Here is a 60,948-nt window from a genome sequence, read left to right as displayed (position 1 = left end):
GGAAAGTACTAAAGAGATTGGGAGAATTAAGAGAAGTCGAAGAGAAAAGGAGACAGAAAAAAGAAAGAGCAGAGGGAAAAATAAATGGAAGGGATTATAAAGACTTACGTAGAAAGGGAAAGGTCTTCTCAGACAGGCTCTTGAGATTTGTGAAGGCTCGAATAGGTTGAATGAATTTGCAAGTTCAGTGTATAAGTGCTAAAGTGGGAAGGATGATTTATTTGGGCAGTATTTATATCAAAGGAAATGTTACCAACGGAAAAATTCCCGCCCGAATTCCAGCAAAATCCTCAGCCGTTGGATTTTCATCGCACCATAGAACATAGGGGACATGGAACCATAAGAATTTAATGAAGGCATGTATCGGATGCTGAAGCATCAGGAGCGTGCCTTGGGCAATTAAAAGGGCACTTGCATAATTAAAATGTGAGATATGACAAGCATAAAGCAATTATGATGACATTGAAATCCTCCTTTCTTCTTGAGGACCCAGAAAAAAGAATTTCAAGGAGCTATTATGGGGATGAAAGGCCTAGGAGTACATGTCTACATATGTATTGGGCCAAGGGCCCAATTTGAGGATGTTAAGTAGTCCGAGGACGAGCATTCACTATCATAAGAATCCGTGTTAGTAGGTAAAAGGTAAGATCTGGTCATGCTCACCCGGGACGAGGTCCAAGGTGGAAAGTCACCTCGGTTGAGCAGATCCAAGCTCGGAAGATGTAGTTTGCCATCAAAGGCAACATTCCAGATCGTTCCATAGATAAGGATAAGAATCAAGAAGGAACAGAACAGAGGAAAGCTACAAATATCTAAGGAAAAACTACTACCACCTCATTGAATGCTCTGCAGCTTTTTCTCTGGCCACATTAATAAGGAAGTGATATCTGAACAATAATTTGCAGCCTTTCAGCTGCTATCCAAGTACTTCAGGAAGGTGCTAATGGGATAGGAGTCAACACCAACAATCTGATCTGCACGTGGAGGGTAGGGATGAAAGGGGAAGATAGTATAAAATATAAGAGATACCCTAAGTAAAAGGGATTGAAGAATTGAGGGAGAAAGCACTATAACAATCAAAATTGTATCTGTAACCATTTTCAATTGATATATACAAGAACTGACCTCCTCGAATTGTGTCGAGAACGAATTTACTTAAATAAATCCAATTTGCTTTTGCATGATTGTCTTCTAAATCAATTCTAACTGTTATTCAACTCATTAAAGCCTAATCTTCCAACCCACTTTCTACAAATTTATTGTATTGGGCTCATTGAGCCAAGATCTATTTACACTTTGGGCTTGGACTCGAAATTGTGTCCTTACATTGGGTATATTGTAAAGTAAGTTATAAAATACATAAAGTAGCCTTTTGAGATACTAAAAGCTAAAAAATTTAGCTCCACCATTATGAATGCTCTAACTTCAACAAAAAAAAAAAAAAAATTCCAACCAGCCTAGTATTAAATATAAATATATATATATATATATATATATATATGTATATATATTTTGTTTTGGTTTTTATCTTTGTTGGTAAATGATTGCATCTTAATGTATTTAGAAACAACAATTTTGTGTATTTATAATTTTTTAATACTATATGGATGCTTATATCACTTTCATAGACTTCAGCTTTATCTCTAAATTTGAAAGTGTAATTTTAGAGATAATATATGATTACATTCCAATATTCACGTAAGAATAGGATGTGCAGTAATATTCACCGTTGACTAACTAAAAGTAACATAAATTTATACTAATATATATATATATATATATATATTAATAGGTAAAACTAAGAGAAAATCCAATTAGATTTCAAATTGGAATTTAATTAGAGTCTAATTTTGCGTCATGTGTCTCATCTAATCTAAGTTTTTAAATTTTTGAGTCAACTTAATTAATTTAGTGTAAAAATTGGAATTCAATTAGAATTTAATTTTGCACCACGTGTCTCATCTAGTGTAAGTTTTTTTAATTTTTGTGTCAAATGAATTAATTCAATGTAAAAAACAAGGAGTTCAATATAAATAAACCATAAAAAAGTTGTTTATGTATATAACCAACGCTTAGAGAAAATTTAATTAGATTCAAAATTGAATTTTGTTTTTGTTAGTTTTCCATACAAATTAAATTGTTTAGATTTTTGGTGTTATTTTTTTTCTGTACTAATGACCATATTTTTTATATTGTTTCTATTCAGATATTTTGTATGCCAGGATCTTGAATGTTACAAATTGTAATTAGGCTAAACGATCCCTTGCACCTATTCCTATTCAATTTAGTAAATACTATTAGACCAATTTATTCTTTTATTTTGTGTTGTATTTAGTAGGATTTCACGAGCAATAATTGTGAATTGATACTGTAGGGGAGGGGAAAAGAGAGAGTGGAAAGACAAGACTTACAATATTGGCACTCACAAAAAAGACTAACCATAGGTCTTGGTTTCATGTTTCCTAACATATCACGAAGAAAATGGGCAGATGCCCCTTTCAAAAAAAAATCTAGCATTTTGCCCCATTTTCCAAACTAATTAGGAAAATGTCCCTCTTTTGAAACTCAATTTTCTCAAAATCGAGTTATAAAAAAAAAAAAAAAAAAAAATTGGAGCCTTATAATGACGTTTTAAAGAGCCTATAGTAGCGTTTTATAACTTAATCTCCATAAAGTCAAGTTACATGCAATTTTTTTCTTTTTTTTTTACCTATAACTCGAGTTCAAAGAGTTCGAGTTTCAAAACGCCACTATATGTCTTTAAAATGTCACTATAGACTCCTTAAAAATGCCACTATAGGGCTTGACTTAATTTTGAGAAAATTGAGTTTCAAAAGAGAGGCATTTCCCTAATTAGTTTGGAAAATGTGGCAAGATGCTAGATTGTTTTTTTAAAAAGGTAAAGGCCAATTTTTTTCCAATATATCACAAACCATTAAGTCTAATTAATTTCTAACAAAGACTTTTGCAATTATCTGTATATATTAAAATGATTTAGAAAGTTAGTTATTGTTTTTTTCTCTGTCAAAAATACCCCTAAATTAATTAACCAACAACTTAAAAATAGAGTTAAAATAGTAAATTGGCAAAAGAAAGTTAGTTATTACTTTTTTTATTGTCAAAAATACCCCTACCTAAAACTTAAAAATGGGATTAAAATAGTAAACTAACAAAAACAATAAATTCCTACTTCTACTTTGAAATGTCTTCTTACTACTAATAAATTCCTACTTCTACATTGATATAAATACCAACTTCTACTCAATAGCTAAAAAAAACTCTCCATTCCTACTTCTACATTGAAAAAAAAGGGAGGACAGAAGAAACAAATACATTGTGATGAAGTAAAAAAAAAAAATAATAATACGTGAGGTGAGTTTTATAGGTTAGAGGAGTTTTAAAATTAACAAAAGAGTAATCCTATTTTGTAGGGAGTTAGTGAGTAGAAGTAGGAAGTTAAATCAACATAAAAGTAGAAGTTTATTAGAAGTAGGAAAGCATTTCATCATAGAAGTAAGAATTTATTATTTTTGTCAATTTACTATTTTAACCCCATTTTTAAGTTTTAGATAGGAATATTTTTTACAGTAAAAAAAATAATAACTAACTTTCTTTTTCCAATTTACTGTTTTAATCTCATTTTTATCTTGTTGATTATCACTCTTTTGAAGAGTAAAAAATAATAACTAACTTTCTTTTTCCAATTTACTGTTTTAATCTCATTTTTATCTTGTTGATTATCACTCTTTTGAAGAGTCGTGACTTGAAGAATGGAACATAAACTACCAAGGATTTACTTAATAGTTAATCGAAGAGCCACCATATTTTGTCAAAGATTACAATATATTTATTATTAATTATTTTTTAATAAGAGATTACAATATATTTATAATTAAAAAACAAGAGTATTCTTTCTAATTAATATATATATATATATATATATATATACATATTTGTGTGCAAGAAATAAGCAAATCTAATTTATACACATATATTAGACTCTCCATAAGCAATTTAACAAATAATCTTTATTATATTACGGTAAATCCATAACTTATTGTTGAATGAATATTTTAATAAATCAACTAATGAGTTACATTCTTTTTTATGTTTTAAAAGAAGACCTATTCTTGACTTATATATTAAAAAAAGTAATCCACATAAATTTGATTTATAATAAAACTTTTGGACGTGGTGAAGACTGGTGTTTGGTTTTTGCGATGATATGAAACTATCGAATGTTATACATAAATTTTAAAGTATTGTTTTTTTCTTTGGGTTAGGAACTTAGGATGCCTTTTTTTTTTTTTTTTTTTTTTTTTTTTGCAAGGTACTGAACCAGAGAGTCTATCATTTATCATGTATGGAGCTTTGAGTACTTTTTTTTTTTTTTACAAAATAGAATCTACTCTAGCCTAATCTAAGTGTATATATGTGTGTGAAGCTCCCTCCTGGAAACTTGAACCTCAACTCTTATCCCCACACCCCACAAACACTTATACTTATAGAGTGACCATCACACAAGGGCATGCGATGGTGAGCTTCCAATACCTAATATGTAACAAATTTCTCAATAGTGGGTGATATTTAAAAGGTTTCTTTACAATTTAAAATAACTCAAACAAATATTTTGTCAGTAAAGTATCCCACACAAGAGATAGGTCATTGCCTAATTAAGATTTGATTTTGCAACGGGTCAATTTGTTTATGATGACATGTAAATTCAATTTTGTAATATTTTAATAAAAAGAAATGACACGTGAGTTAAAAAAAAATGTCACTTTCTGTTAGCCACATAGGTAATAATACTAATGGTTGTAAAGAGAATAACTAATAATACTCATTTTTAAAATTTGAGAGACCAATAGCACTCATTTGAAAGTAGACTAATTGTGCTCACATGGTAAACTTTAAGGACCAATAGATTAGTTTTGTCATTTTAATTACAATGAAATTCATCTCATCTCACAAATTTGTGGAATTATATTAAAATATATCTCTCAAACTCAACACACATGCAGATCGGCATTTTGAACAAACCCATCTTGAACAATAAACTTTGCTACCAAAGCTACAATGTTCTTCCCACTCTCCATCTCTCTAGCTAAATTTGAGAGAAAAACCTAAAGAACAAAATCCCAAAAAATTCAAAACCCAAAAAACACAAACACAGAAAATGAACGCAATTAACAAAAACCTAGAAAATTAATACAAAACATGGGTCACAACAACAAGATTGACGGAACAAAAATCACCACTCCCAACACAACAAAGCCCACATACAAAAACCTTCAAGCCAAACCCATTTTGAACCCATGCGCCACCTTAAACCCATTAGTTTTGCCTTAGGTCATCGCTAGCCATGCCATGCCATGACAACAATTGATCTTAAACCTACCTCTCTCTCTCTCTCTCTCTCTCTCTCTCTCTCTCTCTCTCTCTCTCTCTCAGATCAAATCTATCAAACCCATCAAGAGAGAGAGAGAGAATGAGATGCATACAAGAGGGAGAGATCGAAAGTGCATTTGTGGTTGTAGCAATGTTAGTGTTAGTTTTTCTTTTGGTGGGTCTTTTGAGCTTCATCTTCTTTCTCTCAAGTTTGCGGGAAGAAAGTTGTTCATGGAGTGTACGAAGAGGAGAAAGTAAGACAAGAGAAAGGGAATTTGGGATTTAGGTGATAAGTGTGCAACGAGGATGAAGAAAAAGGAAGAGAAGAGGGAGAGGGTGGGTACCATGGGTTGTCAATAATTTTTTATAGAGAATGGATTTTCGCTGTGTGTGTTCTAATATGTATGGGTTTGATTTAATTTGGGTTTTATTTTGAGTTCTTGTGTTCAAAGATTCTTGTTGTGTTTTGGGTTTTTGTTTTTGTGTTTTTGTTTTGCTTTGGGTTTGTGCATTCTTGTTTTTGAATTTTGAGAGTTTGTGTTCTTGTATTTTTCATGTTTAAGATGAAGCTTGATCTTAATTGATGTGTGTTTTGGTTTTTAATTATTTTAATATTTCTAAAATTGATAAATTATTATTTTTTAAATCAAATTATGACATGGACATTGACGTAACATTTTTTAATATTATTTTAATAGTTACATCAGTATTTAGTGTGCCAATAATGCACTCCATCTACCATGTAATCAATTTCCGTTCCTTTTTTTTTTTTTGAGAAAAAGGTAAGCGAAATTTTATTAATAATAAAAACCGAACTACAAAAAAACAACGAAACAAAAACCCAATTCAAGGAAGATCTGACTGGAAAACAACATCCACGTCCTCGGGTAAGTCTTCTACCCAAACCTCAAAACCTGCAGATAAAACTGCTTTTTTAGCTAGACAGTGAGCTAATCTATTCCCATCCCTCCTGACATGTTGGAACACACAACGTCGTAATACTCCACCAAGTCTTTTTGTCTCATCAATGATATGGCCAAACAGCAGCGGGCAGGGGCCAACACGCAGCAAAGCCTGAATAACAGTAAGGCAGTCACCTTCAACAATAATGTCAAACAAACTCATCTCCCTGGCGAAAATCACAGCTCTTCGAGCAGCCAAAGCTTCAGCCATCTCAGCTGACTGCACCTTGCCCAAATTCTGACACAGAGCCGCAATAGCTTGCCCGGAATGATCTCGACAAACTACACCAATACCTGCATAACCTGAATCCTCAAAATAAGCTGCATCAAAATTTATTTTGAAACGATCCTCAGGCGGAGGAGACCAGCGAACCACTGAACGAGGGATAGACGCACCATGCTCTTTTAAATTCACGTTCCAAAATTCATCAACCATTCTATGCGCATGTTCACCCAGCTCATGAAGCTGCCAAGATGGCTGACGTTCCCTCACACGATTTCGACGCTGCCATAAACACCATGCCACAGTGACGAACAAAGCAACCTTCCGATTCGACTCTGTACTGAGAACTTCCTCCAATAATTCATAAAAGGTCCGAAACTTCTTATGAACCAAAGACCGAAACTCCTGGAGCGACATCCATACTGACCGCACTTGATCACAAAGCCATAAGCAATGCACAGTCGACTCCGTATGCTCACCACACCCATCACAAACCTCATCAATTGGGATATGCCGGGCTTTTAAGTTCTGTTTCGTAGGCAGAGAATCCTTTGCAGCGCGCCAAATAAAGTGCCGGATCTTATTTGGAACTCTCATCTTCCAAATTTTCTTCCACACCAACCCAGGATTACCCGAACTAGATGAGCTCGGCTGAAGAATAGAATCGTAAAAACAAGCACCAACATAGGTGCTCCAAAAATGTAGTGATCAAAATGGGAATTAGCCCAAAACGTAAGAACCAAAAGTGTATTTTTGCCTATTTTTTTGAGCAAAAGCCAATATGTTTTTTTGACTTAGCCTTTTGAGATGGTGATTAAACTTTTTAACTAAATACCACACTATTCACTTTTGAAAACCCTGACTACATATTTTTGTTTTTGTGAAAAACCACAAATTAAAAACCCTAAAATCCACACGTAGAACACTTTGCTTCTCAATTGCATCATTCTCTCTCACTCTAGTCTCTATCTCCTTCAATTCAACGCTTTCACTCTCTCTGTAATTTTCTCTTTTCAATCAATGTGATGGAATTGATCTCCTTTCACACAAATACCGATTTTTATTTGTTCTTTCAAGTATTGATGGTTGGGATAGCAAAGTCAGCATTGACACAAAAGGTGCATATGACTCCTCAATCCCAGCACCAAGCGAATCCTTCCCCTAGCTCAACTGTGGCAAAGGATTTGGCTACCTTTTTAGTTGACATCATTAGCCTCACCAGGTCTGGCTCTATCTCTTTTCTTCTTATTTTTAGATCGTCTCTATTTTGTAAAAGTTTTTCCTTTACAAGATACGGTTTTGATATTACATTGCTTGAAAAAAAATAAAAATAAAGCAATAGGCTCTAGTAGTTCTTCATCACATGAGAAAAGAAGAGAGGCTAACCCCATCACCCTCAAAGTGTTTCCCAAAATGTTTGTGCCAAACTGGAGAAAAAAAAAAGTGGGGGGCTTTAATGGAATAGTAGAGGAATAATATATATATCACTTTTTTTTAAAAGTACAAATATATTTTAATCCATTTTCAAAAAAAAGAAATAAATAAATAAATAAATAAAAACCAAATAAGCTGATGCAAAATAGACACCTGATGAAGTACAAAACAAACACCATCAAATATTTCATTAATCTAAAATGGCTTTTGTCTTTTAATATTGGATTTAACATGTTTACTAGAACATGTGTATGGCTCAGTACTTGCTTGAGAACTTAATTAGTTTATTTATGAAAAAAGTTTAGTTCCAAACTGATTTAGAATTATTTTTCTTCAACCCACTATTCATGTGTAGCTCTAATCTCATGAATTTTTTTAATGAGTCATGTGACTTATATAAGTAATACAAATAAATAATCTTATAAATTGTCACATTATAAGTTGGAAAAGATAGCTCAAAAATAGTTTTGAACTAAACTTTATCCTTTATTTATTAGTGTACATTTTTTTAAAGCTTTATATATATATATATATATATATATACACATGCGCGCGCTCACTCTAAAGTCCACATGTTATTCTAGGTCAGTTTTAGAGTGAAATTGTCACTCGACCCAATCACATCAAGTTTGCAATTTTGCCACCCAACATCGACCATGGGGATACAAGTCTTCAACCACCATGGCTTTGTTATTCCAACAAGGTGATTAGTCAAAATTGTTAAATATGGTCTAGATATTGTTGATCATGGTGGAGCTAATACTTATGATGGTGATTTGATGAACTATGACAAGGAATAACAAACTACTACCGTAGGTTTTGGTCAAATTGGTTGGAGTTGGTTTTAGGTAAGGGGAACAACTACTTGATCCATTATTCTTGATTTTTCTTGGCAAAGTCCCGCCTACTGTCACTTTGGTCGGATTAATTGTAGCACCAATTTTGAATCCCTTTAAATTGATCGACAGCTAGCCACTCTTTTTGATCTCTTAACGTAGTTAGCCAACCCCTTATACAACCAGCTACTCTCTATAAGCCAAACAGTTAGCCACTTTTCTAACCTCTTAGGGCAATCAACCAACCCCTTATTTTGACTTCTTAAAACTGTCATATATTCTCATTAATTTCAGTTTTGACTTATGTTTTGACTTATGTTGTGATAACTTTGTTTCTCCAATTATTTTCTCTGTAATTCTAGTTTTAATTTTTAATTCTACGGCAATTTTAGTTTAAGTTATTAGTAATTTGATCTTGATTTCCATAAAAATGCCTCAATTAGTCAATTGTATTTTGTAAAGGCCAATCCACTTTATGTTCTCCTAGAAAAATATATAATAAAAAAATAAACCAAGATGGCAAAAATAAATTGCAAGCATTATTAATTACCAAGAATTTAGCAAAATAAATCAAAATGACACAAAAGTCAAACTATATATATATATATATATATAAAATAAGGATTATTATTACAAGTTGCTATGTTTCTACAAACTCCTGAAAACAAAAAATAAATAAAAATGCAAAAAAAAAAATTTCTAGAGACAATTAGTCTCCCTTAAAATCCTGACCGTCCATTCCTAATACTGGACATCAGCACCGACCTACAACTTCTCAGCTCCATGAACCAGGACACCTGCGCGGCGCACGGAATCAAACAACGGAAGCACCAACTGGCGGAGGTGTAGAGGGCGAGAGAGCTCTTCCTGTAGATCGATGGACACGGCGGAGACACGGATGTCCTGGAGGCGGAGGGCGAGCTTGTCGCCGACGCGGGCGGCGGTTCTGGAGTCCCAGAGGCGGTTATGGCGTGGGAAGCGGTTGAGTCTGGCGCGGTAGAGTGGGACAAACTCTTGCTCTGAAGAGGAAGCCATGGCGATGATGGAGGCGGTGGTGGGTTGAGTCACCTGTGCTGTCAGCTTGCGGCATGAGAGGACTAGGCGGAGCTGGTGGTTGGGGTTGGTGTACATTTTTTTCAGATCTGGCTATGATTGCTTAATATTTTATACCGAATGGGTCGGATGTAAATATGTGTATGAGATTGTATTGTATTGTGTTCATATCGCAGTTCTTCTTCTTCTTTTTTTAAATGTTTATTTATTGGTATCATGTGTGAGGGATCTAAAGTGCAAACTGCAGACTATATATATACACATGACCACCTTTATTTTAAGGGTGCGGCTTAATAGTAGGTGTCCTTGTTTCATCACCTAAAGAGAAGCGGTTCCAGCACTCACACCAGAGACCACCTTTATTTTATTCAGTCAAAAAAAAAAAAAAAAAAAAAGTTAGAGATTGAATTCAACAAGAATATGGCGTAAACATCTATATGATGCAACATCATTTTTTATTTTTTTCACATGATTTCTCATAAAAGAGTATAGCCTAACACACATGATCATTGTTCCCTTAAATAAATCCAAATATTAATTAAAAAAACATAAATAAAAAAATATCATATCCAAACTGCAAAAGACTTAGCCAGAGTTGAGATTTTTTTTGCGAAATAATATCATTTTGTGAACAATTTTATTAGTTAACAATGTAAACTAACTTCTCATTGTGGACTAAAAATAAAACAAGTACGCTGTCTTTTCTCTCCAAAAAAAAAAAAAAGGTCTCAAGTTCATTGTAGTAATTCGAGTTCCATGTTCTGGCAGAGCTGAGGTGGAACTCGAGTCTTACAAACTAGAGTTCCCGCTCTTTCCTTTCTTCCTTTACTCTCTCTTATTCTTTCTCCATCTTCTGCTATCCCACTATTCTCCTTTCTCAAATTCACGCAAAAATAAATAAAAAAAAAAACTTTCCCTTTATGCATGGTTGAGAATGGTGAGGAGAAATTGTAGACAGAGCATTCAATCTAGGCTGAGTTCACTTTTTGTTGTGGGTCTCTGGATTTGCTTGGGTATTTTATTTGGGTTTGCCTCTGCGTTTGTTGATTTGGTTAGGTATTTCATTGTTTCTCTCTGGGTTTGCCTCTATCGTTTGTTGATTTTATTTAAAGCTCTGCATTTGTTGATTTGAGTTCTGCATTAGTTGATTTCATTTAAGGAACTCGAGTCTTAGAGACTCGAGTTTCACATCAGCATTGCCAGCACATGGAACTCGATTCTAAGGACTCAAGTTGCTACAGTGAACTCGAGTTTCTTAGACTTGAGATGTTAGTTTGCTAAATAGTTTGGAAATGTTGCTAACTAACAAAATTGTTAGAAAAATGGTGTTATTTTGCAAAAAAATCCGCCAAAGCTGCCACCATCAATGGCGTCATTCAAACTAGCCCAAGCACAAATCTCAAAGTCAAAGCAAGAAAGCAAAGATAAATTTCACACACACAAGAAATCAAAAATTTTGATGCCACCCATTCAAAATTCAAAGAGCCCAATCTCTCTCTCTCTCTCTCTCTCTCTCTCTCTCTCTCTCTCTCTCTCTCTCTCTCTCTCTCTCTCTCTCTCTCTCTCTCTCTCTCTCTCTCTCTCTCTCTCTCTCTCTCTCTCTCTCTCTCTCTCTCTCTCTCTCAAGCCCAAAGATAGTTGAGTTCCAACACCATACATGCACAACAACAAATATACTTTCCTTCACCACAACACAGATCCATATTAAGAGCACTCACACAACCAAAACCACGTATTTCTTGTAGCCAAAAGTAAACCCAATCACCAAACCAAACAAAAATAAAGCAAATAAAAGGAGTGAATTTGGGTGGCCTATGTTGTTATAGCCAAAAGTAAACCCATTTTCACAAGATTTTTTTTTGATTAAAATGCAAAACTCACCCTCTAAATTTTAACACTTTTCATTTTAGTCCTCTAAGTTTGAGTTTTATCATTTCAGTTCTCTAAATTTCATTTATTCTCAATTAAGTCCTTCGTTAACAATCTATTAGCTGCTGCAGTTATCTATAGCAAAACAATGTTATTTTGTCCTTTTATTTAAAATTAAAATTTATTATTTATTTATTAATTTTAAGAAAACATTAATTTAAAAAAAAAAAAAAAAAAACCCAGAAATTAATTTTAAGGGGTTGTATAGAGAAGAACAACACCGAATAACAAAAATTTATTTCTCTCTCGCCCAAGAAAGAAAAGAAAAGGCCAAAACCCCACCATGGCTGACAAGAAAGAACAAGAAATGAAAACCTCAGTTTTCACAGATCTAAAAAATGGTGCCATCCTTAAGAACATCTTCATTGTCAACACACCTCCATCACCAACCTCCATTTCCCAATATTACAAAGAAACCGTAGTTGTTGGACGACACCCAGATTGCAATATCACCTTAACTTACCCCAGCATCAGTAGATTCCACCTCCAATTCCATTCAAACCCTTCAATCCAGAGCCTTTCTCTCATTGACTTATCTTCAAGTATATAAGCAAACATGGCAAAACGGGTGGGTCGGGTTGGGTCAATCGGGTTGCGGGTCAAAAAATGGGTCATTTTAAGCAGGTTAAAAACAGGTTCGGGTCGGGTCAGGTTTGGTTGACCTGTATATTTTACATGAATTTTTTATATATAAAGAAAATAACATGTATTTGCCATTTGGAAAGTCATGCAACAAATTACTTGATGTAAAATGCATTACTTTGAATTCACCATTTATATCAAGAATGAATTTAGTTAAATTTATTAATACTTATTTAATAATTTTAAAATTATAAAAATCCTAACATTGCTATCTAAAACAAAATAACACAAAAGATAAGTAAAAACAAATACACAAGTTTTATTTCTACACAATATCAACATCCCAAAATATAAAACAAAATTACAAATGATTTATTAGATAATTCAATTGAAAAAGAATAAAAATATATAAGAATTTTACAATCTTGAAAATTAATTTTATAATCTATTGCTAATTGCGGTTGACACTCTATTTCAATTTGAGATATACACTAAAGTTTGATTGTTTACTTATTTATACATGGTCTCTTTTATAAATATCATATCATTGTTAAACAACACACACTCTAGGAAATATCATAATTTATTTTGAAAAACCGTTTATTTTGGACATAAATTATTAAAAAATAGGTCTAAGCATTCATAATTTATGTTAATTTGATACTTTGGCTTCACTATTTTTACACTTGTAAATGTTTCTCACATATGTCTACAATTTTAAATCTATATTTTTAACTCTATTGTAATCAGATTATCTTGACATGTACTTTGCTATTTGATATCTAAAAATCTTTACTCATTACAGAATGCTCAACCATTCATTTTTCAATTAATTTGCATGCAGTTATGTAAATGTCTCAATTGTTTCCTTAAAGCTCACAACAAATAATTAAACCAATATTGTTTTAATTTTACTATTTTTTTTACCCAAAAAAAAGTTTTAAAAAATGGCTCGAGTCAAATCGTGGGTCGAGTCAAGTTGACTCACAAAAAACATGAGTCGGGTCGTGGGTTGCTTCGAGTCAAAAAAATTGGGTTTGGGTCAGGTATTTTTCGGGGTGGGTCATAAAATTCTGACTCGTTTTGCCATGTCTATATATTAATCTCTATCTTTGTTTGATACAAAACTAAGCCAGCTAGGTTCTTTGTGTATATGGCATCCCTGTTTTCAACTGTCGAGTACCTCCTAGAATGGCGTTGCCGAGTACACCTCCAGACCGGGGCAAAGCTGAGCCACCGAGTATCCCTATACCTTCTTCTCCCTCTTGGTCTCTCTTCTCCCTCTTTCTCCCTATTAAAATTAATTTTTGGGTATTTTTTTTAAATTAACATTTTCTTAAAATTATTAAATAATTTTTTTTTTTTAAAAAAAACTTGTCGTTTTGTTATTGATAACAATAGCAACTAACAGATTGTTAACGAAGGACTTAATTGAGAATAAATGAAACTTAGAGGACTGAAATGACAAAACGTAAACTTAGAAAGCTAAAAAGAAAATAGTAAAACTTAAGGGTATGTTTGGTAATCAGTTTTTTCCTCTTATTTTCTATTTTTTAGACTAAAAAACTTATTTGGTAATCTAAAATAGATAGAAAACAAAAACTGTTCTCAAATCTCAATTTGTAAAGGAAATTAAAAACAATTTTTTACATGTTTTTAATTTCTAATTTTCAAAAGTTAATAAAAACACGCATTTAATTTAATAGAACTATCTCATTTAATGAGTTAGCATTAGAGTTCAAATTCTAGTAACAACATTGTGGGGCCAAGGAATTTAGCAACCCCGGCCCACTTTGTACTGGGCCCAAGGTCCGCGCTGAGGAGGGAAAAATGCCCAAGGACGCACAAAGAAAGCCCAAACATTCTAGAGACGATGCCGATGACAATCTTGTCCTCGGCACTCCAGACCCCAGAAGGAAAGGACGACACGCCATCAAAGGCATATTCCCGGAGCACCCCCAGAAGAAAGGACGAGCACAGAAGGACATACACAGAGGTATGGTGTAAGAGCAATTCAAGGAGAAGCTGTCACCTCCACATTGAATGCACCCAACTAACGTTCTGGCCGCATTAATGAGAAAAAGACCCTTGAACAGTGCGGCCTTGGTTGCCGCAACTCACAGAGGGTTTGGGAAAGTGGCTGATGGGACGAGCACTCAAGTGATGACCTGCACGATAAACAAGTGGAGGGTCAAGATCGACTGGAAAGAAGTATATAATGTGAAAGACCCTCCAAGAATAGGGGATCGCGGAAAAGAGAGTAGGAGGAGAGAAAAAGGAGAAAGCGGTGTCAATCTGCATGGTCTTGAAAACCATTGTAACCTAGTACTGAAAGTAGAAGAAGAAGAGCACTAAGTTCCTCGGACAAAACGCCCGAGGACAAAATTTCATACTTTAATCCATTTCCTTATTGCCCAGCCTCCATCTAACCGTGTCCAATGATTGTGGTTCGGACTAGGACCTAGTTCTTAAACCCACTCTCTAAAAATTCATTGTATTTGGCTAGTTGGGCTTGAGACCTTTCGTCCAACAGAAGGAACGCTCAAACCCATCCCCTACAAACATATCTGAGTATTTTCTATTTTTTTTTTCAAAAAACTTTTTTTTTTTTTTTAATTTTAACTAACCAAACATTTTTTTGATTTCAAAAATACAAGAAAATTGTTTTTTCTTTGTGTTTCCAAATTCAAAATTTAGAAAATAGAAGACAAAAACTGTTACCAAACATAACCTAAACTTTTTTATATTTTATTAACGTCATGATTAATCATTTTTAGCCCAAAAGGCATTCTTTTCACTAGCTAAATTTTGCCACATTAAGTAGCTTCCCTATGGGCTAAGTGCACTCACATTGATGGTACAAAAAATTTTAGCTTTTAACACCTTAAAACCTACTTTATTTATTTTAACACCCCATTTCACAACTCACTTTACATCAATACTCTTATTTTTCATATCACAGTCAAACACTATTCATTTATTTATTAATTTCTTTCTCACGTCCTCTCTCTTCCTCTTTGCCACAAAAACCCAACAAACCCACATAACCGGCCATAAAATCCATCACCACCAGCCATCACCACTGCTACCGCTAAGCACAAAAATCACTAGCCACTACCACCGCTATCACTAGAAAACCACCAACCACAACACCAACACCTACCAAAATGACCCACAACATCGACACCCACTTCCACAACCCACCACCACCACCACTCACAAAGCCCAGTAACCCACCTTCATCACCACCAAACAACCCATGAAAACCCAGCAACCCACAACCCATTACAACAAAACAACCCACAAAACCTAGCAACCTAGAACGCCAATGCCCCACGCCATCAGCAATCTCAACCACCACTTCGCTACTGATCTCTACTCATTTTGTTGAGAGAGCTTAAGTTAGAGAAGAAGAAGAGAGAGCGTTGAGAGAGCTTGAGTTAGAGGAGAAGAAAGAAAGAAAAAAAAATAGAGAAGAAAGAGAGGGAAATGGAGAAAGCGTAAAGAGAGTACAAAAAATATATTTTAAGGTGAAGAAGAGAGAGAAACCAAATAAAAAATATATTTTTTATAACTTTGTAGCTATATTGAATTGATATTGATAGCATTTTACTGTAGCTTGGTTGCTAAAAGTTTTAGCTTTAGCACCATCAATGTAGCATTCTTTTTAGTGTTTTGGCCTTTTGGGTGCTAAAATTGCACTATGAATGCTCTAAGAAAGTGCAACCAATCAAGTTTATTAAACATTTTTCCTTAACCATGACTAAACCAGTTCCTTTCTTTACCTAAGTTAAAACAAATTTGAAACTTATCACTTGTTAAGGAACATGAGGGTCAGTAGTTTCACTACTTATTCAAAAATCAGTCCTTAGGAATGTCTCAAGGCTGCTGTAAAACCCCTCATAAGATCTAATGCAAAAAATCATTTGTTACTTCTTGATAAACCTTGCTTACTACCAAAAAAAAAAAAAATCTCTTAGCAACTTAAAGAGCAATATCACATTGAAGTCATGGGGTAAACGTGACAACACAATAAATCTCTCTCTCTCTCTCTCTCTCTATATATATATATATTGTAAAACGGTATAGGTTTAATGTAATCTGCATGTTATCTAGCACTTTGGGTTAGTTTTTGTGATGCACATTTAGCCTTTAATATTATAATTTTTGGCTTGACTCTCCTCAGTTCATCACACTTTAAAGAACTTAATTTCGACCCTTCCACAAATCATCCTCAACATTTTTGGCAACTCCTAGGGGAGTCAAGTAGCTAAAACAAGGAAAATCATGCCTTTGAATATGCAAAACCAGTAGAAAGGTAATGCCTACCAACACTAACTAATTGTCTCAAGTGAGATCTTACAACGCTTAATCTCATCAAGAAGAGTATAATGAAGTGAAGAAATGGTCCATCCACAACTCGTTGAGTTGTTGGAGATCGTCCAAAACATGCAACAAAATTAGCTTGTTTTTTATCCTACAAATGAATGTTGCACTCATTTTTAAAATTTTAAGGGCAAATAATGTTCACTTGAAACTCTAAAGACTAAAAGCTCTAATAGCAAGTGTGTATTTTCAGATTCTTTGTTAATATTAAAAAATGTGAAATGATATTCTTTTGAAAGAGTTAATAGAATTACAACGGTATCAAAATGAGTTCAATTAATTGGTATCTTTAAGACATTTATTAATGGAACATTTTAGAAAAGTTTTGATATCACCTTCATAAGAAATATAATAAACTATAATAAAAAAATCAATTGTTTTTTTTTTTCATAAAAAATTTCTAAAAATAATTTCTAAGCTAATCAGCTTACAAGTTACTAGATTCAAAAAAAAAAAAAAAAAAAAAAAAAAAAAAACCTTACTACTTACCTTACAACATACCTTAACATTTTCCTTTAAAAATGAATTGATTAAAATGATAAAATTTATAAACTTAACATACTAAAATCACTCTTCTAAGTTTCTAAAAAAAAAAAAAAAAAAAAATCACTCTTCTAAAAAAAATCACATTTACCAAAGCAAACTGTTTTGTTTTTTTTCTGGCGAAAATGGCCAACTGGCCTTAAAATCATAACTATCTAGTTAGTAGGTGTTGTTTAGAAACATATTTTGTTTATAGCATCTCGAGTCTTAAAGAGTCGATTTTGGGCTTCAAAATCGACTCTTTGAGGCTCGATTTGTATGTTTAGACCGGTTCTGATATGGCACTTTGTCCACATGGATGTCCACTTGGAAATCGAGTCTCTAAGACTCGATTTCAAACCCAAAATTTTTAAAAAAAACCTCTAAGTCACTACGCAGAGCAGATCAGATCAGAGGGAGAGAAAGAGAAACACACAGTCAGATCAGATCAGATCAGAGGGAGAGAAACAGAGAACCTCACCGGCGCGTCCTGGCCGGGGGCTCGCGCTGGCCAGCGTCGCGCGCGAGCTCCTGGCGGCGCGAGCCCCTGGCCGCGCTCGACGCTGGCCGGAACAAGCCCCAGGCCGCCTGGGTCGCTGGTCAGTTTCTGGTCATGCCGCTCGCGCCTGGGTCTCCGATCTCGATCTTCTCTCTCTCTCTGTTTCTGGTTTTCTTTTCTTTTTTCTGGGTTTTTCCTCTGATGCTCTCTGGTGTTTGGTTTGGTCTGAGTGATATATATAGGGCTTAGAAATCGAGTCTTAGAGACTCGATTTCCATGTAAATGCCATGTGGCACTTCTGCCACATCAGAGTTGTTCCGAGCTACAAATCGAGCGTTAAAGACTCGATTTTGAAGACCAAAATCGACTCTTTAAAACTCGAGATGCTATAAACAAAATATGTTTCTAAACAACACCTACTAACTAGATAGTTACAATTTTAAGGCCAGTTGGCCATTTTCGCCTTTTTTTTCTTTCTTGGTCATTTCATTGGTGCATGCAATATTTTTTTTCCCTGTTTCCTGAAAGAATTCGAGCCTCAGCAAGTTGATTCCAAAGATTCAAACTTTCAAAGGGAGAGAGAGAGAGAGGTAACAATTCACAAACCCTAATTTAAACTTGAGAATGTCCAAATCTGGGTTTTATTTATCCTGGATTTTGGTGCACCTATTTGTCCTTCAAGTCTCGTCTAGAATTTCAGCCATCAGGTACTAATTTCGATCCCCAAATCTCTTTTCTTTCTCAATTTCTAAATGCCCAATGAATTTCCACTGTTTGGCTGTTGAGAATCTGAAAGTAAAATTTGAATCTTTTGTTTGTTTGTTTACTTCTGTTTGTGTATTTTTGCTTCTTGGGATGCAAAATGGTGAAAAGATTGAAGCTTTTGTAATTCATTTCCAAATGGGTTGAATTCCTGTACCATTTTCTTGCTGTGATTATAACAAGTTTCAGTTTTTGAAAGTGTTATTTATATCTGAATTCTTGTTGTAAAGAAGGGTTCTTTTTGTTGATGCCATTGAGAAGATTAGGTTTTATAGTGACAAAGTTTGCACAAGTTATAAACCAAATTGTAAATGAAAAACAGAAGTAAATTGATTTTCAATGTGGGTTTGTGAAATGATGATGAATTCATATAAAATTCAATGAATTTTCTGCATACGCAATTGACAATTCATTTGGAAGCAATTTGGTTTGGCTGATTTCACAAGCGAAGAAGCTCTATTCATATGGTATAGCTTGAATTAGACATTTCTTATCATAAAATCACCTGTATATGATAATAACACTACAGTGATATCTGAATTGCTTCTTATGATACATTTACTGCTGTTATGGTATTTTTTGCTTTTTGGGATGCAAAATGTTGAAAAGATTGAAGATTTCATAATTCATTTCCTTCTCTTGACCATTAAAGTTGACCAAGTGGGTTGAATTTATTTACCATTTTCTAGCTGTGATTATGATGAGTTTCAGTTTTTGATAGTGTTATATCTGCATTCTTGTAGTAAAAGAAGGTTCTTTTTGTTGATTTCTTGGAAAAGCTCAGATGTTTTGAGTGGCAACGTTTGCACAATCTATAAACCAAATTATAAATGGGAAAAAAAAGAAGAAAAAAAAAGAAAAAAGATTTTCAATGTGGGTGTGTGAGAAGATGATGAATTCAAAAATAAAGAAGAAAACTTGATGGATTTTTGGGTTGTGTATCAGTATTGCATACACAATTTGCATGCAACCAATTTGTCTTGGCCAATTTTGCTAACAAAGAAGCTCTATCCATATGGTATAGCTTGAATTAGACCGTTCTATCATAAAATTAGCTGTATATGATGATAACACTACAGTGATTTTTGAATTTCTTCTTCTGTTACATTTAATGAATTTATTGGTAGGACCTCTAATAAAAAGTAAACAATGAGGAAGACGAGGTTACTTTTAGTTTTAGTTTTTTTTTTTTTTTTTTTTTTTTTTTTTTTAAGAAATTGCACTTTTTTCCCCCTCATGTGATCATTACATTTTCTATAGTGTGACTTATGATGTAGGCTATAAAATTTAGATCTGTTGACTGGAACAAGTTGAATAAAATTTAATGAAGAGGATATAATTTGCATTCATTATAATAATAAAGGTTTATGTAATGGGATAAACTGTCCCTTTATTGAAACTCTTATAGGACTTATATTTTCAAGGTGGTAAGCATTTATGTAATTTTTAGAGATCTCTGTATGTTCAAATCTTACCATTGCATTATCAAAAAAGTAATTTATGTGTATGTGTGTGTGTTTTTACATGCATGCATTTGACAAAGATACCAAGCATATTTGTATCTTAGAGAGAATTTTTTACCTATATATGGTTGATGGATTAGAGCTAATTGGTGTTTGAGTGGTTGTTTTCATATTAAGACCTGCTTAACTTATCTTTTTGTCATTTGTATAAAATCATGTAAATTGCTTCTATCTTGATGTGGATGTTATTTATGGGTTTTGCTTGCTTTCTTCATCTTTCACTCCTCCCTGTCCTACTCCATTGTTGGTAAGGTTTCAATTCTTATGGCTTTTCTTTGCCCCTCTTATACCATTATAGGAAGGATATTGGATTTCAAGAGAAACCCATTTGCAGAAATACTGTTCAAGGAAGATATTTACTGTCTGATGACAATGGTGAGGACTATTCTTTTTTAAGTTTCTGTTTGACTATTTTTTTTTGTTCTCATTTTGTGATTTTTTCACTTGTTAAATCATCCAAAAGCTTGAGATAGGTACTCTTTCGTGCAATAGTTACTTGAGAGATTCTCATTATTATTCACGTCCTTTTACTTTTCATTGTTATGGGAAAATTCTAGTGACAGTTGCCAAATTGATTTAAGTTGTTAAATATGCGGATATATTAAATAGCCGGTTTTACCCTACCATCATTTTCCAGATCTTCTGTTTTCTCAAAATATTTTATCTGAGTTAATCGCAAGTAATATGTCAAAGTTGCAGCACAAAATTTGAGGAATTTGATAAAAGTAGCCACTCATGAAATTAAATGTCAAAACATACTACAGTCAATGCTAATGGAAAAGTGAATAAGTATCTATATATCCAACAAAAATCAGGATGTATCAGTAACCCCTGTCAAATGCACGTTGTTACATTTGTTTCATAACCAGTACATGTATTGTAGGCCATATATGTGATGCTCTATCAGTAGATCCACAGTCACGCTGCTGCCCAGGAAAAGGAGAAAAATTTTCTTGTCAGTGAGTTTTTTTAAATTGGACTCTAAATTTCTGACCTTGAGCAGAAACACTTGGCAAGCTTACAACCTATTTTCTTCTTCTTATTGTTCTCTCAGTGGATGCAACCTTCTCTCACAGTGTTGTAACTCCTACGAATTTTGTGTTTCATGCTGCCTAAATCCTGCTCGGGTATTTTCATGAGTGCTTGATTTCTTTTTTTAAATCCCTTTCTTCCATTTCAATCAAGTATCTGCAATATAATTACTTTCTGATTTTTTTTTTTTTTTTTTTTTTGCAGACACAAAAAGAGCAAGTACTGAAGGTGAAGATGGCTAAGCAATCTACTGCAGGTAACCAAAAAGAAAGGGCAAATGTACTTTTTGGTGGAAAAATCTTCTAAATTTTAGTTGGAAGGCATCAATTTTCAACTGGGGCTTTAATTCGTACCATTAAGATCTCATGTACGAGATCTCTGAGTTCACAATTCAAAACAGAGAGGGTGAGAGAGAGAAAGGATTGATAATTATAGCTAATTGATGTTGCATAATATTATGGCTTTAATTAACATTGAACTATGGATTTAATAAACATTGAAGGCTGAATGTGCCTTGGTATATTTGACTAGGGTATGGGTCAGGCTTCATGTGGCAATTGGGGATATGAACTTAGCTAACTTTGGTTTCTTTTCTAGGATATAGCAACCCATTTGTGGAACTTCTTTTAAGGTGATACATATCCACAATCTTCCTGCAGGTACTTATTCAAGTGTTTTTGATTTCTGTGCTGGGAGATGCCGTCATAATTCTGAGAGTGTGGTAAGTAATACTCCTCTGATTTGGTTGTTTGATTTGTTTCCTCTAGAGGATGGTTCTCAATATTTTTAACTTGGAAACATGTTCTTTTAATGATAAATAGTATGCTATATCCATTTGCAGTCATGCTTTAGGTATGACATTAAATGTTAAACCAATTTTTGAAATTTGCATGCTGAGCAAGATTTCTAGTTAAGTTAGTAGCGTACTGTGTTATACATGAGCCGATAATATGGTGAAAATGTGATCAAAACTTGCAATCCTGATACTAAGAAGCTCCTGATGCAGCCACCTTAGAAGGCCAAATATGGGCGCTCTTGGTGTTTTCTCTAATGATTTAAGGACCATTAAAAAGATGAATTGAGAGCCAATAAGTTTAAGCCCAAATGGAACTCTATCCCCTCTAACAATTAGAGGAGGTGAAATAATGAGTTAGACCCTTCCAGTGTATGTCAAATTTATCAATTATCCTCTTATGACTTCAATGATTCTTTCATATGCATCTTCATTACTAGTGATTGTTTACCTTATTTTTTGACGGTAAGTAGAATCTTAGCATCCAACCCATGAAAACTTCTCATTAGTCCTATCTAGGATCCAACTTTAACAACCATGAAATTCACTAACAATAACAACTTTCCCCCACCACCTTTCTATTTTTATTACTAAGTTACACATGCACCTAGTGAATTTTAAACCCAAGACCTCACCGTCCATCCTATTATTATGAGAGGAGGAAGTGTCATTTGAGCTAGCGCTCATTGGCAACTCTCCTTCCCCATCTTACTATTTTAATTTAACTCTTGAAATGCCAATGTAAACTTAAGAATTTGTAGCCTTCTTGATATGATTTTGAAACTCTACACTGCAATGTTTATGGAACTCTGATTCTTTTTTGAAATATGTTTGAACATTTCAGGTTCATGAAAATGCTTATATTAGTGATTTCCATCACTGCTTTTCCTTGCCGTCGAATTCTTCAGGTGAGTCTAGATATAATTTGGTAATTATTAATTATATGGAGTTCACTTCTTGAACTACATCGGTTTACCCCTTAAATTGAACTCGTCTATCCTAAAGACAAGTACATGTTTTCCTTTGAACTCATCGTTCCGAAAGACAAGTTCCTTTACTTTTCCTTAAAAAAAATCCCTTAATGAGAGAGAGAGAGAGAGAAGTTCCATTTAAAAAATGATTCAATTGGAACTCGTCTTCAAAGGAATCATTTTTTTTAAATGTTTTAAAGGAAAACACGTAAGCGTCTTTCCTAAATACGAGTTCCATTTGAAAAATGATACATGAACTTGCCTTTCCTAAAGATGAGTTCCACTTGGACTCACTGTCTAGTTAGCATTGCTAGTTCAGCAGCATGCGTGATAAACTCGTCTCTTGGAGAGACGATTTTAGTGCTTGAACTCGTCTCTCCAAGAGATGAGTTTATGATAAGGCTATTATACCGATTAATTTTAAAACATTGTTTAATTAGAAAATAATTTTTAAAAATGAATTATTTATAAAAAATGACCGACTTCAGCTTGTCAGATAGTTAAAGTGGACCAAGCAATGTTCTTGCACCTCCCATGAAATTAAGAGCTAAAATTTGACTGTATCTTGATTTTAAAAGCGTCAGTTTTGCTTTATTTTTTGTAAGCAGTGGGACCAAAGTCATAATTCAGGTCTAGCGGCCTAGTTCACTGTGTCTATTGGAATGGAAGATATTGCTACTGGATAATTCTGATGTTCCTTTCTGGATTTATCATTATAAGAGGATATCAATTTATCAAAAGACTAGAATTTGATACACAATGAGCAGATCTTAGTTTAACAAAGAGACACTAATGCTTGATTGGCCTTTCTATTTTTGATTGGATTGAGAAACTACATAAGGGGTGGACTTGACAAGAACAGCCCAGAATCTTGGGCGAGATGGAATGGGGTGGTTAATTTCCTATTTGATCATTGCCAAAATTATAGGCCTCTTGCAACCAGAATTGATTGCAATTAATGACATTTTGCAAAACCACTATCTTACATGACTTCACCAAATATCTCCTACCAAGAAAATATACTTTATTAAACCTAGATATCTAATGACCAGGAAATGAATCATGGTTTGGGTCTCCCAACCTATGAAAAAGAAAAAATCTTTATTAAACACAGTTTTCAAGGTTCAGGTCTCGGAAATTTAATGCTAAGATGGTAAATGTGCCCTGTGGGTGATTGTCAGTTGGTTTGGACAGTTTTGAGGGAGTTCAGTTCAGACCATCTAGCCAATCCTCTCTGTTTAGGAAAATGACAAACTGAACCGCATTGCCAGATGCTTAGTACCTCCTGTGGTCAATCTCACTGGTGTGGTTGGTCAATTTTCTCAGTTTTGGCTTAGATCTGAGCTGTGTTCATTGACGTGAAGGAGAATCTAAAAGAAATTACAGCAGATCAGCTAATATCAAAATTGGTGAAGATCAGGTTCTGTAACTTGGAGAGGAGAGGTGTGCAGGGAGGAAAGGCACGTGGCAGAGGAGGGGAGAGAGGTATGTGCCATTTTCAAAGCTTCAGATCAATGAATTTGAATGTAATGATGGAGGTGAGTGCCATGAAAGCTTGTAGAGAAACTGAGGGTCAGAGAGAGATAGTGCAATGGATGAGAAAAGTGAGAATAGGGTTAGAAAGGGACTCCTGATTTGGTGTGTGCAAGTCTATCAAATTTGAGTGCAACTCCAATGGTATTTTGCCACATAAACATTAAATATTTAAAGACAATAAATATAGTGCAGTCACTTTGGTTTTTGTCAGTGCAGAGAACTTTAAAAATGACATCCAAATTGATGCCTTCATTTTTCTAATGTCTGAACCCATAGTGCACAATGAGTTCATTGGACTGGCTGAGATTGGTCATTATTGACATATGTAGTCAGTCTTGTTGATAGTGTCAGTGCCATCGTAACTCCTATTTGCCTTAAATACCAAATGCTGCTATAGAATGGTATAGACCATGAATTAAGACTCTAAATACTTTTTGTTAAAAGTGGAAAACTGATTCTCTATTCTAATGCCTCATTAATTATTTGGGCATCGTCCTTCATACGTGAGTTTGAAAGAAATATAAGAATAAAGATAATAAGTGATGTTAATGGCTTATTATGTCATTAAGCGCTTTAGCACCAGGTGCCCCACATATCAAAGGTTGCAGCAGCAAGGTCCTTAAAATTAAAATTATTTTATTTATTTATTTTGGAGTTGGAACATCCTTATTTTGTATATGGTGCTTCTGGGTTGTTCTTTTTAAAGTTCTGCAGTTTACTGTTATCTATGATTTGAAAATTTTGCATGTTTTGAACTTTTGTTGCAGCAGAGGCCACTAATGCAAACCTTGAAGGAAGACTAAATGGAATTAATGTTATTGTTGGAAGGTGAATTATCATGGTGATTTTGTCTGTTTCTTGAGTTTAATCTATTTAATTTCAAAGTGTATCTTATTCTTTGAACTCCTTACTTGGGTGATAGACAAGGTGAATCATGTGACTCAGTTTGCAAATCAAATGGACAATCATGCGTCCCCAACAAGCTGTTGGTGCTTAATCAATGTGACATGTAAGTTACCTGTTATTTACTTTTTCTATTTAAATATAATTTTTTTTTCTTAGATATTGTTTCTGAAATATCTCCTAAGTACAGTATACTTTTTTGTTGTTGATCTATGTGCAATGTCTTGGATGACATTATTTGTTATTTGACAGTGCTTTTCTTTTTGCTCTTTGTCATTTCTTTTGGACCAAGTAAGATGATATTATGTGACATTTTTTACACTCCAATGCTTTCAATCAGTCTTGGTAATTCTGCAGAACATATTAAATATTCATTGTCGTGCAGTTGCATCTAAAATAATTACATTCATTGCATGTGTTTGATAACAGATGATTATTAAGGATCACATTTTTCTACTTTTTAATAGTATCTGTGTGGATATCTCTTTTCTTACCCTTTTCTTTTTGGACCAGAGGCTATCATGATTACCATTTCTTCCACTGGATAGTAGGATTAGTCGTCTAAGAATTACTGTTGAGCAGTAAAGAATATGATGCAATGTGTCTCTTTAAAATTTAACTACTCTTGCTTTCTATCAGATTTATACTTGTTTTTATTTCTTCTGAACAGTATGCAGAAATATATGAGCTGCAAAGGAGCTTGCTTGGCGAGCATGGGACCAGATCAGCCTGCTGAAGTAGTTGATGATGCCCCTAAAAATCTGGTATGCAAATTGGGGCCTTTAGGACCTGAATGACCTCAAGGGTACAATTGTGAAGGATTAGATATACATTACAAAAGTCGCTTCTTATATTCTAAGAATAAATAAAAATTAGAAACAATTTAAAAGAAAAAAGAAGCAGTTGACTTGACTCATCAATTATGGCCTAATTGGATGGAAGGTTTAGTGGGAAAGGCAACAAAAAGAGGGACAGTGTTCCCGAATCTTCCTTCTTAGGCCCACTCTTATTAATCACCCAAAAGTGGGCAGATTTGGAGGGAGAAGAGAAGTTAATGGATTTTTTATACAGTCTTGCCCTTCAACTCAAAGAAGAAAAAAGATGAGACCGGGTATGATGGTAAATAATTTTTTTCCTCTCTTTTTCTATTATGAACAGCCAATACCCTATAATTTTTTCTACTTTCCCTAGGATGGTTTCTTTCCAAAACTCCCAATCATGGTGTTAGTCCCATTGCTGCCCTGATTCTTTTGAATGATACCCATAAATACCTCTCTTTAAACTCCTGCCCACTTTGGGTTGCTTGAATCCCTGACTCCACACAGAGAGACCCTGGGAGCCATCACTGCCCCTGCAATTCTGCAAGAATGATTCTGCTCTCCTCCAAACAGATGCAAGTTGCTAATTTGGTAATTTGGTGTGCCTGGATGTTCTAAGTTTCATCTTGGCTAGTCTATTGAAATCCATAACAGATTCCAAAATGTTGGAACTATGACTTGGTTGTTGTTGTTGTTGGATGTTCTAAGCTCTCTTATACAATAATTGCAAGACTTGTAGATGAAATATCAATATTGCAATGGAAAAGTGCGGTCAAACTCTTTCCCCTGATTTTGCTTTCCATGGAAACAAAAGGAACTATTTTTTAAATTCAAGTGTTAATGTTTTGAGCTTTGCTTTTAATAATACAGGATCATCACAAATTATGAGATTCATAACACTTTATCTCTGACTTTCAGAATCCTGGAGCATGCTTGTTTACTCGAACGCAATCAATGCTTACCTGTGAAGGTTCGCATCTGTATACCAGGAGACTTTGCCCCTGTGCATAGTGCATAGACTTGGTGAGTTTCCATTTCCTCAATATACATTAATACACCATTTAATGAAAATGTGGCAGCAATGTTTTATTTAATATCTGCTCTTATTCTGCTTAATATTGCAGATTTGCAGTGAACCTACTGACATTATATAATTTATGCATCTCAAGATCTTTTTTAAAGTATTAAACTTACAAATTTCGACCTGGACTCTGACATGACTCATGATGATTTAAACTAGCACTTAAATAGTTTTACGTTTGTGCATAGCAACATCATTTAAAGCAGTATACTTAGATTTTGGTTTGGTGCTTTATGCATGCATATGTTTCCAGTACAGATTCTATGGGGTTGTTGCAAACTTGCAAAACCATAAAACTTGGTTACTACCATGAAACTACTGCTTTCTTCCGGTTCGCACCTAGCGATTATTAGTCTTCTCTCACGATTCTAGTTGAAGAAATCAACAATTCTTTATGGATATAGGAGACAACTGTATCATAAGTCATAACCATCTTGGAGGATATACTGTATTCTGCTACATAATCATTACATAAAATATAGGAATAATGATGATGGTGATAGTTACAATTATTGTTATTAAAGCCAAGACATTTGGCCTAAAACAAAGGGCAAGACCTTAACCTACCTAGAATGCCTTGTGGGGTCCTTTACTTTTTTTTTTTAATCTTTCTCCTCTTTTGGGGTGGTTGGTTGGGGCTTGGGATAATCATTCTACTGATGAATGCTCATTGATAATGTTCTTAGCTTTAAAAAAATCTTGGTTTTGATTCTTTTTTTACTTTTTAGAAGTTAAGCCTGGAAGTACTTTTCTTAACAACTAATTTATCTGCAGATAATGTCGTTGAGGAAGCATGCAAGAAACTTGGTAATTAATTTTGTATTCTAGGTATTGGTTTATTGTTGGAAGCTTCATAAAAGAAAAGTTCTACAGAGGGCTGTTGTATGTTAGTGTATTTTTATTGGAGATGAAAATATTTACTGCTCCTGTTCCATTACTGTAAATTATACTAGTAATATTTGTAACAAAAAAAAAAGAGGATATTCAGACCTTTTTAGTTTAGTTGCTTGGCATCAAAATTTAACATGGAAATAACCTCAAGTTTCTAGCAATAGAAAGAGGAGAATGTAATAACAATATGAACTCTTTTTTGGGTGCAATTTTTCCTTTCTTTTTTCTTCCTCTATCTTGTTCTAGTTTGGGTGAAAAAGATGGGGAGAGAGAGAGAGAGAGTTGCTGTTATAATTCAAGAGCTATAAATCGCGCAAGCAAGATTAAATATACTTGAGAAAGACTATAATATATTTGCAACCATTATGCATGATACAAATATATTCTAAAAGGTCAATAATTATTCAAATATACAAATATCCAGAATAAAAACAAACAATTCGTTATAGGTTTCAAAGAAGTGAGATCTAAGGAACTCTTAAAATGTAAACCATCCTCATGGCCTTATGAAATGTTTTCAGCTATAACAATAATAAGGAAAACTTACCTCTGACCTTCACGTGGTTTAGTCCCATCATGAGCACTCACAGCAGTACATCTATATTGCTATATTGCTAAATTATAGCTCCTCAAACATCAAAATCTTGCTCCAGCAGTGGAGCTAAATCTATTTTTTTTAGCTTCACTGCTACAGTGCATATCTATAAATAGATGTGCACTATTCATGAGAGCTAAAAAAAAAAATATTATTTTATTCTGCCCCGGAGATTAAATATATTATTTCATTCTCTCTCTCACTCTATGCCTCTCTCTCTCTCTCTTAGTCACTCAGCTCTCATCCTCTCCCAAGACTCTCTCAATCTCTCAAGCTCTCATCCTCTCTCAATCACTCTCCTCTCTCACTGTCACTCTCTCAATCTCCCTCATTCACCGCCACTGGCCCGACCTAGTCGTCCCAAGCCGCTGATCGCCTCACCGTCATTCTCCTCTCTCACCGTCACTCTCTCAAGCTCCCTCATTCACCGCCGCCGGCCCGACCTAGCCGTCCCAAGTTGCCGATCGCCTTAGACCCACGCCATCGACCCACCCCTTTTGCCGACCCAGCTCGCCGACGTTGTGCTTGTTTGTGATTGGTGATTTTTATTTTGTTTGTGATTGGTGATTTTGTTTTGTCTGGGTTGAGGAAAAAAATTGGAGATTTGGGTTTTTTTTTTTTTTTTTTTTTTTTTTTTTTTTTTTTTTTTTTTTTTCCTGTTGTGGACTGCTGGTGTTGGTGGTGGTGGTGGTTGTGGGTGTGGTTGTGGCTATGGTTGATGGTAGAGGTGGTTGTGATTGGTGCTGTGGATGTTTTTTGGGTAGTGGGATATATTATTTTATTATAGTGGTTATATTATTTTATTATGATGTTATATTATTTTATTGTATTGAAAGCTAAAATAGATCCACTACTTCAATATGTGTGTAGGTAAAATAGATAAAATAACTTTTGGTGGAGCTAAATTACTAAATTTTTAGCTCCACTGCTGTGGATGCTTAATTCTTAAACTTTCAATTATTATAACTAAGCTCCAAATTTTTTTTTTAATGAAAATGAAATTATTAAAATTCCGTTCAAATTTATAATTTTACATTTTGTGGATAAACTTTCAATTACAACTTAACCCGTTATGATTTGGACCTAACATAATTTAATCCTAAAAAAAATTTCAATTGCTATATGTAGACCCCTTAGTTTGAATTAAAATAAAATTGTTAAGATATCCTCAAAAAAAAAAAAAAAAAAAAAAAAAAAACCTGAACAATTTCATTTTACTTCAAATTTAGAGGGGTCAAATGTAATGATTAACTGTTCCCAAAAAAAAAAAAAATGTAACGATTAAATAGTGTAATAGAGACAAAAATCATAAAGGGGTAAACTATAATTTACTTAAATAATGATAATGTCGTAGCACGAATGTTAACACATTATTGATTTGTTAATAATTAGTAATTTGTTAATTCAAATGTTATTTGTTAAAAATGATTCAAAATGCCTCACATAGCTAAGAATGTTATTTGTAAAGTTCCTCCTTACTCTAAAGTCGGCAAAATTTGCTTAACAGTATATTTTCGGAAAAAAATTAGGCGGATGGCGTGCATTCAAACTTAATTAGTAAGTTGGACTCTTTTTTGAAGTCGATTTTAACAAACTCGACTTCCTACAAAAAATCAGTTCTACAAAAGTGTAGAACACCTGAAAGTCGAGTTTAACAAACTTGACTTCCACTGAAAGTCGAGTATGTTGAACTCAACTTCCAGGTGCAGTACAAATCAGACTTATTTACTTGCTGGATGAGGGGTTGAATTCACCTGGAAGTTGAGTTTACTAAAATCGACTTCCAAAAAGAGCCCAACTTACTAAATAAGTTTGAACGCATGCTATCCGGCTGAAATATTTCGGAAATTGTATTGTTTGGCAAATTTTGCCCTCTAAAGTCTATAACCTCAATAGAGCGCAACAAAATTTCATATACCACATGGCCAAATATAATAATAATAATAATAATAATTATAAACCAGAGAGGTCTTTGAATTTATTTTCTTTCGTTTCTCCATATATCTATGGCATTGGCAACATCCTATCTCACTAGTGAGTCGGACGATAATTTATGTTTAGATATGTGGTTTTCAGGTCACAACCGGAAAAGATTCACTGTACCATCATCTTAAGCATGTAGCAAGTGCAGGTATCTTTTCTTTTTTCTTTTTTTTGGCGTAAAGAAGCATTTCTTTTCTATTCAGGATTAAAAGGAAGACTTGCTCTACCAAAAATAAGTGCAAAATTTGAGTACTTTAATATTTTTTTCCCCCTCCAGAATTACAAGGTTGCAAGTTTTAACATGCCAGTCGTTCTATGTGGTCTAGAGTGGAGTAACTAGTGAACACCACTTTTTACAGAACTTGAAAATCTCAAATGACTTCCAAAAGTCTTGATAGAGTCCTGCTGTCCAGGTCTGAGATAGAATAGGAAATAATACCACTTAAATATGCAATTTTGAAATGACTGTTTATTTATTATTGAAGTTCTCAATCAAATAAAGAAAGAAACTGTACCTGGCATGCTGACCCAAAGATACGACTTATATTCAACATAACCACATGGAAGTACCAAGCAGCTGAAGACTATCGATCAGTTGAGTTTGACACCATAATGAGCCAACAAAATTGACAGACAATTCGTAAAATTTGCTAAGCATCTTGAACATTTGGAAAAAAAATAAAAAAAATAAAATTATTTGTTGATTGAACATACAAAGTTTGAGGATGGACTGGAGCATCAGCAACAGGTCCACATCTATACATGGTAAACAATTTGATGCCAATTTTCAGTTACATAGCCAAAACAAGCTGCTTAAAATTACAAGGCCAAAAATCTGACTGATGGCTCAATTGTCAAATAGAATTCGAAACTTCACTCGCCTTTTGATGCTTCCCATCCTATCATAACCAATTCCAATCTTACTATGCATCAACTTCATGGCTAAGTCTGCATTGCCTGCTTTTCGCAAGGCAGTGATTAAAATAGTACGAACTTTCCCTGGTATTTCTCTACCTCTATCAACAATCCCATCAGCCAACTTGCAGGCCTCCTTGATGCGGCCAGCTTTGCACAGTACATTGATCATATCCTCAAATGCTGTCTCAGGGATAATTCCCATTGGAGCTAGCTCATCTAATATCTTGCAAGCCCTAGCTATCTTGCCTGAAAGACACAGGCCAATTGAAAGAGCCCTGAAAGAAGCTACGGTTGGTGTAATACCCTTATCAATCATCATGTCCCACATCTTCAATGCCTCTTCATTTCTATGCTCATTGAACAGTCCACCAATAAGTATTGTGTATGTATAAACCGTCTGATCACAACCTTCCTCTTCCATCCTCTTAAAGAGCGATAATGCTTCATCGACTTTCCCAAACTTAGCTAGGGCATCAATAAGGGCATTGTAGCAATATGAATCCCGTGGGCATCCCTTCTCAATCATTTCTTCAAATAGCCTTTCAGCTTCATCCACTCTCCCAGCCTTTCCAAGACCATCAATTAAACTAGAATAAAACATAGCATTAACCACCACCCCATCACCTCTACAAACCTCAAAATACTCCATGGCTTCCTCTACTCTCCCACTCTTACACAAGCCATTGATAATAACCCCATAAGTAACCTCATCGGGTTCGAACCCATCATTCTTCATCCTTTGAAAAAGCCATATTGCCTGTTCTATGTTCCCACTTTTTGCATAGGAATCAATCAGGGCTGTATAAATTGCCACATTTGCTTTAGAACCCTTCTGAATCATACTTTCAAACACAGCATATCCTTCTGCACACTTCCCATCCTTACAAAGCCCACCAATCACCAAACTATAAGCATGTCGCGGAATTTCCAACCCATTCTCTTCCATTTCATGATAAAGACCCAAACAAGAGTCAAAATCCCCATCCGAATAACACGCTTGCATCAAAGTCATATAAGTAATCTTATCAGGCTCCACATTCCTCACCTCCATATCCCTTAACTTCTCCATCGCTTTCTTCTTCTTCCCTACCTTACAATACCCTTTAATCATTGTATTATACGTCACAACATCTGGTCCTATTTTCCCTCCTTCCATTACCTCAAGAACCTGTTCCGCCGACTCAATAAACACTGAATTCACCAACCCATTCACCAGGAAATTATACGTATACAAACCTGGCTCAATTCCATTCTCCTTCATCCTGCGCCACACCCACAACAAATCCTCAACCATTCCTACACTCCCTAAGCTCTTAATCAAAGAATTAGCCGCTGACACTGTCATTACAAAACCCATTTCCTTAAACTCCTTTAAAACACACAGAATCCTATCTACATCACCACATAAAGACAAAACCTCAACCAAAGACACATAGCATTCAATACTATGGGCATAACTCTTTTGCTTACCAGCCCAAGAAAAAAACCGCAAAGCAATATCAGGCTTTTCACGAAGCTTATTAGACTGCAAAACAAATGAAACAAAGTTAGGGGACAATCTGATCAAGAAGTCATGGCAATAAGAGCCTAAGTTTGCCTCCATGGCCAAAGACCCATCAAGGAGATTGAGAATTTGAGCAACCCAAGGAGATGGGTTGAGGTGTTGGCGGGTTGAGACTATGTCAGAAACATCATTGAAGGGTTCCACCCATTCTGGTGGAGGAAGAGAAGTGGTGGTGGTGAAGATCCACCTAAGATTTGAGCTAAAAGATGATGTGGGACTGAATTTTGAGGGGGTTTGGGATGGCCCACCATTTTTGTATGGAAGTAGAGGTGGAGGATGATGGAGATGGGGTACAGAGAGAGGACAACGAGATTGTAGGAGGCCTCTTCTCATCAGGGTTGTGGTTTCTAAGTGAGCTAGCTTCCACCTTCAAGGAATGAAATGGTGCTTTCAAGAAGGAATAACGACTGGTAATGAATGTTTTAGCTAACTAGTAATGAAAACAAACAATTGGAACCCTCATATGCTCTTAGCATTCTACAACTCTTAATTTGGTTCTTCACCCCCAATTTCAACCGAGCTTCAACCACTTTCTCATTAACTTGCTTAATGGCCGAATTGCATATCATGGGTTTGATTCCCACAGACAGCGTGTTGCTTCTTTCATTACCTTATGTTTTTATTTATCAAAAAAAAAAAAAAAAAGACCAAAATGCATACTACTTCAACGTCCTTCACCATCCTTTCAAATTATTCCTTGGCTCAAATGCCCCTTGCCATTGGCAATAGTGATGGAATCTGTAAGATACCATTTGCATCAATCTAAAAGGTAACCTCAATATGGGGCACTCCCCTGCGATGTTAGTAAGAAAACAATGTTAGTAAGAAAACACAAGCAACAGTTATATAGGATATGAAAAGTGCTGAAATGAATAACACAACTTTAGACAGATTGCTTGTAATAGTTTATTTGCAATCATGTTTCTCTTCGAAGGATAAACAAAAACTTTTAGGCAAAAAGAATTGGGACATGATATTTCTTTCAGGCATCCTAAATGAAGTGTCCGTGCTTCCTAGATTAACATCAACTTGTGTATAAAACAATAGCACCAACATAGAAAATCATGTGAGTATTAATTTAAAGAGCCCAAAAGAACTACTAAACCTGATCATTACTTATGCACACACAAAGGGTGTATAAAAACATGAATGCACAAAGTTAAACTATTGAATAGTCTAACAAACATTTTCACAAACACCTAAATTGCATGTCCAATAACTAGCACAAACTAATTCCAGAGACTCGGATATTTACCCGTAAGGGGTTGGTGGAGGCGGCGGTGAAAGAGGGGGTGAAGGTGTGATGTTGTGGGAGATGGCTGTAGAGAGAAAAAAGAGGCGGTAATGGTCGCTGCCGGCCGGTGTTGATGGTAGGTGGGTGATGAGAGAGAGAGAGAGAGATTAGTAAAAATGGACGATTTTCATGTGCGAGAAAACTTAAAATTTCACACGTGGCCAGCCAGCTTAGCACCACTTCACTCCAACGTCAGCTGCTGATATAAGTTTTCTAAATTTTTAAATATCTTAAAATGAGCAATCGTTATTCAAACATTCCAGTAAAATACACTCTTATTAAATGCGTTGTTTAAACACTGAAGCTATTGTTTAAACACCATACAAGTGTCCTTACAAGTGGGAAATATATACTGTGTTACGGATATATGAGTTATTCCTTTCTCATACCATCCGGTGTGTCTATTACACATTTGTGTGTATTTATATAAGTGTAGAAATGTGCATTCACATGAGTGTCCCTGGCATTTGGGTAGTGTCTATAACACATTTATGTGTATCCTCACCGGTGTATAAAGCATTGAATTTGTGAATATAAGTAACAATTTAACAACAATTTAGTCTTGTAGCAAACAAGTAGCTATAGGAAGGTAAAAAAGTGGTGTTAGTGACTGGTTTAGATTATAACCAAGATAACAAATTGTCATCTAGGATTTATTATGAAAATGTTATAGATATAGTATTCTCATGTTATTATAGACACTATTTGTCAACATAAAATTTAACAATTTTGTTAAATTCGTATTGATTATCCTGTTAGCCCGCAACTGATATTATTATATTATTTATCATTTAGAGCATCCATAGCAGTGAACCTATATTTTTAGTTATTTGGTACCACAAAAAGTTATTTTATCTACTCACATGTTGCAGCAGTGAATCTATTTTAGTTTTCAACACAATAAAATAATATAAACATCACAATAAAATAATATATCTCCTATAATAAAATAATACAAATCCACAACCACCACAATACAAACCCACAGCAACCCAAAACTAAAACCCACCACGCCAATACGCTAAAACCCACCACGCTAGTACGCTGAAACCCACTCCGATCCACGAGCAAGCACAACCACGAGCGATAACCACTCCGATCCACGAGCAAGCACTCCTATCCACGGAAAGCCACTTCGATCCACAAGGCTGAAGCATAACTACGACCCAGTGGTGGAGTGGAGGTGAGGGAAGAAGAGCACCAACCGTTTCAGCATCGAACCCAACCACGAACCCAACCGTTGCCGAGCTTAGTCTCACCGTTTCAACACTGAGATCCTCATTGAAATCATCAACACTGTCCATCTTTGATCTCTCCATGAAGGAAGAGAGGAAAAAAAAGAAGAAAAAGAAGAAGGGAGAAGAGCTGAATTGTGTTTAGGCTATAGTGCTACAGATGAGAGTAAATATTATTTAATTGAAAAGATAAATAAAATATTATTATTTTGGTATAGTTTTGAGCTAGTGCACAGCTATCTTTGGCTGTGCACTATAGCTCAAAAGCTAAAAATTTTAGATATGCCTCCACTGCAGCAGTCCCAATTTTAAGTTTGTGGTGCTAAAAACAGCTTTTTAGCACCACTGCTGCAAGTGCTCTTATATATATTTTTTAATTCAACAATTAAAAGAGGGGAAATTTAAACTCTAAGGATCTGTCTGAGATTTGCTTATTTTGCTGAAAATGAAAACTCTTTACTAAAAGTACTATAGATATAGGTAAAAGTTAGCTGAAATAGTACAGTAGGACCTATAAATAATACTAAAAAGTACAGTGGGGGTCATGAATAGTAACAAAAATAAGTTGAGGTAGCGTTTGGATACTGATGAAAGTGACTGTGTTTGCGTTTTTGGCTTTTTTTTTTTTTTTTTTTTTTTTTGAGAAGTCAGTTTTCACGTGCACTACACTGTTCAGTGGGTTTGGATATTGAGTTTGCATTTTTGGCCTTTTTTTTTTTTTTTGAGAAGTCAATTTTCACGTACACTACACTGTTCAGTGGGTCCCGTGTACTGTTCACGGGACCTACAAACCTATTTTGTCAACAAAACTTTCATTAAAATGGGTCCCACGGCACTATTCATACGTTTAAAAATTATTTTGTTATAATGTTTCAGTTTTCAATTTTCAGCAAAATAAGCGGTATTCAAACTGATCCTGAATAGTAAAATAAGTTGGCAAAAATAATTTTTGCCAAACACACTATAAATATTTAGATTGAACACATAAAGATATGTTGGTTAAATTACAAGACTCTTGATTATCATTTTCAACTTGCTACCTCTAATATATAATCTTCATTTTTCTTCAATAGAATTATCTATCGTTTTTGAAGAGAGAGAGAACTTTGCGTGTACAACAAACATTAATAGAGAATTTCCTATAAAAAAATAAAATAAAATAACATAACAGAGAAAAAAAAAAAAAAAAAAACACGAATGTATATATATACACATGCGTGCCACTTTTTTTTAACACTTCCATTTTGTCCATCTCAAATGACTGCTAATTTATAAAAAGTCAAATAATAAATTGTTCATTTTTCCACTACCGTTATAAATTAACAAGTTTTGTTATCTTGATTAAATAAATTAACTTGATACAACTTTTATTTAAAAATCCTATGCTTCTACCTTTCTTATTGCATCTAAGCCACCAAAACTTTATGCTAAAAGATTTCTAATTAATTCAATTTACTCTTCCATAGTAATATTATTTAGAAAACAATAAATAATATGTATTTTTGATAAATTTTCTTCAAAGTTGCTTATGTTAATTAAGTACGGATAATATTATCTTCGATGTTCATAAACATATTGATCTGAACTTAGTTTTGTTCAAGCTTGGTTTGTGAATTAATCAAGTTTCAAACCTGAGTTCAAAATTGGTTCATTTAGTTAAATGAGTTTAAACTTTTTCTACAATTTTTTTTTTTTAAAGTTTAAACTTTGAACAAACAACTTAACAAAACAAACTCTGAATTGTTTATTAATAACTTCATTTTTTTTTTTTTTTTTTTTTTTACAGTTCTAACTCACACCAATTTATGATTAAGATGAATGAAATTTTCATCAACTTAATTATGAGATGTTCTATACATATTATTTTTATGTAATCACCAAGTACCAAACGTATCCTAACTCCTAAGTTTAATTCATGAACACATAAATATTGCTTTATCATTCTGAACGTAGTTAGAATAACTTTTTTTTTTTGAAAGGAAGTTAGAATAACTTAGTGTCGAGACAAAAAGGCCACTGTCTTTGAACTTGCATTACACTAGTAAGCCTAAGTAAGATCCCTTTTGTAGTGGGATTTCCGAACCTACCACTCTATAGTACAAAGTCATATCTTGTAATTTATTTAAGGGTCATATAAACGGGTATCTTTAAAACAATAGTTAATAAATCATTTAAAAAAATTATTATATCATTTTTATTGAAAATTAAAAAAGTTATTAAAATATTAATTTTTTTTTTCTTTTTACATATAAACTTTCTTAAAATAGTTTATTAACGAATACACTTAGAGCATTTGTTAACTTTTCTCTTTATTTAATTTGATTTTTTTATTATTTATGTTTATGGATCAAAGTCTCTTTCTCTTATCAAATTATTAAAAAAACAAATAGAAAAAGACCAAATAAAACAAAGGCAAGACGTGACCTCGAAGCACGGTTTTAGCATCAAACAACCAGACCATCAAAATGTTTTCCCAACCACTACAACTAGCAACAGGCAAAAGAACAGAAGGGCAGCCTCATGCTTTGTCACCACCCTCCAAACACCACAGATTACTATATTAGTCAAGGTAACAACAATTACTCGTATTCTCTCCCATTGGGCACACTCTTCCGTATCACATCAGTTTTCTTATATAAACATTCTTCGTAAAAACAAAGGAAATACTATTAGAAAAGATAAAGTACTAAGCAATGATTCAATCAACCACTTTCATTACAAATATAAAAACCCAAATTAATGGTAATTTCTGGGGTATTAGTGGCTATGCACACATTGTAGAATTCTCATACTCTCAAAAGCTGTAGTCTGGTTTGAAAACCCCGTTGCTCAAAGGTTTTGAGGCATCCCTTAACCCCTTCAATCCCCCATTATTGCTACTACTTTCTTCAAAAACCTTACCTTCTTGTTCTTTATCTTCTTCTTCCATGGTCTCAAAAGCCGGATGAGTTAGAATGCTGTTAAGCAATTGTGTTCCTCTCAAAGCATTAGTTAATGGCAAATGACCTTCTGGGGTATCATCATTGAGCTCCCAAATGAACTCCGTAGGAAAAGCCCTGTAGTTATATTGCTCAACCTCAGTGTCAAGCTTTTTCATCCACCCAACCTTGACGAAGAACTTGGTGAAGTCTCTGTCAGCTTTCTCATAGATTCTCTTCTGAACACTGTATCCAAACTTGTTGTTGCTGTGTTGTCTCCAAAGTTCATCAATGGTTTTAAGGTCTGGTTCTGGGATGAATTGGGCCTCAGAGAAGAACACATAGCCACGCTTTTGTGCAGCCTCACCAGCCAGGACAATGAGGAGACGCCTGGTTTCTTCGTCAGCTTGTTTGAAGTTTTTGGTGGAGAGGTGTTGTTGGAGGAGGTCAAAGGAGATGGCTTGAGAAGTGGAGGGTGTGAAGGAAGTGGTGGGGGATAGAGAAAAGGTGGTGAAGGAATTAGAGAAAGTGTGAGAGAGAGAAGTATTTGTGGTGGTGGTGGTGGTGTGGGGTTTAAGGAAGATAAGAGGAGGACTGGTGTCTGAGATATGGCGTTTGAGGAAAGTGTGGTTGTGGTGGTGGAAGGATTGGAGAGAATTGGTGGCCATTTAGTTGAGAGAGAGAGAGAGAGAGGTGGTGGGGGTGGTGGTGGGGAGTTTATGAGGGCATTAGGAAGAGAAAAGGGTGGGAGGAGAGAGTAGAGGAAGAGGAATTTGATGGCTTGGGTTTGAGTAATGTGGGGAAGAGTGTGTGCGCGTGTGTGTGAGAGTGTGAATGTGGGGTTGGGTTGAATGCTTCAATGCAAGATAAGAAACGAGTGAAAGAGGCTTTTCAAGAGCTCATCTAAGGAAATACAGGGGAGGATTTTGATTGGCTATATACTGGTGAGGCAATATCCCCTATTTTTTTCTGTCTCTATCCCTATCTCTCTCTCAAATAAAAACAACACACTAAAGTCACTACCACGACTACAACCATACTGCCACAAATAAACCAAAAAGAAGACAAGAAAATAATCATAAACTTTGAAATAAGCGTGAAGTTACAGAAGCACAGTTTAAAAAATAAATAAGACACTAAGGGTCTGTTTGGATACAGCTGAAAGTTGAAAACTGAAAACACTGTAACAAAATAATTTTTAAATGTGTGAATAGTATCGTGAGACCCATTTTTAATGAAAAAGTTACTGAAAAGTGATGTTTGTGAGTCTGAGTCCAAATCTTTTGTCTCATTTTTCTTGCTCCACTCTATACTCCACCAATAAAAACTTGTCATATATTCACTTGATAAATTAAATACTACCATTAATTAATAATGGTAGTATTAATAAGTCAATAATGGTAGTATTTAATTAATCAGATGAACATGTGGTAAATTTTTATTGGTGTAGTATAAAGTGGAGCAGGATAAGTGAGGTAGAAGATTTAGACTTTGTGGGTCCTGTGAACAGTGCACTATTCATGGGAAAAGTCAACATTCACGGCTAAAAATAAAAATAAAAAAAAAAGAGAGAAAAACGTGACGCGGAAACGCAAGAAACTGGAATCCAAACCGCACCTAAATCTCAAAAAATTTTTTTTTTTTGGTATTTTGTAGTTTATACAAGATAAATGAGTTTTTATTTTTTTATGCTCCCACATAAAGAAGTTGTGTTATCGAATAAAAATTTTTAAAATTTTATTCGATTAAGTTATAATTGATCCCAAGGATGAAACAATTAAACAAAAAGATATTCATATTAGAATAAATTGTGTTTGGGGAGGGGGGCTATTGTCTATCATTGGCCTCTATGGTAGAATCAGGGGCCTAAGAGACGGCAGTTGTGTGTTTGCTTCATTTTAAAGGGCCAGTTTATTTTCATTATACTATTTTTTAGATGTAACTTTTCATAATTTTGTAGTTTTTAAAACAAAATATATCATGTAAAAAAACTCAAAGAAAAATACCGATTTGAATCATCCTCATTTTTATCTAAAATGAAATGGTACATAATGAAGTGGCTGGTATTAGAATTTTTGTAAATTAAAAAATAGAAATGATACATCCTTAGTATTTTTACAATATTTTCACAACAAATCATAAGTGGTTAGTTGTTATTGATTTAAATTTAAACTTAACACTAAGATTACTTTTTTGCCCTAACAATAACAACCAACTACTTAAGATCTGTTGTAAAAATGTTGTAAAAATATTGTGAACATATCATTTCTCATTAAAAAATACTGTTCACCACATCATGCATGTTGCAATATTCATTAACAGTTAGTTACATGATTCTCCAAGTGAAGATTTCCATTTTGAACTAAAATGAAGTGGATCATAATAATATATGTTTTGTTCCATTTAGTTTTCAACTTTCTTAATAATATTAACAATTTAAAAAAACAAAAAAATTCTTTTAAACCAAATTAAAAGAATCCCCTTTAACCTATTACGTGTAAATTTATATGACCATAAGTGCAAACTTAAAACGAATCTACCTCCTATCAAACCGGGATTCGATTCAAAACCTTATACTTCTTCCCTTTCCAGTTCTTTTTAATGGTTCAGTTTAAAACATTGCTTCTAATACCATGAGATAGGCAAATAGAATATGCACGCATTCAGAGTCCCCTCAGATCAATTGAGAGGGAGAGAGAATAACATAATAACCAAAAGGTAAAAGAGCAATTCGTCTAGTTAGCATGTGCAATGCTTTTTACAAAAGTTGGGGATTAAAACTGTATACCACAGTCCTCTAACCTTGGTTCTCGTGATATGAACTGAGTTAAGCAACGTCTAAATTTGTAAAACAATGCTCATCCTGCTTTGATGTATTCACAAATGGGGCATTCAATCACAATGCAATGTTAATCTACAAAGAACCTCTTCAATCATGTGCAATCTTCAGGTTATAATGCTTCGCTAACTTGTCTGCAGGACCAGTTTTATCATTCAAAGTGATGCTGTCTATCAACTCGAACTTCTTGTAATTTGCTTTCAGAGTTTCATCCTGCTGCCTTGCAAGTTTCTCTTCTTCTTGCAGTATTTGCTACAAAAAGAAACTCATTGAATAAGTTCAACATTGAAGAAACAGTCAACTCCAAAAAAATCATGTAATAAAGAACTTTAACAAAATGGAATAAATAATATCAAAAACCACCAAAACTTACCTTCTGTAAGAATGCAGATTCAGCAGCATTTTTCCAGATAAGAGCCTTTGTTTTCTGTGCAATTTTGAAATTAGGATTGCTCTCATCCAACCAATGGCACCGTATCGTTCTACCAGGCATATTAGGTTTATCACCAAACATCCCCACTTCTGCATGACGTGCCCTCACCGGCCTTGGCATCCCAGATATCATAAAATGAAATTGTTTGATCTCAGACAAAACAGCTTCAGCTTGCCTTGTGTTTTCCATCTCCACCAATGCGCATTGCGGGATGTTCCTTGGTTCGATGTAGTTTGGAATAAATTGCACGCTCTTAACATTCCCAAATTGATTGAGAGCATTTCTCACCACAGGTTCAGTGACTTGTGGTGAGAGGTTATCAAGATAGACTGTCCGTTTCCTCCTCTCTTCAAATGCAGCATAATCAGCTTGGGCTGACAAGGATGCCATGTACAAGGAAAAAATATCCTAAAATAACATAATTTAAAATGTTAAACATTGTTCAAATTATAATTTCAATTTACATATATTGACAAGTAATGTATCAGCACATCATAAACCATTTCACATTAGCATAACCCAACAGTCAAGGAAGCACAGTAAACAAAATTTAACAAGCAATCTTTGCTATTATCAAGCTTCATAATTTTGCAGCAATTGATTCAAAGGTATAAACATAGGCCCACAAAATTTACTGTCCTCATTCTTGATGTTATTGTTACATATTTTGTGCTAGATTTTGTTTTAGCTTTTATGCTTTTATTCATTAGAGTTTTGGGGCTGGACCAGATCCAAATTTGTATTCACAGTACATCACTGCAGAAATTTTCCGGCAATGTATACCTGGATGTTGAGATGATATTGTGTACTAGATGTACAGTGAACTGCAAGTAAGATGAAAACATGCAAAGTGCATTGTACACTCATATATTAAAGTAACATGGAAATCCTACACACCTTAAAGTAACTTGGAACAAATTATAACCCAATTTTCACGTACAAAGAACATATGAGAAATGAGAACAGAAATGATACCTATATAAAAAAATTCAATAACAATTAAAGAAGTCCACATTGTCTCATTTTTTAAACATCAATAGTTGGGGGTGGGGGATTTGAACCCTACATATATCCATTAGAAACCTCAGGAGGTGCCAGTTGAGCTACAAGGCTCTTAGTAGTTCACACTGTCTCATTTTAATACTTAAATTTCGAAGTTTTTTACAAAGCTAATTACAACCACCAAATCAACACAAAGCTATGGGCTAAATGAAATATTTGCTCTCAAAACCACCCTGCACTCAAACCAACAAAGTTTAACTAGTTCTAAATTTATATATATCATACATTACCTTAGAAAGTTAATTGACAGGACCTAATATGATCCAAGAGGCAGATGCTTATAGTTTCCAAATAACATCAAAGGATTTTGTCAATCAAATATTATCAGGATGGGTTTGCCACAAGGGTCTAAATTTTCTCTTACTCAAACCCCAAGGGTTGGTCTAGTGGTTCCCAAGGCCTCATGAGATCCTGGTGGAAATTAGCCTTAGCCGGTCGTGACCAAGAAACTGATAGAAGAACAGAAGATTCTATCAGCTATATTCCAGCTCAGCTACAAAACAGCTGCGTATGAGTTAATATAAACGGTGACATTTTTTTTGATAGGTATTCATTCACTTAAGCTGAATGGCGTCATTTTAATGATTGTTTTACTAACTAAAGCTGACGACACAGTGTTGATAAAGATGCGTGGACAAGCCAGCCTCATCTTCTTCCCTGTTCTTCGTTCTGCAAGCTTTCGATTCCAGTTTTCTTGATGATATATGTACAATTTTTTTCCCTGTAAAATGCACCTTGATCACGTGTATAATTCAGTATAACTAATCCCAAACTTTAGGGAATTTGTTATTAGTTTGTTAGAACGTTTTTTTTTTTTTTGGGGGATATAAAAGCCTAAGCTTATTGTACAGCTCTATATAAAGAGCATTTACTCTTTGTAAATTCAGTTACTCTGTTCTCCACTTCATTCCGCCCAATCTCTACAAGAAACCGCGTTTTCATTAAGAATGACTCGTACTTTTTTTTATTACCAGGAAGAGAGCATTGATATCATGGTTGTTACACTTGCTAAATTCAGATTTCAAAATCTTCTAGCTTATCTATTCCCCTGCTTCTTACATTGTTTATAATATTGCATAACATATAGCATATAGTCACATGGTACATCTTAGTATCTCACATATATATATACATATACATGCGTAAATCAAAATCAAAATCAAACCCTAAGTATAAATCAGCACTTATTCACATTCACAATCACAGAAAAATCAAATCAAAATCAAACCCCTAAACTAAATCAAACCCAAAAGAGATGAAGAGAGAAATTACCTGTGATGAGATGGAGACGAGAGAGAGAGAGGCAGAGTGCGAGAGCGAGTTTGAGGGAGATGGTGGGTTTATTTGAGAGTGAGCGACGGAGAGGGCAAGTGAGAGAAGTGAAAAAGCCAAGTTTTGTTTCCGGTAAAACGGGAGTCGATTATTTAATTAAGGAAAGGTAAATCACAATTTTTTTTTACAATTTCTTGCGGTACTGTGACATAGCATGGTGGGACTGGTGTATAAAAATTAAAAAAATTGATAGGTGCATAGGTAAAGAATGGTTACTCACTAACTGGTTTCCCACGTAGAATTGTAGCAAAAAAATTGCAAAATAATTTATGGTCATAGTTCGACTCTTTCTTTAAGCTAGCTCAGGTGCCCACGTAAGCTTTTTTTAATTATTTTTTTATTCCTTCTCAATGTTTTTTAAAAAAATTTCTCTGAAATTTTTATGTGGTTATAAATACTAATTTACTAATATGTTACTCTGACAATTCTCCCACAGCCCAAGCACTTATGGCCTATTTGGATTGAGATGGAACGAGAGAGAGCAAGAAAGAGTAGAATAGAATTGGTTGTAGAGGTGTTCACCAAACCACATAAATTGCAAAAATTGCACTAAAACCACCCGCAAAATAGCATGACTACACCGCACTGCACCACACCCTTTCTATATATTAATATATTTATTTATTTTTAATATATTATTAATAGTTTAATAACCCTAGTTTTCCCAAAAAAAAAAAAGTTTGATAACCCTAGCAAGTGTTAACTAGAAAAGTCAATCCAAAGTAAAGAAAAACTAGCTAAATAATTTAAACTTGGCCAAAAAAAAGGGAAAAAATTAGTTTTGGGATGGGTAGGAAATGCCCAATATTTGAAACATATACCAACTTCAAACCGCATCTTATACATAGCACCGCACATGTAACTGTAGAAATGAGGTGCGGTGCGGTTATGGTTTTGGCTAAACTCTAAACCGCACCACACCGCACATGTGACTGTAAAAACTAGATGTGGTGCAATTATGATTTTAGCTAAACCGCACCGTAAATTGCAGTGCTAAAAATGGCCCAAAACCGCATCATACCGTGAACACCCCTAATTGGCTAGATATTAGGCTAATTTCCAACCAAATCTCCTCTACTCTCCCTCCCTCTCCCTTAATCCAAATGGATCATTGATGTCTGGAGCGGTACAACAATTTAAAGGTGTGGTGGTACAATTTCATTCATCTAAACTAACAACAATTAAATATTTTACTATGGATATCCACCAAGTTAACCGCAACCATCATATTTGAGCGAGTTACCTCGTATAGTGAAGATGTTCCACAAATGTAAATTTGTATTAATAGATAAGCAGATACAATTCTTTGTATTTATATTTTATTACAAATGAAGAATCCTCTTATTGGATCTCCTAGAAAAAATCTATTATTAAAAATTGTTCGAGTGTAGTATTGATTCAAACCCAAGATGTCCTCCACTTAGATTGGAAAGTGAATCGAAAGATCTTTGTAATGAAATTTACATCTGTGCGCTTGTTAGAGACTCTTCATTCTTCATGTGTCTTTTGTGTTATTCATGAGTGTTTTGAATGGTCTTCATAATTGAAGATTTTTTTTTGGTGGAAGTTCCATAGAGTTGTAAGGCTTGAATCTGACAAATCTTTGATTGATTATAGTTCTTGAAGTATATGGATTTTTTTTGGAATTTGATTCAGTAGAACTTTGAGATTTGAAAATGGTGATTTAAATGAATGTCTTTCATATTCAAAGATTTAGTTGAAGTCATTATTTTGGGTTGTAGAACTTGAATCCTGTAACATTTTGAAACGTTGAAGTTCTTGTAGGCTTTGTAGCTCACTTTGATAGGGTTTCAAAACTTCTGCTCTCCTCCCTTGAGATTGATGGGTGCCTTTATTTATAGGAGTCTTGAAGAGATTTAATGATACATTGTTGTTTTGATTGGTGACACATCATAGTTTTAATTGGAGGACTTTTAAACATTGTTTTTCAAGTGACACATGACATTATTTGATTTGTCAAAATTTCTTAATTTACGTAATAGATGGTAATGCTAAATTAGTCTGCATGTGTCATTTTCAAATTAAGACATCGACACGCGTCAACATTTGATTGACTTGGACAATTTCCATTAGTCTCTAAATAATAACAATTAGACCTACTAAATAGCACGTGCCACTTTTTAGTTATATTACAATCTAAACTAAATTATACTTTTGACCCTTAAAAGTTATAATTATTTTGGTCCAGTAAGTTTTAGAAAATTTAGTGTATTTTCTATTTACTTTACTAAAATTGTGAAAATACTATGTAAATTTTTTAGATTTTTATAGTCGATTTTCCTTTATATATATATATATATATATATATATATATTGTAGGGATAAGGGCCCAAAATTGTATATTGGGCTTTGGGTTTTGGCCGAGGGTGTTGATTGGTCCGAAAATGAATAAACAATAGTAAGGGTGTTAAGTTCAGAGTCTCATAAGTAACATGCAAGTGGAAAGGATGGGGAAGGTGATTCGAGGAGGATTGTCTTCTCGGATAAACGAAGCACAGATCAAACGTATATTCTACCACTCAGAGTGACCTTTCAGGAGATTCCACTAAGAATGACGTGCACCATAAACGTACTAGAAGAAGGGGAGCTAGGAAATATCTAAGGAAAAACTGTTGCCACCGCATTGAATGCCCTGCAGCTAATTTTCAAGCCACATTTATATGGAGAAAACCCCTGAACAGTGCTGCCTTGGCTACCACATCTCATCGAAGACCAGAGAAGGTGTCTGATAGGACAAGCACTCAAGTAGTGGCTCAAATGATCAACAAGTGTAGGATCAAGATCGTCCAAAGGGAACTATATAATGTAAGAGATCCTTTATGGATAGGGGATCTGAAAATAACAAGGGAAACATTGTAGCAATTAAGAACCAACTCTGTAACCAAACTCGTAAGGAATATATAAGAACTAATCTCCTCAAACTATGCCGAGGGCGATTTTCTCTAATTTAATTCAATTTGTGTCTCTGTTCTTGTCTACTGAGCCCATTTTATACGTGATCTAACTCATTTTAGCCCAGTTTCCAATCCACTCTCTACAAATTTATTGTTTCAGGCTTTTTGGGCCTAGGTCCATCCATCGTTTGGGCTCAGGACTCAAATCTGGTCCTTACATATATATATATATATATATATAACCCAATCTATTTATTTACATTTTAATAACTAATAAATGACCCCAGGTCCAACTCAAAACTTGAACTCTTTCTTAATTTTCTAGGATTTTTTTTAACTGTTCGATTTTAAGACATAGATTTTTTTATCATATGACTTAAGAGAAAAAGATAGAAATACAACATTGCTTCCAAAACCATGAGAAAAGCATTAGAATACATGCATAAGAAAGTAAAAGAGGGATTGGTCTAGTAAGAGCATTCACAATGGAAAATGTCATCCTATCCTATTTTATTATCCCAAAAAACTACTTTATCAATTATACCATACCATTTTACAATACACCCAACATTCCAAAACTCTATTATTTTACCATTTTATTAAAATATTATTTTTTAATCTTTCTTTATTATTTCTTTCCAACAGTCATTTTCACAACTATCAGACCACTATAGCAATGGCGAGAGAGAGAGGGGATGAGAGAGCTTCATCGCTGATTAAAATATTATTATTTTGTTTTGGCATAGTGCTACAATACCATCATACATTTACGATGGTACTGTAGCACTATGCCAAAAAAAAAAAAAATTATATTTTTCCATGTTTAGCCTTTCGGCTGTTGAGACAAATTGAGCCTGAATGCTAAATTTTGGTTACATTTGGCATATCCCTAACCCATTGCAAATGCTCTAAGCATGTGCAATGTGTCTTTCAAAAGTTAGGGATTAGAATTTTACTCTACTATCCTGACCTTGGTTCTAGTGATATGAACTAAAGTTAAGGAACGTAAATAGTAGTTCTTTTTGTAACACAAATACACAATGCTGAGTCCTAGGGACGGACCTAGGTGGGGGCTTGCCCCCCCCCCCCCCCCGGGCCCAAAAAAAAAATTTAGTAGTTTAATTTTTAGTAAAAAATTAAAAAAATTTAGACTTGGGCCCCCTTACTTTGTAGCTTGGGCCCCCTCCAAAATCATGAATCCTCAACCTCGTCCATGTAAATCTTAAAAAAAACAAATGTAAAAAAACAATAGTGTTCTATGTATTAAGAAATAATAGTGTTTTGTGTCTTTTGTTTTTGTTGGTAGATGATTGCATCTTAATATATTAAGAAACAATGATTTTTGTGTATTTGCCTTGGTTGAAAGTTTCTTAATACTATATGGATGTGTATTTGAATTTTTATTTTATTTTTTTCCCTTATCTTCGGCTCCCCTCTAGCTGAAAGCCTAGGTTCGTCCCTAAATTGCTGACCTAGATTGCTTAGATGCGTTCACAAATGGAGCTTTCAATCATAATGTAGGTTATATCGATCCACTAAGGGATGAGCAGTTCCATCAACCATGATGTTGTCTATCACTTCATGCTTCTTGTAATTTGCGTTAAGAATATCCTGCTGATGCTTTGCAAGTCTCTCTTCTTGCAGTTGTTGCTACAACAAGAAATTCATCTAATAAGTTAAAAATTAAAGAACTAGTGTGTGTTTAGATATCAATGAAAAATTAAAATTATTTTACCATTCAGCTTATTTTTGCTACTATTCATAGGCCTCACTACACTTTTTGGTACTATTCATGGACCACGCTGTACTATTTCAACTAACTTTTACCTTTATCTATAGTACTTTCAGTAATAAGTTTTCAGCTTCAGTAAAATAAGCGATATCTAAACAGATCCCTAGTCTTATGCTTATTTTGGGGAAAATTATTTTTAACACTTTATGTTGTTTCCCTTTTCTAGTCAAGTTGTGATCATTTTCCTAGTTAAATTAGAATCTTATTCTCTAGAAAGCAAAAGTTATTTTGAGAGGTTTTCTCTATTTTCTTTACCTACTAGCCTCGAGTTCTTGTAGTAGTTATTTTGTGTTACAAATTTTGCTTCTACGTACCTATGCTGCATTATAAATTCAATATCCGCTCCAAAAAATCATGTAATAAATCAAAATGCAATAAATAATATCAAATCAACAAAAATTACCTTTAGTAAGAATGCAGATTGAGCAGCATTTAACTTGGTAAGGTCCTTAATTTTCTATGCAACCTTAAAATCAGGATCATTTTCATCCAACCATTGGCACTGTATTGTTCTACCAGGCATTTTCGAGCGATCAACAAACATATTCTCTTCTGCAGGATGAGCCCTCACCAGCCTTGGCATCCCAAACATCATAATATAATGGTTGGAGGTCATGGATACAACAGCTTCAGCTTGCATTAAGTCCTCCATCTCCACCAATGCGCATTGCGGGATGTTCCTTGGTTCGATGTAGTTTGGAATAAAATGAACACTCTTCACATTCCCAAACTGATTGAAAGCAGATCTCACCACAGGATCAGTCAGTGGCAACTCTAGGAAATTTTGTCAGGGTATTCCTTAACAAGCATAAATTACACAATTTAATAATAATAAAAAATTATATATTGATAACAACAACAATCAAAAAACACGCAAATACATAAAATTTACAATTATCTTCTACGAGTTTTTATATTTTGAAATCGTTGCATGATAGTTTCATTATCGATGCTACAAGCTACATCTTTTTCAATATACACAATCAAGCAATCATTCATCCACTGATCTCCCATTTGATTGCGCAGTTCATTCTTTATATATTTCATTGCTGAAAAACTTCTTTCTACTATTGCAGTAGCAATTGGGAGGGTCAAAGTTAACTTCACAAGCAAATAGACTAAGGGATAAGTCTCATGCTTTCTTGTGCTCACTAACTTTTCAGCAAGTTCACTAACTCCTTGAAGCTCTAAAAAGAAGTCGTTGCTGCGCATATAAAAAATGTAATTCTGTAGTTGAGAGTCAAGTGCCAAAATATTCGTTCCAAGAAAATCAGAGGGATAGAACTTAACTAGACATATTAACTTTTCCTTATCGAAAGCCACAAATGAATTACTTGGATTCAAGCAAGCCATACAAAGTAGCAAATCGGTATTCGCCTTAGAAAAACGGTTGTTAAGCTCTTGAAGTTGCATATCTATGACTATTTAGAATAGCTCAACACGATAATGATGTAAATTTGTCTTTTGTTGAGTGTTGCATCACGACCTCCCACTAACTACACATGTTTCATCCATGTTCAAGATAGAAATATCATGCGTAGTACAAAATGAAGATACTTCAATCAATAAAGATTTTCATTCATCTTCTCTCATCACTTGCAATCGTTGCTTAGACACTTTAACAAGATCCATAGCATTTACTATATCCTAATTTTTTTTTTTTGCAATGCTATTGACAACTTATTTGTGATCTCTAAAATATTTTTCATCAAGTGTAGAGCAAAGACAAATTCAAAAGATATAATTGACCTCATAATAGATCGAGCTTCAACTTTTTGGTCGGAGAGGCCATCTTCTTCAATAATCTCAAGTACATCAACAACAGTAGAGAACATCAAAATTAAGTTGAGAATAGTCCCATAATATGATCCCCAACATGTATCACCAGGACGTTTAAGATTTGTCTCTTGATTCAAACCTTGCCCACTTCTACGTACACCATTCTCTAAATCTTCTTTAATTTTGGCAAATTGTGAATCTCGAAGAGCATCTCGTCTCTTACAAGAGCCTCCAACAACAGTTACTAAATTACTAACTACATTAAAAAAATTCAGCAATGCTAATGTGATTTTTAGCAACGGCAACAAGTGTCAATTGAAGTTGATGAGCAAAACAATGGACATAAAATGCTAATTTATTCTCTTTCAAAATTAAAGTTTTGAGACCATTGATATCACCTTATATATTACTAGCCCTGTCATAATCTTGCCCACGTAGGTTTGACAAACTCAAATTATGTTCACAAAGTAAACATTCAATAGCACATTTGAGTGACAAAGCGGTGGTACTTGCAACATGTACAATTCCAAAGAATCGCTTTATAATAATTCCTTTTTTGTTCACATAACGAAGAACGAGGGACATTTGTTCTTTCATTGAGATATCACGTGACTCATCAACTAATATTGAAAAGAACCCATTGTTAAGATCCTTGATGATGGCTTTGGATGTTTCATGTGCAATTGCATTCACAATGTCTTTTTGAATATCCGAGTGGGTAAGCTTGCAATTTTTCGGAGCTGTTTGCAACACTTCATTGATAGATTCATTATGATCTCCCAAAAATTGTACAAGGTCAAGAAAATTTCCTTTATCACTTGAACCTTGAGATTCATCGTGACCACGAAAAGCTAATCCTCAGCATAAAAGGAATCTTATGCAATCAACAATTGCATTTAATTGAACCCGATAATCATGTTTATCTTTATTTGATTGCTTAACCAAAATATTTGAATGTGTTGCTTTTCCTTCAATAGATCTTCACTCTTCTTGACAGCTTGGTTATGAACACTATTAACTCCTCCAACATGGGAATCTAACTTCGCAAGCTGATTCCAAAGTTTGAATCCCTTCGTTACAAAAGTCTCACCTCTTCCTTGCTTACCAACATCTTGCCGCCCAAATGGGTAGCAATAAAAACAAAATGCCGCATCTTTGTCTATACTATATTCCAACCACTTTCTACCCACATATCATTCAGATCTAAATCGACGAGGATTTTCAGAAAAATATGATATAGGGAAATCATGAAGAACAGGTTGACAAGGGCCTTTTGTTAAATAATGTCTTCTTATTTCATCATGATTATTAGGATGATAAAATGATATCTTTTGTCATAGCTTAGGATCTGAAGGAAGATTTTCTAAGTTAAAGTTAACACGAATTCACTTAGAAGATGAAGATGAATCTTGCATAGGAGATGAATCTTACATAGGAGATGAATTTTGGGTACGTGGTTTTCTTATCAAATATTTGTCCATAATTCTAGCAAAAGAATAAACAATAAACTATAAGTTCATTTGAAATATTAATAAAATTATTAATTATTGTTGTTTAGTTGTTTCATTAATTTGTTTGTCTTTTATAAACTATAATTTGTTATATTGTTATTTCATTAATTATAAAATTATTAATTATTATTTAACCTAACATAATTTAATTTATTTTTCTTTTATAATGTATTGGTTAATTATACAGTTTTAATTATTGTTGTTTAGCGTAACAATAAATTATATTACTTTAATTTGTTTGTAATTAATTATACTGCTTTAATTTGTTATATTGTTTAGCCCCTTGTACACATTACACTAAAAGAGCTTAACATTACACATCTCATGTGCAGCACAATAATTAAAGCAATGTAATGTGCAGCACATTACACTGCTTTAATTATTGTGCTCCCAGCCCCATGTGCCCATCAGCCCATCTACGCCCACCCCACTCAATGGAAAAGCACAAGCCTCATGCCTGATGCCCTAATCACAATAGCCTGCCAATTAGAAAATTTCACAATCACAGATTCACAAATCACAATAAAACTAAAAGATAATTAATATCTCACCAACACAGTGAACACACACTGACCAACACCAACGGATAAGATAAACACTAAAGCCAAATTCAAAAAGACAAAAAACAAGAAAAAGCAAAATATAAATACAGTCCCATTCATTCGGCCAGCCAATCAGAGAGAGAGGGAGAGAGAGTTACTGAGTTAATTTAGTCTTAAAGAATAAAAACTAAAGAGAGAGAGACATTCATTATTTTAGTTTTCATTTCAGACTTTCAGTGAGATAAAGAGAGAGAGATTGAGAGATTGAGTCAGAGAGAAAAAGAGAGAGAAATTAGAAATACCTTGAGGGAGCTCAGGGAGGGATCTGCGAGCATCGAGCACCGGAGCTGAGCAGAGTGATCTGCGATCTACTGTCTATGATCTGCAATGAGGGGTGAGCAAGCGAGCGGTGACGATGAGCGAGTATTGGGGTTTTTTTGGTTTGGTTTGGTTTTGGTACAGAGGCTCTATATTGGGTTTGGTTTGGTTTTGGTTTGTTTTGCTTTTGCTCTGTATAGACTGTATCAGTGTATTGGGGTTTGGTTTTCTCTGCTTTCTCTACTAGCGACGTGACTGTGGGTACGGTGGGTTTGATTTCTGATTCTCTGTGTTGGTCTTTTTTTTTTTTTTTTTTTTTTTTTTTTTTTTTTTTTGAGAATCTGTGGGTGGGTTTGCTTTGTTGGGCTCGCCATGGGCTTGGCTTTGTTACAATTTTTTTTTTTCTTTTTTCAAATTTTAGTTCAATTTTTTTTTTTTTTTTGCTTGAAAGTTGAACAGATAATTTTTTTTTTTTTTTTTTTAATTTGAGGGTGTTCCTAATTTTGTGATTGAGGGTGTTCCTAATACAGCTTAAATATAATATTTTTTAAATTTTGTTCAGGTCAAGGTGTTCCTGAGAATACCCTGACCTGTACGTGGCGTCGCCACTGGGATCAGTGATATGTGGTGATAGGTTATCAAGATAAACCATTCGCTTCACTTTCTTTTCAAACGCAGCATAATCAACTTGGGTTGATGGCGATGCCATTTAGGTTCTGGAATATAGAGAGCCGGAGCTGATTATGCTACGTTTGAAGAGAAGATGAAGTCACAAGTCTTGGAACATAGAGAGCCGGAGCTTTGTTGAAGAGAAAGGAGACAATAACTGAATATCAATTGGTAATTTTATACTATAGTTTGACATATATAAAGGAAAACAATTCCACATACATATGCTAAGATAGAACTACCAAGTTAGCCACAATCATATCACATTTGAACGAGCTACCTTGGCGTCAATTTTAGACCTTCAACCCACGGAATACAAGGGGTTTTGCCAAATATGTATTCCTTGACCATTTCCAACTAAGAATCCTCCACCTTATTAAGTGATGGTATCCCTCTATTGCTCATAATAGTATAATACTCTATCAAACACAAGGAGATTTGGTCTTTTTTTTTCCATTAGTATATCTTCTGCACCACTATATATTTAACTAATAATTTACAGATTGTTTTAAAAGTTTAAGCTATTAGGAAATAGTGAATTTAATCACTTAATCATAAAAAATAAAAAATTCCTCTATGTGAGGACTTACTTCCTCTTAATAAGTGTGGGGCCCAACACATGAAATTTTTAATATTTTAAATGAGATGTAGAATAAAGACAATCTCGGGATCTCCTGATACCAAGTTAAAATGTTAAAAATCTCACATATTGAGCTTCCCTTATTAAGGGGATGTCTAGGCCCACATGTGAGGGAGATTATTAAAATTATGGTTAAATAATTAAATTTATCTTCAAACAGATTAAGTTTTTCCATAATTTTAACAGTAGTAGCCAACTTAGGGAGTTGATATCCTTGAATTTATGAAATTCCATACCCTCATAAGCATTTGGTTGACATAAGGCATCCGGTTTACTAGGTCCATTACAGAGGTTTGGTTTCCACATGAATTTTCTTACTAAAGGCTAAAGTATGCGCTAGTTTGACAAAGACTGTTAGGGCTATAAATGAACTAAATCGTTCATAAATAACTCGAGTTTGACTCGATATAAAGCTTGTTTATTTTTGTTTGGTTATAAATAAGTCAAGCCTAATTATTAGTTTTAGCCTTGTTTAATAAACAAGTCGAGCCCAAGCAAAAAAAATTGTTCATAAACAACCTCGTGAGTTATAAGGCTTGATACAAAACAAGTCAAGCATAGACTCATTTATAAGCTTATATGTGTTTGTTAAATAAACTAATTACACATATTTTAATAATGACATGACTAAACATGAGATTACTACCCATTACCTTAATTTTTCTCTTATCTCTAAATTGACCAAACATCACTTTAGACTTTAGTTACATTTTTTAAAAAGTAAAATAAAAATTTAAGTGGGCTATGTATGATCCTTTCCCATTAACCATCTAATATAAAGTTTTGAAACATGATAGTTTCTTTCTTTTTTTTTTTTTTTGAGAATCAATAAACGATGCTTTGTATTAAAGAAGGCCAAAAAGATCAGCCTGTAAAACAGATGATATATCTGGTGGTACATCTTCCATCCAGACGTTAGATTGAGATAGGTTCTTAGCTCGCCTTGCTAAAGAATGAGCTAGACCATTACATTGCCTCCTAACATGATGAAAATTAGTCGATGACAAATAAGAGGCTATGACCTGAATATCCTTCACTAAGTGCCCAAAACTTGCTAAAGAGTAGGAATCTTCCCTTAGTGCTTTTATAAGGATCTGAGAATCACTTTCCAGCACTATGTTTCTGAAACCCATTTCCACTGCTAACTCCATGCCTCGTCGAGCAGCCAACACTTCCACTTCTATCACAGTTGAGGGCAGCGGAATGCGCTCCGAAAGAGAAACCATTACCTGCCCTTGCTCGTCCCTGATAACCACACCCAAACCGGCTGTATTTTCAGTAGCAAAAAGAGCTCCATCCACGTTCACCTTGTACTGACCAGGACCTGGAGGTTGCCATCTTGCTGTTTGATTACCCCCTGTCGCTCTCCTTACCGTGTTGTGTTGTGAAAATTCACTCACCCTTGCCCGGGCTCGCTGCAATAATTGGTCCAAACTATCTGCTTTTTTACCCAACCTAAGGCTGTTTCTTCGGTTCCATATAGCCCAGAGCACCATGGCAAACAGCGTTGGTTCTCTATTTTCTGCAAATACTGTCCCGATAAGATCTACAAAAGACACGGTTCTTCGCAACTCATCATGATACCATAGCGGCGTTTTCTTCCACAATTCCTCAAGCTTCGGGCAACTGTATAGAGCATGTTTCACGTCTTCAATGTGCTCTCCACATGCTTCACACCCAGCATCTTGGATGGTCTTCCGCCGAACCAAATTGTCCTTAGAAGGCAAGGAATTCTTAGTTGCCCGCCAGACCAGTGTCCTCACTTTACTTGGCACAGGTAGCTTCCAAATGGCTTGCCACAGAGGACTTAACCTTGACGTATCAGATTGTCCAGGTTGTGCATTCTGGAATTCCTGGTGCAACAGTTGATACCCGGATTTCACAGAATATTCACCATTAGGATTATAGGGCCATGTAAGTACATCAGGCTGGTTTGTGCGACACAAAGGGATTGTTCTTATGATCTCCACTTCAAAACTGGGCAACATGTTCTCCAAAGCCTCTGTTTTCCACTGCCTCTGCTCCACATCTATCAAGGAACTCACTGTTGACTCCACCACTGTCTCAGGCCGAGGTGATAATATCCTGGGAGAGTGTTTTCTCGGCAACCATCTATCTGCCCATATGTCTATAGAATGTCCATCTCCTACCCGCCAAATTGCTCCTTTTTTTATGACTTCTCTACCTCTTATTATACTACGCCAAGCATATGAGGCTGAGCTCGGAGTGGCTGCCTCCATGATTGTACTTGTTGGAAAGAACTTCGACTTAAACACCCTATAGAACAAGGATGTTTTAACATGATAGTTTCTTTCTATCACAAAGAATACAATATCTTTATGATTCTTTCCATAATTGTATTACTTGATTTATATAAAAATTAGTTTACCAAAAAAATCTATATATAAATTTTTATAAAGAAAAGTCAAAGAATCTGACATGGTTTATGTCATTTATATTTCAAAAATTTTGACATTTTCTCATTATATTTTTCCGTTTCTATTTGCATTGACTCTTTTTGGATAATGCTCTTAATTTTAAAATATCTATATCTTTTGATTTATTTACTTAATCAGCTAAGATCCTTTTTTTTTTTTTTTTGGGTAAGAAAGGAACTTCATTAAAAACTAAACAAAAGGGGGAACAAAAGGCCCAGGACACAACCTAGGATGATAAAGGCCATCGAGGTCAGATACATAGACATTAAACAGATTCGAGGGAGGGGAAGAAAAGAACATGAAAACAGAAGAAAGCCTCGTCCCCATTCTGGCAAGGGCATCCGCACAGGAGTTCGCTTCACGATAATAGTGTTTCACTTTCACTTGAGGAATTTGTGAGATGAGGTGTCTGCAATCAGCCACAAGAGAGGCATTTGCAATGCTGGAAGTTTCTACATTATTCATCAGGTCATCCATAACTTTAGCATCCAAATCTATTTCTAGAGCAGTGATTTGGAGGTCTAGACACATAATGAGACCATCTCTAAGAGCCCAAAGCTTAGCTAAGAAGCTTGTAGTTGTCCCAATATTTCTGGCGAATCCTTTTACCCAAATACCCGAGTCATCCCTCAGAATGCCTCCTCCACTTGCTGTGCCATGATTTCCTATAGCAGATCCATCAGTGTTAAGCTTGAACCAACTCCTATAAGGTCTCTCCCATCTCACCAGCCTTTCAAAGCGAGGGATTTTTAGGGGAGCACTTTGAGCACAAAAGAAATACTCCACTGCTCTGTGAGTAATTTCAGAATGGATAGGAGTGACGGGCATAGTTTTGAAACACTTCTTTATTTCTGTAGAGCCAAATAGTCCAAATACCAAATGCAAAGATCGTATTCCACGGCACATATAAGACACTCGAGAAAGATCTTTTTCTACAGTTATCTTCTAACCAGGATTGAAGGTCTTGAGTGAAAAAATGAGGCCCAAGAAATTATGATCCAAGATTCTGCCAGCGAGCAGAAGAGAAAGGGCAGTCCCGCAATGAATGTATGATAGATTCATCAGCTTGGAAACAACATGGGCAAGTTAGATTAACCAGAATTCCCCTCTTAGCAAGGCAGTCACGAGTTGCTATGCTATTATGATAACACATCCACACAAAGGATTGGATTTTAGGTAACACCTTCATCTTCCAAATCCACTTACCATTGAAAGTGTTGGAGGGGTCAGGAGGTTTGATGGCAAGGTTGTAAGCATTAGGGAGATTGAATTCACCGTTTGAAGAGGCAGCCCATATTAACCTGTCCTTCTCGTTGGAGATACAGGAGCAAGGCATAGCTTGAACCTCCATTAAAACCTCGGTAGGTAGCTCCATGGAAAGTTTGCTCCAATTCCAGCCTCTATCCGTCACAACTTCACCAATTTTTAGGTCTTCCTCACCTCTCTGTAAAGGCCCATAAACCAAGCTTCTTAAGGGACCCTTGGAGATCCAGTTGTCACGCCAAAAAAGGATATTACTATCTCGGCCAAGACTCCAACGAGTACCTTCCTTAAAAATATTAAGCCCTTTATTCATGGCTTTCCAAGTGCAAGTGCTGAGGGGAGAGTTTTGGCATTGTTGGAAGCTAATCTTCTTTGGGTGAGGTATTTTTTCCTCAGTACTTGAGCCCAAAGGGACTCCTTCTCCTCATGGAACCTCCAATTAAGTTTGGCAAGATACGGCATGTTTCTCCCTTTTGCTGATTGAATCCCAAGTCTGCCTTGTGTCTTTGGTCTTGTGACCTTTTCCCAACCAACCCAATGCATTTTCCTTTTAGTATCATTGGAGCCCCAGAGAAAATTCCTATTGGTCCTATCCAACTTATCTAAAATTCTTGTCGGCAGGAGAGTAGATTGCATCACATAAGAAGGGATAGAACTTAGCAAGGCTTGGATTAGGACATTCTGACCAGCAAAGGACAGCAAGTTGGCTTTCCAACTAGCCAGTTTTTGCTCAACCCGGCTCACAACAAGATTAAGGTCTTGATTAGAAGACCCAGCATGACGGAGGGGGAAGCCCAAATAAGTGCCTAGGTTGGAAGTTGAGTGAAAACCAAGAATGTCACAAAGTTCCTCTCTTTGGTCGCTAGCTATATTCGGAAAGAAGAAAACTTTGGATTTAGTGAGGTTAATTTTCTGCCTTGACCAAGAACAAAACTCCTCAATAGCCTCTTGAACGCTATTGCAATTCATAGTGTTGGCTTTGGCAAAAAGAAGGAGGTCGTCAGCAAAGAATAAGTGGGAGAAGGCAGGTCCACTATTTGAAGCTTTTACCGGATTCCAAACTTTACTAGCACATTTCTCCTCAACAATCTTGCCTAACACTTCCATACAGAGTATAAATAAATAGGGTGAGAGGGGGTCACCCTGTCGAATGCCTCTAGAAGGAAGGAAAGGATCAAGTGCTCTGCCATTAAACAAAATAAAAGTTGATGCCAACGATACACAGCTCATGATGAGCTGAATCATGTCTGGAGGAAAGTTTGCCAAGCATAGAACTTCCCTAATGAAAGACCACTCAAGCCTATCATAGGCCTACTCTAGATTGATTTTTATAACCATATAACCTACATTCCCCCTTTTCCTGCTGATTGAGTGGATACTTTCTTGAGCCATAATGGCATTGTCCAAGCCTTTCCTACCTGGGACAAAGGCTGACTGAAATGGGGACACAAGCTTCTCTAAAAAGGGTCTTATCCTGGTAACAATTATCTTAGTAATAACCTTGTAGACAAAATTGCACAAGGAAATTGGACGATAATTTCCAATTGTTTCTGGACCCTTAATTTCTGGAATAAGAGCAATGAGGGTCTGATTTAGATTGGGTGGTACCTTTCCTGTTCTAAAGGCTTCTTTAACCTCAAAAATGACCGAGTTACCAACAATAGGCCAGAATCTTTGGTAGAAGCCAGTGTGAATTCCATCGGGCCCAGGAGATTTGCAAGGCTTTAGCGACCAAAGAGCGTGTCTAATTTCTTCATCCAGCACAGGGAGAGAAAGGGTATGAGCTTCTGAATTTGAAAGGCAAGGACAAGGACCTTCAGGAGGGGAGACTTGCTGAGGAGAGAAGCTTAATTTAGATGCAAACAAATTCCGAAAATGATCCTGAATAAAAACCATAATAGCTTCTTGATCATTAATCCATTCCCCTTGATAATCCTTAATGCTCAAAATTTTATTACGCTTCCTTCTCATTAGAGTGGTCACGTGATAGAAAGCGGTGTTCCAGTCACCTTGGATCATCCAATTTACGCGAGATTTCATGGCCCCCAAATCTTCTTCTTGATTTAGCACAGAATTCAAGTCCTCCTATAATTGCTTTTCCAAGTTCACCATAAAGGCATTGGGGTTGGAGGCCATAGCTTTGTGAACTCCATTAAGTCTTGCCCAAAGTCTTTTCTTCCTGGCAAAAATATTACCAAATTTCTCTCGGTTCCATACTTGAACTTCTCTTGTGAACCTAGAAGTGGCTTGGGCGAGATTCAGCTGGTTGGCCCAGGCCTTCCGAACAACATCTGGAAAGGAAGCATCTGTAAGCCAGAAGCTTTGGAATCTAAAAGGCCAAGATAGTCTGGTGTTACTGTGAGGTTCAAGAAGGATAGGGCAGTGGTCTGACTGGCATCTAGTAAGATGGGAGACTTGGGCCTCAGGGTATAACATACACCAATCAGGATTAGCAAAAAATCTATCTAGCCTTTCCTGAATGAGAAAACCTACATCCTATTTGTTAGTCCACGTAACTCTTGGGCCTTGAAACCCGAGATAAGTCATATTACAAACATCTAAACATTCTTTAAGCAAGAGCCCTAGAAAGAATTATGGGCCTACCACCAAACTTATCATCTGAAGACAGCAATTCATTAAAATCTCCAGCCATTACCCAGGGCAGATTGTGGGCATTAGCTACAAGGGATAAATTATTCCAAAGAAAACATCTTTCTCTAAATCTAGGACTAGCATATATCATAGAAAACATCCAATTACAGTTAGAGGACCTCACCTTAACCA

General features: G+C 34.9%; 5 protein-coding genes across 7 annotated transcripts; 1 reads left to right on the top strand and 4 right to left on the bottom strand.

Moving 5' to 3' along the window:
- Positions 1-9,426: 9,426 nt before the first annotated feature.
- On the bottom strand, positions 9,427-10,163 carry LOC126703129 (uncharacterized). Its single transcript, XM_050402047.1, has one exon. The coding sequence runs from the start codon at positions 9,972-9,974 to the stop codon at positions 9,609-9,611; it is 366 nt and encodes a 121-aa protein (XP_050258004.1). The 5' UTR covers positions 9,975-10,163; the 3' UTR covers positions 9,427-9,608.
- Positions 10,164-18,275: 8,112 nt separating this feature from the next.
- On the top strand, positions 18,276-28,354 carry LOC126702389 (uncharacterized). Of its 2 annotated transcripts, none has more exons than XM_050401077.1 (12): positions 18,276-18,521; positions 20,398-20,474; positions 20,983-21,058; positions 21,154-21,226; positions 21,336-21,387; positions 21,791-21,852; positions 22,769-22,832; positions 25,202-25,259; positions 25,354-25,440; positions 26,005-26,098; positions 27,071-27,175; positions 28,008-28,354. In XM_050401077.1, the coding sequence occupies exons 1-11, from the start codon at positions 18,439-18,441 to the stop codon at positions 27,161-27,163; spliced, it is 819 nt and encodes a 272-aa protein (XP_050257034.1). In that variant the 5' UTR covers positions 18,276-18,438; the 3' UTR covers positions 27,164-27,175; positions 28,008-28,354. The 2 variants fall into 2 exon arrangements, with proteins under 2 accessions (XP_050257034.1, XP_050257033.1); XM_050401076.1 differs by having other exon boundaries at positions 25,199-25,259.
- Positions 28,355-30,935: 2,581 nt separating this feature from the next.
- On the bottom strand, positions 30,936-34,655 carry LOC126702201 (pentatricopeptide repeat-containing protein At1g03560, mitochondrial-like). 2 transcript variants are annotated; one of them, XM_050400860.1, is made up of 3 exons: positions 31,417-33,837; positions 31,218-31,286; positions 30,936-31,117 (listed from the first exon to the last, which is right to left on the bottom strand). In XM_050400860.1, exon 1 carries the CDS (start codon positions 33,515-33,517, stop codon positions 31,550-31,552), a length of 1,968 nt encoding a protein of 655 aa, XP_050256817.1. In that variant the 5' UTR covers positions 33,518-33,837; the 3' UTR covers positions 30,936-31,117; positions 31,218-31,286; positions 31,417-31,549. The 2 variants fall into 2 exon arrangements, with proteins under 2 accessions (XP_050256817.1, XP_050256818.1); XM_050400861.1 differs by lacking the exons at positions 30,936-31,117; positions 31,218-31,286 and adding exons at positions 33,845-33,977; positions 34,440-34,655 and having other exon boundaries at positions 31,382-33,145.
- Positions 34,656-38,364: 3,709 nt separating this feature from the next.
- LOC126702417 (tetrapyrrole-binding protein, chloroplastic) lies at positions 38,365-39,492 on the bottom strand. Its single transcript, XM_050401114.1, has one exon. It carries the CDS (start codon positions 39,297-39,299, stop codon positions 38,508-38,510), a length of 792 nt encoding a protein of 263 aa, XP_050257071.1. The 5' UTR covers positions 39,300-39,492; the 3' UTR covers positions 38,365-38,507.
- A 1,801-nt stretch (positions 39,493-41,293) lies between these two features.
- LOC126702797 (uncharacterized) lies at positions 41,294-44,406 on the bottom strand. The gene is made up of 3 exons (XM_050401654.1): positions 44,238-44,406; positions 41,844-42,311; positions 41,294-41,722 (listed from the first exon to the last, which is right to left on the bottom strand). Exons 2-3 carry the CDS (start codon positions 42,291-42,293, stop codon positions 41,561-41,563), a joined length of 612 nt encoding a protein of 203 aa, XP_050257611.1. The 5' UTR covers positions 42,294-42,311; positions 44,238-44,406; the 3' UTR covers positions 41,294-41,560.
- Positions 44,407-60,948: the final 16,542 nt, after the last annotated feature.

The sequence above is a fragment of the Quercus robur genome, chromosome 10 (assembly GCF_932294415.1).
Source record: "Quercus robur chromosome 10, dhQueRobu3.1, whole genome shotgun sequence".
Classification (NCBI taxonomy): domain Eukaryota; kingdom Viridiplantae; phylum Streptophyta; class Magnoliopsida; order Fagales; family Fagaceae; genus Quercus; species Quercus robur.
This window is presented reverse-complemented; position numbering and strand designations above follow the sequence as displayed.

Excerpts from the sequence above, each read along its gene's own strand:
- LOC126703129 (XM_050402047.1), bottom strand. The coding sequence starts at position 9,974 with ATGTACACCAACCCCAACCACCAGCTCCGCCTAGTCCTCTCATGCCGC.
- LOC126702389 (XM_050401076.1), top strand. The coding sequence starts at position 18,439 with ATGTCCAAATCTGGGTTTTATTTATCCTGGATTTTGGTGCACCTATTT. Across the intron at positions 21,227-21,335 it reads GCTGCCTAAATCCTGCTCGG|ACACAAAAAGAGCAAGTACT; the intron begins GTATTTTCATGA and ends TTTTTTTTGCAG. Across the intron at positions 21,853-22,768 it reads GTCATAATTCTGAGAGTGTG|GTTCATGAAAATGCTTATAT; the intron begins GTAAGTAATACT and ends TGAACATTTCAG.
- LOC126702201 (XM_050400860.1), bottom strand. The coding sequence starts at position 33,517 with ATGAGAAGAGGCCTCCTACAATCTCGTTGTCCTCTCTCTGTACCCCAT.
- LOC126702417 (XM_050401114.1), bottom strand. The coding sequence starts at position 39,299 with ATGGCCACCAATTCTCTCCAATCCTTCCACCACCACAACCACACTTTC.
- LOC126702797 (XM_050401654.1), bottom strand. The coding sequence starts at position 42,293 with ATGGCATCCTTGTCAGCCCAAGCTGATTATGCTGCATTTGAAGAGAGG. Across the intron at positions 41,723-41,843 it reads AATCTGCATTCTTACAGAAG|CAAATACTGCAAGAAGAAGA; the intron begins GTAAGTTTTGGT and ends TTCTTTTTGTAG.